The sequence below is a fragment of the Phyllostomus hastatus genome, unplaced genomic scaffold (assembly GCF_019186645.2).
Source record: "Phyllostomus hastatus isolate PE091 unplaced genomic scaffold, TTU_PhHast_1.1 phas_scaffold_216, whole genome shotgun sequence".
Taxonomy (NCBI): domain Eukaryota; kingdom Metazoa; phylum Chordata; class Mammalia; order Chiroptera; family Phyllostomidae; genus Phyllostomus; species Phyllostomus hastatus.
This window is the reverse complement of record NW_025334018.1, coordinates 18276857-18348945: the sequence shown is the minus strand read 5'-3', so window position 1 is coordinate 18348945 and position 72089 is coordinate 18276857.

Sequence of the window (72089 nt, the reverse complement as noted above, 5' to 3'; positions counted from 1 at the left end):
TGGGCAGACGACCTGTAAGACCAGTGTGAGGAGGTTGTTTTCTTCCATATGCAGCCCACGTTGGAAAGGGGAGTGCGAGGAAGGCAAAGGTAGGGTTTGTGTGCTCGTATGAAAAACAGCAGAGTTCACAGCAGAATGGATTCTTCCCATCTCGTGTCTGTTCTCTTCTTGACCCTGATTCACATACAGAAGCCACCGTGGTGTTCCGACAATCACCTCCGCCGATGATTCTCTTCCCCTGTCCTGTTACAGATGTCCCGGTGTTTCCACCCTTCTGTTCAATAGCTGTCGTGCAAATATACCCTAGTTCTGTCTGCTTTTTACCTGACTCCTGGGATGTTACTGAATGACTTCTTTCCAGAGATCTTTAAGGAAAAATAGATTCATCCATTGATTGGTTCCATAACAATAAGCCAAGATGATGCCCAGGACTTGCTTACATAATGACAAAAAGAAGGGCATAGCCTGTAAGAGTTAGCCTACAGTCGAGAGAAGAAGACTGATACAAATCACACAGCTATTCAGGTAAAGGTAACATTGCAAAGGCGCCTAGTGCCGTGCGTGAGAGACACTGGGTAACACTGGAGCATCCTTTAAGGTATTCACGCACAAGAGCGGGGCAAAGGCGTGTTCTCTTTCAAAATGATGATTGGACGTGGGTACAGCTACTAAGATGTTACTTTGCAGGGGCAGGTGAGAATTGCAGATGTCATCCCAAGGACAGAATTTCTGTAGTGAGACCTGAAGTGGAAAGAAAGATGAGGCTTGAGAAATAAATAAAATATAAACTCTTGCAGAGGTTTTGGAGTCGTTTTGAAAGAAAGATTTTGTTTGTCCTGAAATTAAAAATGTCCTAAATGGGAGGTTGGAAGTCTTTTAAGCCAGTTCTTTGCATATACACCCACTCCTTGCCCTCTCTGTTACCCTGGGCTGACAAAACACCTGTCTGGCTAAACCCGAACTTCTGCCTCCTCCACAACTTTTCCAGGACAGTTAACCTAAACGTAGTTGGAGAAAAACATGCAACTGTGATGACTATCCTTTCTTTGTTTATAATCACCAACATCAAATAGATACCATCAATTCCATGATGCTGGTTGGGCCAAAAAGTCCGTGTAGTTTTTTCTGGTAGTGCTTAGCTGTCTTTAACTTCATTTGAAACAATCTTGTTAGATTGTATTGTGACAGCTGTCATATTAGCATGCATTTAAGAAACAATCAAACCTGGTGAGTTTTTGTGAAGCCATTTTAATATTGAAGGTGGAGGAAGACATGCAACATTTTTTGGTGTATCATGCACTATTATTTCAAGGAAGGTAAAAACGCAACTGAAACGCAAAAAATAAAGATTTGTGCAGTGTATGGAAAAAGTGCTGTGATGGATCGAACGTGTCCAAAGTGGTTTGCAAAGTTTCTTGGTACTATTGACATTTTGGCCAAATGCAATTCTCTACTCTGGGGCTCTTATACACTGGAAGGTGTTTAGCAGCACCCTGGCCTCTACCCACTAGGAGCCAATAGCGGGAGATAGCAACATACTCAAAATATCCAGATCAATAAACTTACTGGTGAAAATGAAAAATGTATCTTTTATTTTGCATAAAAAACCTAAATGGATTTTTTAGACAACCAATATTTACCCAATGCATGAACTCTTATGCAAACTTTTCTCTCATTGAACTTTTCGTACCTGCTCCCCTCTCTGCCCCACCAGTGATAAAGGTGCCACCGGTGTTCCGTGAGAAAAGAGCAGGAATCAGAGGAGGCTTCCGGCCCGGTCTCCCACAAACGCAGCGCTGTGTCTGCAGCGTTAGGCGTGCAACCCGATCTTCCTGGTCGTGGACAGGGTGACTCTGTGTCGTCCCACGTTTGCACAAATCTCATCCCCTCTTTTCTTGTCACGGGCATCCCAAAAGCAAGTCCTGCTTCTCCTCCTTTATCCTTAATGTTCATCTTCCTACTGAATTATTGCTACCAGCATAAAGGCCAGATATAATCCCTCCCTTCTTTAGGGAAAGCCTCACTTATCCCCATATCCTTCTGCAGGTAGTGCTGCATTCCGTAAGGTTCTTTGTAGTAAATTTCCCCATCATTATTTTCTAAAGCAATTACAGCCAATTGTACTCTCATTCTCTCTTGACATCAAACAATTTAAGATTTTGTCATCACACTGCCAAACTCTTCTCGTCAAATTCGGCATCATTTGCCACAGCAGCAAATCCACAGGGCAAGGCTGAACGTGTGCTTGCTGATCACCCTTCCCAGACCCGCAGCTGTCCTCACGGAAAATCCGCGTAGGTGTTCCCTGCGCGTCTGCCAGGAGCACCTGCCAGCACTCCAGTCGTCGGCACCTTTAAACAGCTGCCTCGTTCTTCCTGATGTAAACGCACAAACGGAGGCATTGCTCTTTCCTCCACTTTCTTGTATTTTTTAAACGTTAATTTACTTAGGTTTTGCTGTGTGTTTGGTGAGGTAGGCAGGGAGCATGAGGGTCAGAATACGTCTTCATTCCAAGGCTTCCGGTCTACTGTAAACTCCACATATACATGACCAGGCTTTACAGGGGATTGGTCCCCTGGATTAACCATAACTGAACACCCGTTTTTTCTAATTTGAAGCTGATATTTATTCATTTATATATATATATATATATATATCTTCATGTTAAAGTTTTATCTATATATGTCAGAGCATTTAGTATGGGATTTTAAAAATTAATGTTGGTGTGTCATAAACTTATAAAAATTGTACAAATTATAATATGCAGCCAAATACATGACCAAAAGTGAGAATTCCATATACCCATCATCCTGCTACAGAGAAGAAGAGTGCTTGACCCCTGGAAGCTCCCACACGCCCCTCCCAGTGATAGTGACCTCGCTTTGACCTCGCTTTTCCCACCTCTTTTGGGTTCTACCTCTTTACTGTTTTCTTCATTTTCTTTTAAAACCTTATGTAAACACAACCTTGCAGTAAATACTTCAGTCACCATTCTAGCTGCTGGCACAATACTGCAGCATACAAAATTGCCCCAAGCCCATAGCTGCACACCATGATTGCAAAGGTATAGAAAGAGAAAATATGTTCGAAGTGCTTAATAGTTATCTAAGTTGTAACATTGATAGGCACTTGGGTATAATGTCTTGAATTCAGGAGTCAAAAGACATAAATTTGATAGTTGTCAAAGTATGTACTCAGCCCTAAGTTTGCATGATCTCTCAAAGGAGTGAATCTGGACAGAAAAGGCCAAAGTGCAAGACCTGGGTTAGGAGGCACTCCGACACTGGAGATCATTCCAGTTTGGCTTCTACATAAAACAGGAACTCCGATGCACGCGGCTGTTCTGCGTTGTCCGATGCCGTGTTGTCACACTACTGGAGAACACTCACTGTGCGTGTGCTGGCCAGGATTGCCCAGAGGAGTGGAACCGACAGCGTGAGGGTGCGGACCGTACACACAGGCAGTGTCCTTCCGTGAACGGCCAAGTCTCTCAAAGGACTGGCCCGAAAACTGGAGTCAATGTTAAAACAGACCTGTTTAAAGGCATTGGAGAGCTACCCATAAGATGAAGAATTATTAGGCCAAGGCCTGGACATGAGAGAAACATTGTGCACCTGCATTTCAGGGGCCATGTTTACTCTATAGATGTCTGATTTGGACTCCTCGTCCTGGAGAATCCCAGCTACCACCTGATGAACATATGAACCATATGATGAACCCGATATTCCACTGAGATTGGCTTCGGAATCGACTCTCCACTTACCACGACCATAAACCTAGGCATGAAAAAGATGTCAGGAATTCTCTGCACTCTGTTTCCTAATGTCCATGGCCCACCGTGCGCTAGACTCAGAGGATGTAATCAGATAGTATATATGTGTTCCTACATTATCCGAGTATTTTCCTTTTCCTTCCTCCCTCCCCTCCCTGCCTTTTCCTCTCTCCCCTCCCCTCCCCTCCCCTCCAGTGCATAGAGCATTCATTTGAAAAGTATTTAGGTTCATTTGTTCCAGCTGGTTTTATTTAGTTTGAGTTTCTTTTTTTTTTCCTCTTTGCCAATCCTGTTGCTCTAAACTCTTTATAGTAGCAATATTAACATGCTTTGAAAAGTGAATCTAAAGATGTCTAAAATAAATGACAAATTATTGATCAAGATGAGAACTAATACTGGAATTCAGTGTGTTCTGAGGTCACCAGGAAAACATTGCAAAAGACGGGGTAAACTTGAGATAAGTTTTGAAGGAAGAGTGGTATTTAAGTAACTACAGAGGGATGGGTGTGGCGTTTCCATTGAACCAAATGGCAGCGTCATTCCCTTTGGGGAGACCAGAGGAGAAAAGTTTAGGGGGTCTGAGCCACGGATTTTTATCCGTAAATGCCAAGTACAGGCATCTGGGCCCCAATGCAAGCTTTCAAATCTGGTCTTCCAGACACACAGCAGTAATTTCAAATAGTTACTAAGTCCATGTGATTTGCAATCAATTTCATGTCAGTAAGCCAGTTAAGAATCAGTTAAAATGCGCGTGAAATGGGGAACACCCAGATGAGGGTCTGTGTCGAGTTCTTCTTGCAGCTGCAGGCTCAGGCCCCGTCTTTAGCTTTTGCATTTACAGTGAATACACAGTCTTGCAGCGTTTGTGAAAGAGCATTGACCTCCTTTCCCTCCCAGTGCAGTTATTTGTATCAGATGCACACTGAAGCCTTCCTTCTGTTACTTTAAAAGGGTCTTGACCACCAGATAAAACCCATTATGGAAAATTCTAGATACCCCACTGCCTCTTCAAGACAGGTAAAGTGCAATAGATCTAACATTCTCACTACAGTAATTACAACTTCAGAGACATCCTCAGATTGGATGAAGTAGCAGAGTAACTTCTTATCATTTCTAGACTTTGAACAAAGGACAAAAAGTTAATTGACTAAAATGATAGAGTTTATCTTCAGAATGAAAGCACATTAACCTGTAAAGTCAGTCTATCTCATTGAAAATAAATGGCTTTACCTTTATGTATTCAGTGTAAAAATTGCTAGTGGGTAAGACATAGCATTAAACCATAAATTGTGAGGTTTAACAAAATGTATTAATAATGGCTCAATGAATTCACGGCCATGGTTTCCACCCAAAAATGGCAGGCACACAAACATGTTTTATTAGCTTAGAATGGTTGAAACATCATTAGAAGCATGCAGTCATATATTTTTTATGGTCTTCTCTGATCAGGGAGCACAGACACATAAAACAATATATGAGCCCAGGCCAGTGAGGCTTAGTTGGCTGGAGCATCATTTCATAACCGAAGAGTTGCTGGTTCGATTCCCAGTCGGGGCATGTACCTAGGTTGAGCGTTCATTCTCTGGCTGAGCACATACAATCCCTAGTCCGGGGCATATGGGAGGCAACCAATCAATGCTTCTCTCTAGCATTGACGTCTGTCTCTTTCCCTTGCTCTCTCTCTAAAAGCAATGAAAAAAAAGTACTCCAGAGAGGATAAAAAAACCACTGTGCGATAAGCAGTAAGGGAGTATGTTGAGAAACTATGAGTCAATGATGGTTGTACTATATTAAGGACTATGGGAATACCAGGTCTGTCCAGAAGGTATCCAGCCATGAACTATGAAAAACAGACATTTTTCTATAAACAGAGATTATATCAAGAAGATATAAGATACAAGAAACATTGTACATAGGACAATGACACTTCAGTCACCTTCAAAGTAGGCAACTTGGGATATCACACAGTTCTCCCATTCGCCACCAGCTGCCCCGTCATATTTTCCTGAATCTCATCAACAGTCTTAGAAATGTCTTCCCTTTCGAAGGTGATTTTAGTTTTGGGAAAAGCCAGGAGTCACAGGGCGCCAGATCTAGGCTGTAGAGGGGCTGAGTCACCTGGGTGATTTGATGTTTCAGCAAAAGCTCTGCATGAGATGTGACGCGTGAGTGGGTGCGTTGTTGTGATGAAGCTGCCAACCACCAGTTGCCCCATAGCTGCAGCCTTCTGAGTCATCTGAATAGTTTCCATGGAAGAATGTTCAAGCCTAATGAAGAAATTAGATGCAGATTTGTTGCTCTCCAGGCTCAGTCATTTTTGAATGGGACGGCCACACAATATGCACGCTCACTCAATGGTGTCTACCGCCCCCCACTGACTAGTACGGTGAAGTTGTCATTGTTCACGCATGTGCATTCCAGTCCGCTCTCCTTGGCTGCCAGGTTACATTAATGTCGCACAAACCATTCTTGTTCCATTAATGGCTGGACTTTTTCCAAATAGCCCTTGTACACAGAGTATTTCAGACTATGTAATTAAACATATTTTTTATAAAGGATAGTTTTACTTTAAAAGCATATTTCAATCTACTAATGCATGTTGGTGAGTGAACGATCACTCCATTATAATCTCTGTGCCTTTAACTTAAATTTTTAAAAAATTAATGTATAGACCACATTCCAACAAGGCTCTAGTTGATGTAAGGTTTGTTGTAAATATCACATTTAAAGTATCTGAAAGTTGTGGTTGAGTCGAAGTTTATGGTAAAAAAAATAGTTCACAGAACGCGTTGGGTGGTCTCATCGTCTCTGTCACTGCCCAGCCCTTAGCAAGCGTCTTGCATGTCTGAAGTGCCCAAACCGGTGTAAGCTGTTGTTATTATAAGTCTAGCTCCACACAGCTGCAAAGCCAGTTGAATAAATATAAGCAATCGAGTCAATAGAAGGTTTGTGAACTTCCCTGGGTTAAGAGGCAAGCCAAATTTAGGCTTCCTGTAAATGGAGAATATCTACATAATAGCGAAGGAAATGAAGAAATGATTTGTATTGAAAGTGAATCTGGTACTTTGGAGCAGCTGTTAAGTACATGTTGCGTAAATCTTGAATAGGAGAAAAAACTGGAAAAATTAGCAGTCCTACACTGTGACTGTTGTAATGAACAGCTTCCCATCTTCACGGAGCTCAGTCAGATGTGGAAAACCCAGTGGCCGAGTGCTTCGCTCCCTTTATTTTACTGGGGAGGATGGTGACTGAGACCACTAGACAGTGCGGTCACACCTCGGTACGCGTCAGCCTCAGAACTCACCGACCCCTGTGCTCCTTGCACTTGGAGGAGAAAACAGTGTTTCAGCACTCGGCGTTTGCTCGGGACTCATCGCACGTGCTGGAACTTGTAGGAGCCATAGCGCTGCCCCCACAAAAGAAAATGCTTCCTTGTTCGGTACTCCAGGAGTTCCGGAACTCCTGTCCCGACGAGTGCTGGAACTGTATTTCAGCTTCCAGTCTCCTGTGCTGAATGTAAGGAACGGAGACATCACTACTCTGTCCTCACAAGTATGATCTGTAAACAAACTGAAAACTCGACAAGTCTTTTTAGATCCTTGCGAGAAGTGAGCTCATAGGGCAGGCTGCTGGCTCCCAAGTTGGGGGGAATACAGAGACTCCCCATTTCCCAGAAGAGAGACCCAGAAGCCAGACTGCGGTGGGAACCCCCGGGGGGTACCAAGAGCTGGCCTGCAGCTGAACTGAGGGGGCTCGAAGTGAGCAAGACTGAGAGTTAAAATCTCCCGGGAGACTCAGCGGTGGTCCCCCCACGCTTGTGAGCATTTCACCTCTGGGAGGTGGAGCAGGTCCTCACATCAGATCAGATCAGAGAAGACCCCTGTTTGTGAAACATGCCGTAGCCTCCTGTCCTTCCCGAGGGCTGCCCTTGGGAGGAGCTCGAGAACCAGAGCCTGGTCCACAGGGGTTCCTGATCCGAAGAGCTGACTCACCTAGGGAAGGAAACCCCCCAGTGTGGCCCTGCCGCCATCCAAACCCACGTAGTGGGGTGGGGCGGGGGGCATGGAGAAGCGCGCATGAGGGCCACAGTCCAGAGGCCCCAGGGTCTCTAAGGGGCTGTTCACGGGGCCGTGGAACACCGCCCCCTCCCACCTGCTCCCCCATTACTACAGGTGTGTGTGTGTGCAGCGGTGTCTTCCACCGCGTCATCATGTCCGGCTAGAAAGAAAAGGCAGACATCACGGCCAGAAGAGACAGAGCAAGCATGATAGCAGGAACTGGACATAGCAAGGAGGGTGGGATTACCTGACCGGGGAGTTCTGGCTGCTGTGCTGCACACACTCGGGGCTCTCCTGGAGAAAGCAGATGTTGCACCCGAACAGATGCGTGATGCAAGCAGAGAGATGGGAATTCAAAAGAAGAACCAAGAACTGCTACAGGTGAGCTTCAACATCGTCCCAGAACTGAAGAGTGTCTGTCATGGGCTCATTAGGGAGTGGATACCGCCAAGGAAAGAATCTCTGCTCTTGCGACTGTTCCAAAACCTCCAGCCCTGAAAGCCATCCCAAAGGGAGTCTGGAAAAGTGGGGTGCATATCTAAGAGCAGTAGGATGGCAGCCAACGCTGCAAAGAAGCGCAGCGGGAACACCAGAGGGGGCGATGGGGGCTTGGTGGTGGAACCAGGGCTGGAACTCAGGCGCCGTGTGTCTCCCACTGACACCACCCAGCTCCACCTCCAGTTGCCCGCTGGGCTCGCATCCCAGCTGGTCCTGGAGCCTCTGGGACTGTCTCCTTGAAAATGCCTCCAGTTTACTAGCACACACAGGTCTGCAACCAAAAGAACATCACTCGGATACAACTTCAAGGGTACCAAGTAACTCTATTAAAGGTCAGTTAACAGGTTATCAAACAAACGGAAATAGGCCTTGTTTATGTTCTAAAGCATGAAGGTAGAAACCGGTCCTCACGTTCTCTTAGCTGCATACCAAGGGGAGACGATAACATGAACAAAAGGTTTTTCTTAACGTACTGAGGATTTTCTTGCTAACGTTTCACTGGAATTAAAATAGCAGCTCATTTCCTGTTGCTGGAGATTAAAAAATAAAATGTCTGTTACTTATACTCCCTGGAAAGCGGTATTTGCCCTCCTGTGGAGTCATTCAGTCGTTCCCAGGTGCGAATTCTGATTGTGTCAACATTTTAATGGCAGGGAAAATAAAACAAAACTTGCCAAATTTAAGTAATAGAGTAGCTGCCGGTTCCTTATTGTATCCAGAAAGACAGTAAAATATTCATATCCCTTTCGGCTTCCGGGTGGATGAATGAGTCCAGAAACAGTTTACCTGAACTTTAGGAAGCATATGTCAGAGAAACAGATTACGCGGTTAGAGGACAGGATGGTGGTGATTAATGTTTCTTCTTGTTTCCCAAGCATTGCTTATTCTTGTGTTTGGGAAGGGAGTTTTATTTTCCATAAGAGAGCACTGATGTATGAAAAGCAGCGTTTTCTGAAAGAGCCATGAATTTCCCAAGTCAGCAACTAATGCGTGCAGTTCCTTAGCTTATGTTTCTTTTAAGGTCGCACCTGCCTAAATATTTGTAAAAATACCTCTCGCAGTCCTGCCCCCTGAAGTCTCCTCCGAACAGAGCCATCTTAAGAGACAGACAAAATGTTTTCCAACATTTTGTGGAGTGGCCGTCTTTAAGCCGGTGGGGACCCTGACTCCTGTCGTGAGTTTTCTGTCTGGTGCGTGGGCTCCTTCGGGCACTGTGGGCCGGTCTGCTACTGCCCGGCCGGGCAGACGGCAGGGATCCACTCGTAGTGGGGAACTGCGACCTGAAGATTTAAGTGACCCGATTAGTCACAGGACAGGTCTTCAGGGCGGGATCAAGGAAGAGCCCTTCCCCATAGGGTCAGAATCAGCTCCTGAAGGTGTATGAAAGGCTGTGTTATGATTGTTTTCCCCATGAACTTGACCTGTTTTAGGTGAAGCCATTGGAAAGTTTTTCAAAATAATGCATAGGTAAGGAGAAACCTTTAACCCTTCAGTTTAAGTATAATACACACACACACACACACACACACACACACACACTCATTTAGATCTCCCAAGACAAAATCAGAGTCTGAGACAAAAGGGAGACAGACGGATCTTTGGGGGGATAAGTGAATTGAATCCCGACATTTACGGAGCTGGCGGTCCGGGCTGCGCTGCCCTGGTGCCACCCCCAAGTCCCCGGGGAGCTGGGGAGGAGATCAACACACAGGGGGCGCTGTGAGCTAGCCGGTGCCCCTTTACTCTACTGGGAATTCTGAGTATTTTGAGGAGAGATTTAGGGAGGTAAAAATAAAGTGAAAGCCATGCGTCGAGGGAATGAGCTGTGCCCAGAACGTTAACCATCGTGCAATCCGTGGGCTTGGCGCGGAGCCTCGGGGCAAGGAGGCGTGGCTTGCCAGCATCAGGGGAGGGGCGTGGTTTTCCGGCCTCACACGGTCCTGGGACCTAGGCTGATGGGGAACCGTCACCCCGCTCCAAGCAGGACACCGAACACAGCCCGAGGCTGGCCAGTGCCAGGACCCACACCGGGATGGCCGGAGACACGTGCTCGGGGCCCCCAGAAACTTCCATCTGCTACTTTGCTAGTTAGCGCAGAGGCAACAACCTTTGATGCCATCAGCCAAACAAAACGGGGTTATAGCCCTTGACCTTGGGCGACAAAGCCCTGGTCTACTTTGTATGGACAGGGACCTGACAAGGGGACACACGGGATGAAATCCAGGGGGCACTCAAGTCACCAGGAACGGCTCCGAAGCTCAGGGACGTGTCTGCAAGGAGGCGGAGGGGCCCTCTTCTCACTTACCCAGGACCCGTGTGGGCCATCGCTGCCCCGCAGTCCCCTCCACACAGCCTGCGTGTACCTCTCTCGGGGCGCTTTACACAGAGCAGCGCAGCGCCCTGTCAGCTGTGGACACTGTTCCTTGCCAAGTGATGCCGTAAGCACGATGGTTTTTTTGTCCTGTCTCCTACGTCTTAGTGTGTCCCTGACTCATTCTACATACTCCCTCCTTATCTTCGAACTGTTACTGAATGTTTCCTGTCGTCAAGGTCATTTACGCAATTCTCAATATAGAACCTAAAAAAAATATGTGTGCGCTTATGGGCTTTAAGGACTTTTTTTTAATGTTGACCCCAACGAGGTATTTGATGCACTCCGTGAATTAGAGGGATCATATAAAATGTATTTCATTTATTCTAAACCCCAGCACCAGACGAGGTTGTTGATTTCATTATGAATGGCCTTTTGAGATTCTGTAAACACTGCGATGCTGTCGTTGGCTTAGAGAGTAATATCTAGACCCCGTGGGAATGTGATTTAATCACGTCACGTGTTTGGCTGGGAGACCCTGGTCTGGAAAAAGGGACAAGGAGTTTCCTCTGTGCGGGAGATTCTGTGCCCACGTCAAGTCGTTCTGTTTTGCTTCAGACTTACCATCATTCTTTGTAAGGGAAGATATTTCATTTCCAGAAAGAGGTAGCTGGATATCCGGGAACTGAAGTGACTCAGTGGAAGTCACTTATCTTACAGGTGCGGGAGTGAGAAAGGCCCGGTCCCCGGGAGAGGCTAATTGGCTGTGCTGATATTTCACTTTCCCTGACTGTGCTGTCACAATGAGGAAGTGTTTTGTTTACTTGGGAATTTCAGCTAATTGTCTCAATGTTTTTTTTTCTACAGAATGAAAAATGACCACTTCGAGTAATGGTATTTTTCCTCAATTAAGTGATTTTTTTCCCATTTAACTGAAGGTGTTGGCATCATTTTTGCATAGTCCAGAGCCCACTTCTGACTTCCCACTGAAAGCAGGTACATGAAGTAAAATGCTGAGCCATATTCAAACATAGGCCAAGGGCAATTTTCATCCTCTGTCTCCAACATACGTGTATATACTTCCTTTAATGAAAATGGTTACTTTTTCCTAAGTTTGTTCATTCAGAGTATCTCAATTTTCATTGTTTAAATGTGTGGGTTTTTTGCCATTTTATTTACTTTTTTCTAGAGAGAGGGGAAGGGTTGGAGAGAAACATCAATGTGTGGTTGTCTCTCAAGCGCCCCCTACTGGGGACCTGGCCTGCAACCCAGGCGAGTGCCCTGACTGGGAATTGAACTGGTGACCCTTTGGTTCACAGGCCGGCACTCAATCCACTGAGCCACACCAGCCAGGGCCTCAGTTTTCATTGTTTAAAAATGCCTCCCAGCTTCAAACTTTTTTTTTCATTTACTGCTATTTTCTTAGATAAGTTCTTTTTTTAAATTATGATGGGTGATTGAGTCTTAGTAATCTTACATAACATATACACCTCCTCATAAAAATTAAGTTACTATATCATGCCCAGAATACATATGTTAAAAAATCAAAGATACTTAGGCATGCCAGATGACAAAACATAACATTCATTTACATGTACATATTTTATATAGGTTTGTAATATATAAAAAGAAAAATAATAGAGAATTTCGATCTCCAGAAATGTTAATACCAATAAAGTCAAATTTGCAAGCTGCTGTCTTCCAAAAGTGCTTTGTTTAGAGATCATGTTTTGTTTTGTTTCTCAGGAGTCACGGATACTTAAAAGTTGGGCAATTTCTCATAAATACCCAAATTTAAAAGTGCAGTCAGCGTTGGCTCTGTGTGGGTGCAGGACTGTCTGGCTGTCCATTGGAGACGAGGCTGTCCAGGTGGTCGGGGGACCCGTCACCCCTGTACACGTGGGGCTGGCTCCCTTGCCCACTGTCCCGGGGTTAGGATAACGGAAAAGGAAAGGGAATGGACCATTAAAGGCTTCTGAGGAGAGGAGGAGGAGCTGACATAATTTAGGTTGGAGTGGACCAGCCAGAGAAATTCACCCACCAATGAGATTAAAAAACATCAAAGAAATGCAGTAATACAGCCACCACTCGTGATTTCATACTCTGGATGCTATTAAGTGAACAGCATAGATGGAATGTAAAACCTGCCATGAACTTCCTTAGATAACGCCAGGAGTAGCACCAGTCGGAAATCTCAGGAGAAGTCGGTCCGGTGAATAATTTGTCGGCACCTGCTTTATGCCGCGCACCACGTCAGGCCCCAAGGAGGCCCCAGGTGAGAGGAGGAGATGCACATAAGCCGATGCGTAAAGCTAAGTGCAGTGGACGTTCTGCAATAAAAAGATGGCCCAATTAAAAATAGGCAAAGACGTCACCTTGTACCATGTTAAGAAATGAACTCAAACTAGACTGAAAAGCTAAACGTGAACACGCCACCCTTAGAAGAAAAGAGGAGAAAGTGTCCGTGATTTTGAATTCGGGAACGGTTTCTGTGATGTGACACCAGAAGGACAGGCAGCGAAGGGAAAAGGGGGTCAGGCGACTCCGTAACATTAAAAGCTCGTGTGCATCAAAGGACACTATCAGCAAATGTAAAAGGCAGCCCACAAAACGGGAGAACATCCTTGCAAATCATATCTGATAAGGGGTTAATGTCATATATATACACACACATATGTGTAGATAGATAGATAGATATGGCCATATGCATTGTTTCTCTCTCTCTCTCCCCCCCAACTACTGAGAGACAATAGATTTAGGATTGTGTTGACTTGTTCCATTGGAGCTCTCTCATCCACAGCTGAAGAGTGGGCCGTAAGTTCAGCTCCTCTCTCCTGCCTCCCTAAGCCTTTTCATTTTCTTCTCCCCATTGGGCCACAACCGCTCTAGGGATTCAGTCCCGGCGACCACAGCCTGCCTCTGAGTCAACCCGCCAGGCTAGCCGGTGGAGTCACGTCTAGCTGTACACGCGCATGTACTTGCCCCAGAGTCTGGTAGGTCCCCTGACTATGGCAGTAACAAATACAAGAGCATGAATTACCCCTAGAGCCAACAGAGCACCCAAGAAGGAGCACCCACTGCCCAATACACACACAGGGGCCTTAGGTCAAGGTCTTGTCCACAGGGCAAAGCTGTGGCTCACGTGGGCAGAGAAGTCGCTGAGGTAAACTTGCTGGACATCTGCCCTCCAGGGAGCTGGCAAAAGCTACTGGGCACTTTGTTCCAGAATATTCTAAGGGGTGTCAGGAGAAAGCTGCCAGCTGAGGGATGCCGCTGGCCTCCGTGCAGAGCAGGAGCTGGGCTGTGAGGAAGCTGTGGGGGGCACAGGGGGGCCTGGTGCCAGGGCAGCTGCAGCCCAGGCCGGGAGGGTGGCCGGGGCGCACAGCAGTGGCGGCACCGCAGTGCCTGGTGTTCACGGAAAATCGTGTCCCGGTCCGTTTCCACGCCGCAGCCGGGAAGGATGCTCGGAGCTGGGAGATGACCAAGCAGCAACCGCCACGCCGTACTAACAAAATAAAAGGTCTAGGAGCATCTCTCCGTTTCCAGTGTTTTTCACCCAAACCCTCGTGTGCTCATTGAAAAATTTCTAGAGTTATCTATTCCGTATATGTATCGGTTTCTTTGAATGATATTAAAATAAAACATTGCCGTTTATTTTCTTAGCCATGCTATTGAATTCACAGCGTTTACAAATCCATAATGATATTTCTTCCATTTGTTTTGCTACTTCTAACTGTAAGCTGGGTTTTAAATGGGAGAAAAATATGCTGATGTTAGTGTTACGAAATGGCACTTGCGGATCTTACGGCACATTTTCCATAAATAAAAATCAGCATATTTCAGGCAGAATTCCAAAACAGACAGATGATTGAATTTGATCACGGGGGAAATCTCCTTTGGCTGGAAAGGAACTAATCACACATTCAGAGAAAAATTTTACATATTTTACATACTTATTTATAAAAAAGCATGGGGCATCCTAAGATGACACAGAAGACAAGAGTTGTAAAAAAACATATGATTTATACAGTATATACACTGGTGCCCAAAATGTATGTTATTTGAGGCAATCATTTTTTGTTTGGGGAAACATTAATGATGGAACAATGCAAAGATTAATTTTTCCTAGCAATAGAAAACTATTTTCACAATAAATCTAATCAATGTGGTTTGATTACCTTTTATTTAAACACAAAAAAATCTTGCTGGGTTACATATTCATGCCCCAGAGTATCATTTCAATATTATCCTACTATTGTATATATAATTGTTAGATGTGGATAACTAACAAACAGGCTAAAACAAAACATTTTAAGAGGACTGTTTGAGAGAACTTCACGTTTAAACAGATGCTATTTTATTGTACTATTAAAACCAGTGGATCAATAACTTCTTATGTTATTTTATTATTATGATTATGCTATTTTATTATACCATTAGAACCAGTGGATCAATGTTCTTTTTAACCAGTAAACAAAATAGGTGACTCACTAACATTAGTGACTCAAAATTGTAACTTAATAATTGGGGCAAACTAGTTTTGGACAAATGCAATGAGTTTAAATAAGTTAAAAGTCCAAATTCTGGAAAATACTATGCTAGAGAGTAGATTCATATATATATATATATAGTTATGTAGGTTATAAACATAAGACATTATAATTAGCAAGCTTTCTCTTAAATATCTTTCAGATCTGAAAAGAGAAAATGTAAATATATTACTCTGAGAGATACATTATCTGTTTTTTCTCAAGAGAAAATAAAGGAAGTGAGGCAATAAAATGTTCATATGAAAAGTCATTTCTAGCATAGTCACTATGCCTTTCAGCTCTGTAATTTTGTTTGCACATCAGGACAAGAGCATGGAGGAGAACTTTTCTTTCTCCATTTTAATTTAATTAGCTGTTATTATATAATTTTCCCTAAATAAGCCTCTCTGTGAATATGTTGCCTGCCTTTCTATCATTTTCTCTGTGGACAGTATGGAGGCCAGTGGCTTCGTGCTAATAGGAAACCGAGCAAACACTGCGAGTGCTGTTGGAATTCGAGGCGACCAGCACTGCGAGTACAATGGCCTTTGTTTTGCTCTTAGGAAAAGGAATTGTGGGTCAGAGCAGCAGAGAGCCCGCGATGCAATGGAAAAGGTGTGTGAGCTGAAAGCCTCCTCCTCATTCTCTCGTCGAGGCTGAGGTGCTGCCGTCACCCGGGCAGAGACTCAGTTTTACCTGGTGCCTCCTGGTCAATAATCTGGATGGTGGGAACAGGTCGTGGGCCTGGACTGGCACCTCGGAGCTTCCACTAACTTCTTATGTGAATCTGTTCATTTCCGATCGCTGCTTCAAAGGTGAAATGTAACGAAACATTCACATCATCTTTTAAATGGCAGCAGCGTTATTATAATTCCACCGAATTTCTGCACTTGAAAATAAACTTGACCCCATGAGAAAACATGTCATTATCTTCCCTCCTAGTAATTACCTACGAGAGACGTTTGCAACAATGATGAAACCAACGTATGCCTCTGCTAAGATAATATTGATTAAATAGGATTTTCTCTACCCCTCCCCACGTTTCTAAGGGAATACAAGCCCTTTATAGAAGAGTTTCTGAAAGTTTTTATTTCTGATGCAGTTGTGTGATAGAATTTATAGGCAGAATGGAAGTTCACAGTAGTTGGGAGATAAGTATTTAGGAAAGGTCTGGAAGGTTAAGTAAACATATTTGCTTCTTTAAGTAAACTTGTGCATAATTATTGTTGTATGTTGCCCCCTATATCTGTTCTGATTGATCTTCTGCCACACAAGGCAAACAAACCATAAACTCTAGAATGGGAAAGTTAGTGTTAAAGCAAGGTTGTGTCTGCAATAGCCTCACACCACTTTAGGAAGTTATGTGAAATATTTGCCCCCCTCGAAAAAAAGAGCAGACAAAACATAATTCCAAGACCAGTTCTGCCTCCACCTTAGTTCCAATGTTCATTTTAACTACTGAAAAAGCCGAATGCTTCAAAAACTCAACAAAGTTTAAGGTTTCAACTCAAAAATTGGGAAGGGCTATGAGAGGAAGAGTAATTAGAATAAAAATTAAAATATATTTAACAAATTCTTTCCAAAGTTTCAATAATGTAGTCCCTATACACCTTCACTTACATTAATTATTTTCAATTTTCTATAAGAGAAAAATCTGCCTTATATTTATATATTTAATGAAAATAATTTTATAGAACTCTTTTCTAATTTAAATCCTAAAAGTTTGAGAATCACTATTCAGATCAGTTGGCCACATCATGCTATCTCAGTAACTATTCTATCTATCTATGTGTGTATGTGTGTATAACATAGTCCTATATTTATGTATATTACATACAACTATACATGCATGTTATATATAATTATGTATTAATAGCATGGTATACAAGGTCTGTCCAGAAAAAGTTCAGCCACTGTTAACAAAACAGAATGGTTTGCACACCATGGATGTCACCTGGCAGCCAAGGAGAGTGGACTGAAATGCGCATGTGTGAACGATGACAACTTCACTGTACTAGTCAGTGGGGACGGTAGACACCGTTGAGTGAGCATGTGTACTGTGTGGTCATCGCACTCAAAATGTCTGAGCGAGTGGAACAACGAGTCTGCCTCAGATTTTGCGTTAAGCTTGGACATTCCTCCATGGACACTATTCGGGTGATTCAGAAGGCCACAGCTTTGGGCAACTGGTGATGGGCAGATTCATTATGACAATGCACCTGCTCGTGCATCACATCTTGTGTAGAGTTTTTTGGTGAAACATCAAATCTCCCAGGTGACTCAGCCCCCCTACAGCCCAGATTTGGTGCTCTGTGACTGCTGCCTTTTGCAAAACTAAAATCGCCTTTAACAGAAGAGATTTCAGACCATCCATGGAGATTCAGGAAAATATGACTGGGTAACTGATGGTGACTGGGGGAACTGTGTGAGGTCCCAAGGTGCCTACTTTGATGGGGACTGAGGTGTCATTGTCCTGTGCCCAATAGTTCTTGTATCTTGTATCTTCTTCAGTGAACGTCTCTGTTTTTCATGCTACATGCCTCGATGCCTCCTGGACAGACCCCGTATGTACAAGTTGAGGTCAACGTATTGTGAGAGCAAGTGACCGCCTACTTAGTTTTTACGTTAAAAATGTTTTATGTTTATACATCTGTAGAGTTACCTGGCTTCTTAGGAAGGGGCTAAAGTGTGTGTCTAGGGAAATGAAAAGTCAAGGATATTCAACCAGGAACCTCCAAATAAACTTTAAAGGAACTCTTCATCTGTCACAGCCAGGAATGTCCAACTAAATGTGAGAGTGAGGGGCGGCGTTAGATTACCAGTTAAATGCCCCCTTTCACCACCCCCAATCTCCTCTCTGAAATAAGGGCTCGGTGGAGGGGAAGAAATGCAGCTCTGGGGCAGGGGATGAGGACGTGGAGGCCAAGAAGATGCAACACACACGCCCCTGCGCCTCCCTGCCTCTGGGGGCTTCCTCGTTCCAGGGAACCAGCTCCCACAATGCACAAAAGCCTCGCTGTAACTCCATCTGGAGAAATTGCTCTATGGAAAACTGCTAAAGCCTATTTTCCATAGAGTCTGCCATCACTACTTTGACTGCCCTCGTGCCATCAGTGACAGTCCCCCTACCACATAGCCTAGCATGAGGGGCACAGCCTCTGTGTGTGGGGGGGGGTCAGCCTGGGGGCCTCGCAAACTCACTGCAGCAGGAGTCTGAACTGCAGAGTAAAGGGCCCCGTGAGGACAGCAGACCAAGCCACACCGGCCACACGCTCAACTGGCTGCATTTCTTGCCACGGATGTACCTTACCCAGGATTTTGGACGTCATGTTTTGGCTTCAACACCTGGGAGAGAACTAATGCGTCCACTGTGTTAGTAAATTAAGGCCTGGGCTCGCTATGGCCTGCAGTTAATGAGGTAAACATTTGAAACCTTTCCGGCAGACCCTAGAAGAGGGTCCTGAGACTCAGGAAACGGGCCCTGTGACCCTCTGAGGTTGTTCCGTCCCCTCCCAGGTTGTGGGGGACGATTTTCATCACTGGTGTTAGAATGGGGGACCATCAGAGGGGAGACTGCAGAGTCCTGCTGGTGGGAACCACGGGGCGTGTATCACCACCCCCCCACAGGACTTGCCCAGCAAAGCAAAACCGTGGTTTCCCTTTCATTCCAGACGCCTCAACCTTAACGTACAGAAGATACTTGGTTTATGAACTTGAATGTTCTATTTTCCCCTTTGTTCTGAATTACAGTTTAAAACCTGTATCTAAAACTATATCTAAAATAGGGAAGATGATAGTCTCTGCTGCCTGAGGTGCTTACAAGGATTAAAAAGATACAATACCTGCAAAGCACTTAGAACATGACATATATTCAAATCTTAACTCCCCGTAGCACTAATCGGATTACATCTATTACAAAAACAGGGGAGTTTCGGTAAAAATAAAAGGACAACCAAGATGAATCGTTGGAATCTAGTTTCTGAGTCCAGAGGGACCGAGAAACTGGGCTGAGACACTGGGTCCAGTGGGGAAGGGCCAGATTGCGGGCTGCGGGCCTCCGCAGCTGCTGGTGCCAGGGCCGCCGCGGTCAGTCATCTGATGGATTTCCCGACGTGCGGTGAGGCTGCGTCTGATGATGGGGGCGGTGCCCCGGTGAACCTTCCGGGCGTTCCACCCAGCGACGGGCGTAAAGGTTGCCCACACTTGAGCTGCTGTGGTGACTTTATGAAGTTATTTGTCATCAGCTGCAGCCTGCAGGGAGTTTCAGAACAAGGGCGGTCTGAGCTCTCGGACACGCCGTGTCCGGAGAGTGGGGGTAAAACTGGAAAGGTGGGTTACTGACAGAATGCCTCCCAGGTGGGATCCAGACCAGGTCGCAGGTAGGCAGAAAAGTAGAAAGGAACATAGAGGTTGCCTGGAGATGAAAACTACCTCAAAGACAATAAACGAGATTACGATCGGATAATCCACTGGGGTATCCTCTAGTTTCCCTCTGAATCGTAACATCTCTCTCTCTGGCCATTCCCGCCTTTTTACAGATACTTGCTCTTAACAATAATGTGGTCTCACTGGCTCTCGTCTGGCTATTCACATAAGATGGCAAGCGTGTAATGGACCACATAGGCCTTTTAAAGTTTACTTCGCTGGAACTTCTCATACGGAATCTGAGATTAGACTTTTAAGAACCTCTTGAGCCTGCGACACCACCCCAAGAACTCACCCTCGGACTTTTTCTGTATTTCTTACAGATTCAGCTGAATTCCTCTCTTCTCGAGGTCCCCAGGATACCCCAACCTTCCTGGGGCTGCCAGAAATGACCCTCCTTCTTCACCTCCAAAGGTAGGAACCCTGTAAACCAGGTGCCAGCCCAGGTTTGCCCAGAGGGCTTTGTGAGCATTGGATCCATACGGCCTAAGGAACCTTAGTCCTTGCAAGGGGTCTGGTCGTATGGGATCACATGCAGTGGTCTCAAGTATGCGGTTCCAGGTGCATGCAGGTACCATAACCAGTGCTTCCAGTCATGTCCCGTTGCAAGAAGGACAGGGCCTCACTGAACTTTCACAAATTATCTACTTCAGTGAAAATAAGAATGCTCCGTAACAGGTTCTGGATTCTGGGGCGGGGCGGGGGCCAGATGGGAGAAAAGTGGATGTTTCCTCTTTCTTTCTAAAACTGTAATCCACGAAACGGTTACGAGTTATAGACAGCTTAAGCGAAAAGGGGAAAAGGGTTCCTGGTAGACAACGTAGAACCTTCAAGAACAAGCCATGTCAAAAACAAACCCTGTGGCCATCCTTTGTCGGCCCATTTCATCCCCATGTAAGTTTTCCTGGTTCTGCGTTATCAGTCTCGTGAATCCCCCAGCTTCTCTTCAGAGAGTGGGGCGTCCTGAGTCGGGGCGCCGTGAAGGTTATTCACACGCTGCTGTCAGAAGCCTGCAGCCCAGACCACCTGCCGCGACCCTTGTCAGGGCCCCTGAGACGGCCCCCTTGCTGTCCACGCCTGCACGCGCAGTCACGGGAGACACAGAAACGCAGAAACAATCTGTGGGCAGTGAAAGAATGGCAGTGGTCGCGGTGAAAGATCTGGGCGTCCGTCCACGTGTCAAGGCGTTTGTGGGAGCATGGCATGCACTTTGGATGAGGAAAGGTGTTTGCATCAGGGAGATACCGGTTCTTTACTTTCTCCTGGTCATGTAGGCATGCCGACCTTAAAACACTGTGCCAAGTCCACAGGGCCCTGAAGGTGTCGTATGCTCTGAAGTCAGTTCTCCAGACAGTTACCAGGAGTGGGACCTTCCAGCCACGGGCTTCTGGTCTTGAGGTCGCATTTCACTCGTTTGCTCATCATTAGAACCTGAGCACGATTATTATTGCCATCACAGTGACATGTTTTCAAGCACAGAGTGCAGAGGAAAGGCAGTTAGTTTTGTTTTCAGTCATTCAAGTTGCCACATTGTTGCAGCTTAAACATCTAAATGCATAATTTGGCTCCCACTCACTCGCCTTCCTCCTCCGATCGCCCGAGCTCCTCCTGACAGCTGAGTGTTGGCCCCGGGGCTGCCAGATCCCAGATCCCGGGGCGGCCAGTGCGCACCACAGGCGCTCTTACGGGCCAACACAAACTAAGGACAAGGGGCTTCCTTCTCCCCGTTGAAAACAAGGGCAGAGACTTTCCCTTCCTCCACGTCCTTAAAGCTTTTACTTTAGAAAACTTATCCTGTAAGTGCTTTTTCTCTCTCTCTCTCTGAAATGTATGCAAATCCCTCTAAAAGCTAAACAAGCATCTTGACAGCGTGGTGACCCAGCAGTGTCTTTCTCGAGGGCCTGAGACGTGTGTCTTTGAAAGGATGCATGTCTCTGCTTCTGCCAAAGGGTGGCAGACGTAACGTCAGGGCACCTCACTGCAGAGCTGCCTGCTGTCCTAAAGATGCACTTGGAACAGTGGAGAGAGCCCATTGTTACAAGTATTTAATGAAGGGATGCATGGACAACTTCTGTAATAATACCTGGTATATAATGAGATCTACAAAAGCATGTATTAAATACAAATAATGGTTTGATCAGAATCTAAAGGTTCTTGTGACTGTTTCAAAAAGAAAAACAACGCCAAGGTTGCGGGTTCAGTCTCCAGTCAGGGCACATACAAGAATCAACCCACGAATGCATCAGTTCAGTAGAACAAATTGATCTCTCTCTCTCTCTCTCTCTCCCTTTCACTCTCTCTCTCTAAAATCAATTAAAAAAAAAGAAACACAACTACTTCAAAGAGTGCATCAAAAGGATAGGTTATGTCTAGGGTGGGGTGTGATCAGTGCATTTGGTCTGTGATTATCACACTCTTATTCTTCCTTCAGGCCCAGTTCAGTGAGTATCTGTTCTAGAAAAATCTCAAAGCCTGTACCTTGAATGTAACAGTGACTGTACTCAGATTTGCATTAAAATGACTGCGTTTTTGTCGGGGCAGGTGTCCTCTCATTTTCTAAGTCTCCCACGGTGTCTAGTCGGGAGTCTCGTCTGTAGATGACCGTCCCCAATGGGCTGGCGTGAGAGGGAGTGTTGACGCGGAGCAGTATGAATGTTTGAGGACTGCAGGTATTGGGTGAAGACTAGATTTAAAAAATCACGAGAAGTTAGTCATTTATGGAAAAGCAAGGCATTTAGCAATGAGTCTTACGCATACTCTATCTGAAGATACTTAGTTTTACATTGAAATATTAAAGAGTTTTGTAGTCTGGTCCATTTTAAATACTCTTATGAACCAATTAAGCAATTATGTTGATAGACACATAGGAAATGGAGCTATACACATATTCTTGCAAACCTTCTGAAAGCTCTTGAAAATGATCTCTTCACAGAGCTTATAGATGAGTCCCATTAACTCAAACAGAAATTTTGCATCTATTGTACATCAATTGGAAATGAAGTTCAGGTCTATAATTTAGTACCATACACTAATTGTTTTAATGTATGATATGAAGTATGGATTATGCTCAACACGCAAAGCCTAAAAAGATGAAAAGATAATAACTGAAACTTAACACTTACACTCCCTTCAACAAAAGGATACGTGCAACAGAGAGAAAGAAATACATGTGTTGTGCATGTGGTTAAGGAGAACATGCATGTAGTTTGATGTAGCGAAAGAATTAGAACCGTGGTGGATGGGGAGGCCTGGAGCTTTCTTCCAGGGACATTTTCCTTCCAGCCACTTAATACTTACCGAAGGCTTTCTTAGGTTTTTGCTGATCTCCGTATCTATAGCAATGAGAAGGTTTCACTTTATTTTTCCATCCCTCAGCTCTTACAGATGATGGTTTGAGAATCATTGCAACTTACAATTTGTAACCGGTCTCCTTGATTTTGCCCTTGAGTCCCAATTGGCAGCTGCAATGATCCAGACTCCTCAACATGCTCAGATCTCTTCTATCAGATTCAAGGTCAAGGCCAGAGGCCTTACATTGGCCCACAGGGCTCTAATTTATTCCGCTCCTATTTACTGACTGAGCAAAGCCTCTATTTCCCCGTCCCCATCCCACTCTGCTCTCTCAGACCCACTCTGCTCTCTCAGGCACACACCTGCCCGGCCTGCTTTTCCCACAAACTCAGGGTGGCGCATTGATAACTTCCTTCAGGTCTTTAAACAAATGTCACCTCAGGGGAGACTTTCATCTAGCCATTCTATTTAACTACTTAAAACCGCAGCTGCCCATTTTCCACTCTCCTGCCATTCTCCGCTGTCTCCCCTGCTTTATATAATTCTGAAGGCTTCCCGACACCGTTAGATTTCATAGTTTGTTCACTTGTCTGTGAGTGCACCTGCGCACGTGCATGTGTGGTGTGCGTGCCTAATTCTCCAGTTGCAGCTTAGGGGTCACGAAGGCGAGATCTTTGGTTCTATTCCTTCAGTAGTTCCTGGAGTATTTGGGGGGCTCGGAGCATATGTGCTGGATGAATGTCTGATGAACAAACTGGTGATTTCAGAAAGAAACCAATTTGAATCATCCTGTGGTAAAGTTTTAGTCCTTTCAACCAATTTCATCCCTACTTAGATGAAATTTTTAGACTTCATCCTTAGACATATTTTTAGACTTCTGACAAAGTAATTTCTATTTCTGTAATTTTTATTCCCCTTTCTGGTTTTTTTAAAATTATAATAAAATACCTATAATAAAATGAGAAAGAAATCTGAAATGGAATGACCTCACAGGTTTCTAATAGTCATGGTTCTCTTTGTGTCTATGTAAAATATGCCTACGTGAAATGCAAGAATCAGAGAAACTTTTTCTTTTTGTGACCTGGCTTTGTGACTTCTATTTCCTGCAGTTGGTTAAACTGATAAGGCTGATGATGAGTCACACCAACAGCGATTGCATCGTGCGTAAATTCAGTGTGTCCTTAGGAGCCTCCTATATTGCCGTCTTGGTTTAGCTCCTTGCAAGAAATCCTCAAAATCATTTTCTTAATTTTCCTTCTTCAACTGGACTCCCAGGCTCTGAAATCCTATTTTTTCACCCATTTTTACCTTTTCTTCGGTATAGGTTCAGGGGTCATCCATTTCAAAGATGCTTCAACTTATATCCTGAGTCCACCTCTCTCTACCTGTTTCTCAAACACCAGTCAAGAGTAGCTTCTCCTACTTGGTTTTTCTTTCCTGGCCTTCTTTCTAGACAGGAGAAATTGTTGTTGTTGTCATTTTTTCTTAGCTTTTTGCATGCAGCCACGTAGAAGGTCTTGGGGAAAGTCACCTGGCTGTGCTGAGCAAGGGGCTCCGTGGTGAGACTCTTCCTTCAGAGTGGCTGGTCCCCTGTTCTCTGGCCCTTGGTGTGGCGGCGATATTTTCCAATCTGTGGAGAGTGGAGAGGTAACTGGAAGTACATTCTAGAGAATAGAGTGGAAGTACATTCTAGTAGGATTGTGTCAGTGTGTAGACATTGTAACTGAGGCAATGAATCAGAGACGGTAAGCGTTTCAGACTGAAGTCAGGGCATTTGGTGTCCAGTGAACACGTCCGGACTCAGTAAGGAGAGAGGTTGTTCAGCGGCATCACCGCATTGAGGAGGAGGGGGCCGGGGCATCAGACAGGACGCTCCGAACGTGAGCTCTGTGGGTGTCTGAAGGGCGAGGCGAAAGGGCTTCCCTTGGACGGCAGGGACTGAGCAGGCCAGAAGGAACTGAGTGTGGGGAAGTGAGATGCGAGGGTGGGGTGACTGGGTGGTAGCTCGGAGAATGTTCTACCCGGATGCCAGTCTGTTCTTGGAAGGGGCCCCGAGTCGGTTCTGGGCTGTGTGCTGGCTTAGGGTAAGGGGGCCAAATTCCAGGGACCCGGGGGAGGAGAAAATCTTACCAGAGTTGGGTAGTAAGCAGTCTGTTCTGATGGGTCATGGGACCAAACAGTTACACTGGTCACTTATGAGGCAGTGGATGGAGATTTGAAGGGTCCGTGTCTGGCCACGTCGCAGATGAGCGATGGGGAGGGGCACCCACAACCACCTTCTGTCATTTGTGGAAGGTGGTTCCATGCAGGACCCATTTGCTGGAACACAAACTTGGGGAGAATTTCTTACCATTTGCTTTTTGCAGGGAGCGGGGATCACAGGGCTTGAATACATTTCAACATGGCCATTTAAAAACCAGGATAGAGTGTCTAAGTTAGGACAGAGCAATCCAGTTTGGTGCATTATTAGTAAATGACTCTAATGAATATGTCTACAAATGGTTTGTGCAATGAAGCTTAGTCGAGAGGAGAGAGCTAAAAATAATTAAAGCCACTATTCAGGGCCTCAAATAATTTGTACTTTTTTTTTCATGACTGAGTCAATGAATGAATTAATAAAAATGAGTAATATCACCAGCAGTGAGCAAATCAAATATAGTCATGGTCTTATTGACTCCGGTCTAGAAAGAAAACAATTTGTGGTGTTTGTTTTTCTGTCCATTTGACACTTAATATATGAACATCACAAAAGGAATTCTCAATTCCAGTCATTCTCTGCACTGTCTCTCCCCACATAAAAAAAAATAGTGAGCCCTGACTGCTGTGGCTCAGTGGACTGAGCATTGGCCTGTGAACCAACGGGTTGCAGGTTTGATTCCCAGCCAGGACACATGCCTGGGTTGAAGACCAGGTCCCCAGTAGAGGGCGCACAAGAGGCAACCACACATTGATGTTTCTCTCGCATTCTTCTCCCTCCCTTCCACTCTCTCTAAAAATAAAATAAAATAAAAACTTTTTAAAAAATATAAAAAATAGTGTTACTGGTTCTTCCCAGTAAAAGGGGTCACTGCTCCCCACTTTTTCATGCCCACAGCTCAACATCATCCTTGCTTCCTTTCTTTGTGACGCTGTATTCTGTCTGTCAACAAGCACGTTTGAGGCTAGCTTCGAATCTGTCCTGAATCTGATTACTTCCACTCACTTTTCTGTCCCCGCCATCTGTTCGCACCGTCACCTCTCGCCAGCGCTACCTAAAAACTAACTGGTTTTCTTGCTTCCAATTCAGTTTTCTTGGGCTCTGTTTTCCACCCAGCAGCCAGAGCAATCTTTTTAAAAGTTTAATCACATCACCCCCTGTTTTAAACTGATTTATAATTTCCCACTTTTCTCAGAATAAAATTAAAGCTCTTACTTTAGCCTAAGAAGCTTTACAAAAATCTCTCACTATGTAATTGTGAGACCTGTTCTTGTAGATTCTTATTCTTGCTCACTGGGCTTCATCCGGTTTGACCTCAAACTGGTCTTCAGATCCCAAACTAATTGCAAGCGGTTAGCCTTTAGTTTGGCTCTTTTTTCTGTCTAATAAATCATTCTCCAGATTTTCTCTTACCCTTTTGTGAATTGCTCCCTTTGGTACAATTATATATCAATGAGTATTCTGGCATTCACTGAAAGTGCCCCCATTCTTTAATTTGTTTGATAGATTTCATCAGTGCCTCATTTTCTCATCTGTACAATGGAACACAGTGCCCACGTTAAAATGACAACTAAATGCAATAATAACAAAAAGGCGTAAGATCTTTCTGTACACATGATAATATTTATCGTCATTGTCATTGTGGGTATCGCACCTGCAGGACAGTATTTTCCTACTTTATATGTGTCATTTTACATCTATCTCTTAGAGTAGAATGAAGTCCTAGGAGGGCCAAGGCAGCCTTGTTTACCCTTGACCCCAAGAGCCAAGTGTAACATCCAATCAAGTGTGCAGGGAGGAGTCAATGAATATCCATTGAATGGTTCGTTTAAGAACTGCAGTCTAAATAATGTCTCTTCTCCACGATCGTGCCCTCGGTTCTCGGGAGACACAGGCATGTCCTGTCACTCAGACGGTGGTTATTTACACTAAGGGGGCACAGGGAAGTCCAGCAGAGAGAACACCAGCGCTGCATCAAAAGGGCAAGAGATCAAAGAGCTCTGGAGAGTCATTTATCAGCACCACTCAGAGCATGAAAGTACCTCCAGTGACCCATAAGCAACGCTAACGGCCCAGGCCGTAGATACAGGAAGTGGGTCATTTCGTTGTTGCTTTTGAGTCAGACATCTATCGCTTTTTGGTCTAGTAACCTGCCACACTCTTGACTCTGTCTTCCCTTGTCTGCTGCGATTTCTCCTTTCAGTACTTCTTACCTACATTATCCTCCCACTGTATTATCTACTTAGCTTTGACTGCACGCTCTTTCGTGTAGATTTGATGGCATGATGGTCCTCTGTGACGGATGACAGCATCTTTGTCTACCTGATGGCCACTGCTCACATTTCTTGCTAAGACCAGGTCTGTTTTCTTTGGCCAACGGTGGTCAGCTCTCGGGCGACTCCTGATTGCATCGGTTCAGTCCTACAAGGTAGATTGCCAGTGATGTTGACCGTGAGTGAGAAATTAGGGGTAGCCTATTCGAGAGCTTCGGAGAAAGGTCTTGTTTCCTGATAAACAAAGAGTGGGAGCATCACAAGGAGAAAACACTTTCCTCCTGTTCCCTTCCGTCGTCTCCTGGGTACTGTATGGGGAGGCGTGGCACCTCAAGCCGTGACAGCCAGCCCAGAACACGCTGACCCAGGCAGCATGTCCTGGCAAATACAGTTGTGTCCACAGCGTTGTTTTTGAGTAGCCGTGCTAGTCCCGAATCCCCCACAGCCTCACGTCTGATTAGGTGAACAGTGCACTTCCTTGGGCTTCAAGCCACTTAGAGAATTGTTGTTACTTCCAGCAGAACAAATCCTGGTGGGCCACCCAGTGGGTGATAACCCTAAGGGACTCATTTCTCTAGACAGGGCACCAAAGTATCACAGAATGTTCTTTAAGTTCTAGGGGAAATACATGGTCTAGCAAGTTGTGATGATGGTAGCAGCATCACAAGATTCAAAACATGGCCAACGACACGTAAAGGACCGTGTGTAGCCTCGATTCCCAGAAATGGCTGTGGGAAGGACAGGGACTCAGATGCATGTTGGCGGTTCCAAGGCGTTGTGACACGTCATTTTTGTAAAAGTGGAAGAATGAGCCTTTTGTATAACACCCGTAAGTGATTACAAACAGTGTGCAAGTCTAAATGTTTGTCTTGTGTGTCCTTGCCTCACGCTTCCTTACCGAAATTTTACGTAAGCTTCCCACGTGAGAAGACAACCCAGAAACTTTGTTGTATAGGATGCTGAAAAGGCAGGGATTGAGGAGACGCAGGTTATTGGGAGCAAAACAAAGCCGTGTGCTCTCATCTGAAGACAAGAACACACGCATCAGAACGTAGTGCACAGTGATTAATGGACAGTGCTTACATAATTTATAACGTTACATTTTTCAAATCCAAAGCACCAATACATGCTCAGTCATCTACTCTCTGTCCAAATACACAACTCATTTGTGGAAGGGTTTCAGAGTAAGTGACATATAAAAGAAGCCAAAAACTGGCCTGTTCTATGTTTGAATATGTTTAAGTGGGCTTCTGTTTGTTTTCCCCAAGATACTGACAATTCATTAGATGTTACCTCTTTTCTCTGTAAGTAATAACTAAGAAGCCACGTAAAGCACGTCCAATTATTCCACTGGCTAACCTCTTCATAACGTACTTTTGTGTGTGTATCTGAGTCAGGTGTTTGTGGTGCGTCTCGGAAAAGAAGGAAACACCCTCCACGAACTGAGTCATTAGCGTTTCCAACAATTCTGTTTTCAGAGGGTGTCAGAAAGTGACACAGAGGTACTGGTTACAGTCGGTCCTGCACCCATGTGATAAAGTGGCCGATCACACGTCACACCCTTTGTTCTGTCATTCTCAGAAGTCTTCTTCCACCACCAGTGTCGTTTGGGGGAATCCATCCCTGCAACAGCATGGCTGTCACACACTGCTGGCCGACGGCACCTGTCACCACATTCCCTCCAGCACTGCCAGCTGCGGGGGGGTCTGTGCAGAGGCCCACAGTGGCGGCGGACATGGTCACACACCCAGATTTCCCTGTGTGTCTTCAATGAATAACTCGAAGTGCCACGTTACAAGCAACTGTTACTCATCCAGGCCAAAAACTTGCTGCGTAGAAGGTGCGAACGTCTTACGGGTCCCACTCAGTTTTTACATGAGGCCACACCAGTGCAGCAGTGGCCCAGAGGTGGCACCTTGGACACACAGAAGCCCCTCCTGTGAATCCCCTTTGGTGTATCTCCAGAACTAACCGATTACTCTGGCTCCTATAACCATGGATTTTTTTTTTATTTTTTAAAAATTTGTTTCCTCTCAGTGTTTCTCTTTGTTTATTTTTGTGTTGAGTTGCCTTTGCTTACTAATTCTGTATCCTGTTGTGAAACTCATTGAATAAATACACAGTTGTACTTTATAGTTCTAAAATGTCCATTTGGTGATTTTTTAAATCTGTTTCATCTTTCCGTTGAAATTCTCAATTTTCATCAGTTTTTTTTTCCCATCTTTTCTTGTATAGTTTTCAAAGTACTAATCACAGACTATTTTTTTTCTACCCATTAGCTCCAGACTGCATTATCAAAGCAGGTTTCTTTTTTCCTTTTTTTTTCCAATCCCTCCTTTGATGTCTGGCCCCATTGCCTTAGGTTTTCAATGTGTCATGTTTTTTACTAGATGGCGGGATAAAAACCGCAGAAGCTGCTGATGCCATCTTCTCCGGGGACAGTACTCCTTGGAGGCCGGAGGCGTGCCCACTCGGTCCGATCAGAACCGGGTGCTGCTGTGGGGAGACGCACTGTGTCTCCTGCCTGAGGGTCGCACTCCTGGTGTTTCTAGGAACCGGAGTGGGCGTTCTGGTTGCACCCTTGAAAGCGGTATGCTGAGCTTTTTATCCTTCTGTCCCACGTGGCTGCAACGTTTGTAAAGGAAATGTTCATTTTGTTTAATTTTTTTGCGGTAGATCCCTTCCTCCTAGTGGAACTTGGCCCCCTAAGCACTATCGGACCACGGGCGATCCCGTTTCACCTGGCAAGTTCCGCCCTGCAGTCCCACTGGCTGCCCCCGAAGTGACGGTTAGAACTGGCTATGCATTTGGGCTCCGCTTAGATGCAGCCCTACCACGCTGCCCACACCTCCTAGTTTCCTTTGCAGCGATAAACTCTCTCTGTTGAGGCCAAGCTGCACCTCAGTCCGTGCCCGCACATGGCAGACAGCTCCAGGCTTTAATCTCCTTGTGGTCTCCACAGCCCTCCCGAGTTTTTAAAATAAAGTGCTAAAGCTCATTTGTTTGTCCTTCATGGCAGTTGCATGAAGAGTGTGCGCCAGCATGAACTTTGACATTTGTTGCCGTAATAATGATAATTTCAAGAGATGTTCTGTCCTGTCATAGATCCCCTGTCTTCTCCTTTCGAATCCTGCCCCGTAAGCCCTCACCTGCCCGGGGCACTGTTTAAGAAATATGACTTTTAAAAAGATTGTAAAACTAGCAGTGTGTGATGCACGTGTACGTGCATATGGATGACAATCACTGGAGAAGATGAAGGATCCGGCACTGTGCCAACTATGTCATTTGAAGGTGTTCCAGAAGCAGCCCTGCTTACGTGGGTCACAGTTCAAGTCTTCTCCATCCCCTTCACCACACCCCCCGGCCCCCGTACTTTTCTTCCCTTCGTATTCAACGGGGTGCACGGAGGCTACATGAAGCTAGAAGCGTGAGAGAGGGTGCCTTTTACCTTTCCCGTACACTGTGTAACTCAGCCCTGACACTCTCTTTGCTACGATTGTGTCTCCTTTCGTCCATCAGGACCTGGTCCGAGCTCATTCTTCTGTATGTATTACGACAGCACCACCCCACCCCGGCCCCCGTGGGTTTCCCTAGTTCACTTGGATCCCTTTAATCATTTCCCCCAGTATCGACAGTTATATCCGTAAGGGGAAAATTTATGTTTCTTTTTGATCTAAACCTTTCCTTATAAATTTATGTTAGTAAATAGGAATACATTGGCTTAGCACATAATACATTTTCGCATCTGATTCTTGCTCACACTCCGGTCTCCCGGTTGCCTTGCTCGCCCTCCACGCCAGAACCAACCTTCCCCTGCAGCTTCCCACGTATACAACGGCACTGCCGCCTCTGCAGTCCCCTCCGCCTGGAATTCCTGTTTCATCTCCTTATCTGACACCTCCTCCTCCTTGAAGAGCACCCCTGCATGCTTATCTCGATCCCCCCCAGCCCCCTCACCTGCCAGGGACCCACCCCTCGATCCGCAGTTCTAGAGATAGTTTAGTGCGCTGTGTGCTTGTGATGGAATTGGCCTTTTCTCCTTTACCCAAAGATAGGGGGCGGTATGGAATGCGAAGTTTCCACTGGATATTCAGAGTGGTAGCTACTTCCCGTGTGTTTGCAATATAAAGGTGGGGCCGTTATCAGGTTGTATGCAGTCGCCTCCTCTGAAGGTACGTAGTACCCACCCTGCATCCTTCTGTTACGGGGCTTCTCCGGGTCCCTGTGAGCCTGTGCGTCGTGTTTCTCCTCCTAGAATGCAACTAATTGGAGAGCGAGGGCCTTGCTCATTTGACTTGACATTCCCAAATCCTGTCATAGTAGCTGGTACAGAGTAGTTAATCAAACTCCGTTGAGAAGAGCGAGATCACGGTGACGCACAGTCCGCAAACCAGAGTGCTGTGCCTTTACCCTGCAGGAGCATCGGATGTCTGCCGCCCCCTCCCCAGATCAGCGCGGGCTTTCCGAGTGATAAATCTGCGATTAGAACAAACCAGCAGGTTTTGATTCGAGCCATAAAGTTTTATAACAGCCAATGTGAAGTGTTCACAATCTAAAAAATGATCAGGTTTTCTCCTGACCACAATTTGAATCCTTTATGGAAGCTAAAGTGAATTATGCTTAGCCTTTTTTTTTTTTGAGCCTAAGATAAAATTTATCTTATTACATCCTTACAGCCTGACTTTTCACTGAATTAAATATTAAAAGCTGGTGACACTAAACTGATGCCATCTGCTGAGATGCCAGGATTTCAACATTGTGACAACAATGTCATGCTGAATATAAAGACTGATAGATTGCAGGGAAGTGAAGTAGTGTGGAAAGAAATGTTGAGACAATTAGTAAATGTGTTGGCGAACATCTTTTACACCGTGAAAGGTAAATGGATCTGAGCCTTAAGGATGATACACTTTCCATTTCTTAACGTTCTCTTCAATGGAGACAGAATGCATTAACTGTGTTGTAGTATTTTAAGCAAAATAAAATGTTTTTTTAAGGTTTTATTTATTTATTTTTAGAGAGGGAAGGGAGGGAGAAAGAAAGAGAGAGAGAAACATCAATGTGCGGTTACTGGGGGTCATGGCCTGCCACCCAGGCATGTGCCCTGGCTGGGAATCGAACCTGTGACACTTTGGTTCACAGCCCGAGCTCAATCCATAAAACGTTGTTTTGATGGTAGTAGATTTGTTCTCCACACAGAGCCTTCTGCGTGCCAGGCTCCCAGGCCCTCCATCTGGATGGCAATAATCCACCCCGGGGAACAGACCTGGATTATAGGAAAACTCCTCAGCATCAGCTTGGTGGTCCTACAGGAAAATAAGAAGTTATACCAGTTCTATTAGAGATTATCACTGCTAAGTATTATAATGTTGTACAAATAAAGAGCTAGAGCACAGCGCAAGAAACATTCGATGAGTCTGGTCATGCACGGTTCTTTGGGACTTCATTTCAGAGCTACGGTCATAACCAACACTTAACGTGAAGAGGAGACGGAGGGTGTTTCGTGCCAAACACACGAACATCACACGATGAAAGAAACAACAACTCTGAGGTAGACATGGCCCAGTATGTCAACAAACGAAACGCAGGAAGAGGGTTTTTCAGGACCATAACTGCCAAGGGCATCAGCTATCTGCGCAAGATTTGATGAGCCTCCAAAATGAGTATTAATTTTTAACTGTGTGCAGATCACTTTACAAGAAATCATTTTAATGTGCACAGTAAATGCTGAATTTTATGGCACAGATGGGAGTTTGGAGGAGGGAGAGACCAGTGTAGGTCAAATTGTTGGAGATTTTACAAAACAACTCTGTTTTTAGCTCGACCTTCATTAAATAAGGTGTAGTTTTTGTAAGTTTGGTTGATTTGATATGAAAGTGCTATAACGTGAATAAATTTAAAATAATTATTGTACTCAATAAATGCCCACAGTAAGTACAGGAGACGATAAATAGGCAATAGACATTGTATATTTATATTTTATAATAAAATGCACCTAACTGTTCAGATCAATGAGTTTTAGACAATGAGATATGTGCCGATGGAACCAAAAGAGCCAAAACAAGATTTGTAGCACTTCTCTTGTAAGAAAACATTCCCCACTGGCCCCTTTCCTGTCCTGCTTCTCTCTTCCTACTGGACAGCATCCCCCAGCTCCTGGAGACCACCTTCTGTGGCCCAAATCTGTGTCTTTTAAGTCCTCTGCTCTTGCAATTTCCCTTTGTGATGTGACTTAGCTCGTTAAGTGTTGCTGGAAACCTTTCACGGCACTCCGTTTTGAATTCTTTAATTCTTAGGGAATCTTCTGTCCATGGGATACCAGTGAGAGAGATTTTTCTTAGGGCTACAGTGGTAATAAGCAAAGAAATAATACCTTAGGAAGCAGGTAAAACTCAGGCCCAGGCTGCTCTCCTACTCTGTAATGGATTACTTCTTAAAGTTGTCATCAGCTATTCTGTTTACTTGTTAACATTGAAAGATTACTAGCAATATTAAATTAATATGACCACTAGTCCTTACTGTACATAATATCACCCATGTGAATGGGGGAGATGGTGAGCATCTAGTTCAAATGGGGGTTTCTAAGTCCACCACTGGACCCCTCAGACTGTATCCCATTGTTTGGAATGTGCCGTACATATCCTCTGGCTATTTAAAATATCCCTATCTAGGGATAGAAATTTTAAAAGGTAGGTTTTACATACCCTTCATCATTCATCAGAGATATTAGCAAAGGTAATATTTTGAAGATGTCTAACCATTCCGTTTTGTCTTCCAGTTGCATTTGGTGTTAGTCTCAGGTGCACAGCGTAGTGGGCAGACAATCCCATCCTTCACAGTGATCCTCCTCCTCCTCCATGTCCGCGGGCCCAGCTGGCACCGCGCATGGTTATTCAGATATTACTGAGCACGTTCCCCGGGCTTTGCTTCCCCCCCCCGCCCCCGTGACTGCTGTGTATCCACCAGCCTGGCCTTCTCAACCCCTTCACCCTCCTCGCGCAGCCCTCAGACCCCCTCCCCTCTGGCAGCCACCCGCTCACTTTCCGGGTCTCTGGTCATGTTTCAGTTTTCTTTGCTCATTGATTTTGTTCTTTAAATGCCCCACGTAAGTGAAAGCATAGGGCATGCGTCTTTACCGTCAGTCTGCGGGAGCCCCGCTCCCACCTCTGCTGTCCCCTTGCAACGATGACCGAAAGCACAACAGACAGTGACGTGATGGCTCTGAGTCTGGTCGGTCCCTCGCATGGGGCGGCGATCCGGAGGGATCTGTTCCTCTAGTTCCTTGTTTGCCGGAAAACATAAAGGTACAAGATGAAGCTGTGTTCCAATTAAATAGCAGGGAAAATCAAAGTCATTAGATTAGTACAGACCACCCAGGGTTCTTCGGAAGCAACTTTTGAAAGGGTGTCACGACAAATCCCCTAAAATATATTGATTTTGCCAGGCTCAGTCCGCACTGGCAGAGCTGCCGCTCCGCAGCCAGGCCGCTTCGTGTAGAGATTAACCCGGTGATCCCGCCCTTGGAAGAGAATGCCCCGGGACTTCATTTAGACGCGGGCCGCACGGCTCTTTGTGGGGAGGCTGGGTGATCCATACAAATTGCCAAGTGATGAAACTAGGGGCAGAAATGGAAATGACAGAATTGTCACTGGGTTGACCGCTCTTGGAAATAAAACTACACAGATCTTGGTTAAAATAACGATGCGACTGTGAACTCATTAAGAATCAGGACTGCAGAGAATACCGTGTTCTCATCTCAACATGGAAATCTCTGGCTGTTAGATGAATATTTTCTGGTCATAACCACTGACTACAAGGCTACCCAGTATTTAATGTTTGCAATTATGTTTATAAATTTATTTAAAAAACTGCAAAGTCTATTATTTTTCAAACATTGTATGGGGAATAATTTTCCTTAATAAAACAATGAAAAAACAATAACATCATATCAATGTAATGTCAAATATATGACTTTATTAAATGAAACTCTTCTTATAACAGGTCTGTAATATAGTTATGCAGTGTCTAGTTCATGTACATAACACATAGGTACAGGAGAACAATTATCCGATTTTACATAGTTACCTGAAAGCAAATAAAGTTAATATTGTATGCATTATATAAAATGAAAATTAGTTGATAGTGAAAATCTTAGCATATGGATAGGCTGGCATATTTCTAAATGTATATGCAAACAAATGCAGTTTATACTTTTTTTCTGAAGTATCACTTCTATGGGACACACAGTTCCAATGCCAAAATTGTCATCACAATTTTTAGAAACATATTCTGTGACCCATAAACTTTGAGAAAACACGTGCCAGGTATATCTGTTACAAAATGGTAGAGCAATGAACAAGACACTCTATCGGCGATGTAAAGACACAGTGGCGGGAAGAGTCACACCCGAGGGCCACAGTCTAGGGAGCGAGTGTGTAACAGGTGTCAGAAGGATGAAACGGTGTGGCGACCCTTGCGAGGAGCGGAGCTCCAGGCTGGGGAGTGGCGCACAGAGAAAGGAAATCCATGTTCTAGGGTCAAGGGTGGCTGGAGACTAGAGTGTGACTTTGCATGTGCATCCGTATAGGCATAAGTAAGCTTATCCATGTTTATGGACGCAGATTTGTAATGTACTAAGAAGTTAAAGCGTTCCGTGGGAGTTTTGGCACTTCCTGGAAACCAGTTCCTGCAAGCAGCTTGCACAGTCGCCATCCTCATCACTGCTGTGTGTTTGCAGCTACCCCACATCGAACAAGAGCTCCATGCGCGAACCCGCTGAACAAGGCGGGCGCCGCTCTGCTGTTAGCCGTGCCTCCGTGTTCTCAGAAGCTGTACCTGAGCAGTGCATCTGGAGATGGCGTAACTAATTTGCGTGCAGATAGTGAAGGAACAGAGTAGACCAGTAGGTCACTGTTTCTTGTTCTCTGACTCTGTGTCTCTGTCGTATGTATTCAGGCAAGCCCTGAGCTTCCCGTGTTCACCAACTGGTGGACATCCGGACAGCTGTTTAGAGGAAATGGATGGACATAAGGCTGGGTTGTATTTGAAATGGAAAACTACGTAATGTTCTCCATATCTCTGCTGTGATATAAAATCCTCAAAAAATCACTTTCTTAAATATTGACCATTTACCTCGTTCCTGATAGAATGAGTTTAGAGTACTACAATTCATGGGATTTAGGTTTGTTTGTTTTCATTTAGGAAGTATAGATTAAGAACTTTCAAGTTCATAGGAGATTAGTACACTAGAACTCTCCAAGGCATCACCCCTTTCCTTACCATTGAAGAAACTCTAATAAAAGTGTAAGTTTGATCGCTTTTCTGATCTTACCCTTTCTTCCATTCTGTCTTAATGCATTTTTTCACAAACTTTATCTATATGTTACATTTTATAATCTACTATATAGTGTGTATATGAAAAAAAAAATCTTGGTGCTACTAAAGTTACTCACGTGTTAAAGAGTCTGGCAGCAGATCAGCGCTGGCACTTTCCTGATCCTGAGGCTCGGTCCTGGTACCTTACAGCCCAAATGGCAGAGACGCCCATCAGGGCTGCCGGCCCTCTGAAACAAGAGGGCTTCCAGAATTCATTAAACCTAGTTTAGCAGCTCGTTGTGAGCCAGCAGTGTGGAGGCTAATTGGGAGCTGAAGAAAAGTGGGGTGCACAGTAGCCCCGCCCTCATGGAACTTACATTGCGTTAGCGGAAAGAAATCGTTTGCCTTATGTTCTCTGTACACCAGTTTGGTGTGCATGGGAGGGTGTGTTTCTATGTGCAGATGCTGACGACAGGCAGACAGATGAAACCAATGTCCAGTTTCTGGGGCTCGTTTCCTCCCGTGCTACCTCCACGGCAGGTTTTGGTCCGTGTAACAGAAATGGTGGAGCTGCAGTCAAACTCCTGTGCGCTCGCGTGGTTGGTAGCATGTGCCTCTCTGGATGCGTGCAGGTGTTTTTTTGCGACACGGTTCAGCGGCTCCGCTCTTCGGCTCTGAATGGTGACACATGTTTTTGTCCGTGGGTCCCTACGTTTCTCTCACAGTGACATCAGTTCAGTTGTCCTTGAAAAGCCACAGCTTTCCTGTCACCCTCAACATTATTCTCAGTCATTTGCCTTTTGAAAAGGTCTTTTCCAATTGGCCTTTCTGTTGTCACCCCTCTAAGTCTGGTGCTTCGGCTCTGTTGAAATTCTCGGTCTTTTTAGCTGTCAGTAGTGTGGAACTAAGACTTATTGAGCCTCTGATTGGAATCTTGTCCAATATAATTTGTGTTTATTCACTGAAAAGTGAAATTAAAATCAATCACTTAAAAAGTTAATATCAGAGTCCTTCAACATACAATTATAGAAATGTTGGAAGCATGTAAATGTCTGAAATCGTGTCAGTTAAAACTTGAAAATAATGTGCAGCCCTACTATGCTCAATAGAAAAAAATGTATATCTAAAATCTTTAAATCCCTAAAATGAATATTCAATATTTTAAGCAGAACCATCTAAAGTATTTCAGCGAAATTTGTAATTTCTTATGAATTTAAAAGCAGACAGAAGTTCAGATAGTTTTTTTTAGTTTATGCAGTATTGCATATGCATTATATTAATTAAAACAAAATTACTCATATAATGTGTAATACAGTGATAAATATTGACTTATAAGGAACCTAACTGTTAAGGATGAGATCTATTTTTTATTTAAAAAAAATCAAGCAACGAATGTCCCTATGACTCCCTGAATATTCTCTCCAAATGCCACGGAAGGTCAGATGGAAATGCAGACTAATCCATTTACGCGTTTTCTTACGTATTTCTCCCCTCTCCTTCACACTGAAGAGTTTGCCAGGGCAGAAACCTTGACGGGTTTAGTCACGATTCTGAACACCGCACTTACTGCAGTGCCAGGATCCATGAAAGGAGCTCAGTAGACATTTAGTGAATGAGTAATAAAATGAGTAAATTTGGTTATATTTGTAAAATAAAATATGGTCATTATAAATTCTGAACTCTTCTATAAAATATGAAAAGAAAAGATGCATACATGCATGGTATTATGGTAATAGTTTGACTGAAAATTCGCTGTGTAAAATGGCTTTGGAGAGGAGCACAGGATACAGGATGTTTGAGAGCAGAATGGGATTAGAAGCAGAAACTCATCCCAGAGTCTCAGAGAAGTTTCTTTTCTAAGGTCCTGACAAATAAGCAAATGGCAAATGAGCCCCCAGTGCTGTGTGTGCAGAGCGTGAAGCGCCAGCCCGAGACCCAAACAGTGTGGGGCCCGGGCAGGAGATGGGGTGCGTGCGTGTGTGTCTGTCCATCTGTGGGGGGCGCTAGGGAGTCAGGGAGGAGAACAAAACCAGAACGTTTGTTTTCTTCATCCTTGATGGCATCATAGTTAAACAAGTTCAATTTTTGTTACTTCACCTCAGGACTTCATATTTGGCAAAAAAATAATAATAATACACACATTTAAAACTCTAAATCCTAGAATTTTCTTTATGTATTCTTAATCACTGAGGAAAATTATGTAAGGACAGGGATTTTCGCTAATTTTTCACCTGAAAAAACAAATAGTTAGGATATTGCCCTGTCAGTTATCAGTAAAGTAACAATGACCAAAGGCTCATTGCCTATTTCACTAGCTTCGGGTTCAGCTTGCAGACTGCAGCAGAGGCAGAAAATATAATCAATGAAATTACTAAATGAATGCATCTTTTGGTAAGCTGGGTACAGTTTAATACCGAACAGGGACTGAAGAAGACTGTCCTTGTTTTCAGGTGATGATTCTCCCCTCATCGTTAATCCTTGCTTGACATCAAGTCATTGACTATCAGTGAGTTAGTCACTTGTGCATGAAGATGCTACTGTCACAAGAAGGGCCTTGAAAAGGCAAGTCTTCAGTAAGACTTTAGCCCGGTCCTGGAATTGCTGGGCAAAGCAGTGAGAGCGAGCAGGTCCTTAGTGCGTTCAGTGCACAGTAGTGCGGCCTTTGACATTCAGGAATTCAGGGGACTCACAAAGCGAGAAGCCATTTCCATGTGTAGCTGAATAATTTTCTTCGAACCACATGACTATATTTTAAGTGATTACAAAATCCACCAAACAGAATAAGGGGAAATTATCAAAAAATTAGAAAAGACCTTCTTGTAGCAGGTTGTATAATCTAAATACCACATTTTCAGGCTATAAGATGCACCCTTTCCCCCAAATTTGGGAGGAATAATGGTTGGTAATGCTGCTGTTGAGTTCTGTTTATATTTACATTGCTGAAATATTATGTTATTTATGTTATTAAATATTTTACCACATTTTTTGCTTCAAAAATTTTTTCCCTATTTTCTTCCTCTAAAACCTAGGTGCGTCTTATGGTCTGAAAAATATGGTAATACCATTTAAAAAAAAAAACCTAGTCCTTCAAAGAAAGAGTTCTACGATTCATGGCAGGTGCCTAAAATTCAATTAGGTTGGAACTATCTTTTCAATTCAAAGTGTTAGCCCGACATCAGGAGATAAAAGCTTGCTATCTGATGCCTGTGTTTGAAGGATGGAAGGAAGACCTGGTGGGAAACAGTGAACTGGGCGCTGTCACTGGGAGTGGGGGCGTTGTCCCAGACAGCACGTGAGGAGCGAGACGAGGGCGCCTGGAGCTGAGGATCTCAACACAGCCCGGCCTGGATGGACTGATCGTTCTCATTAAATTACTGAAAAATTCCATGCATACACTCAATCACATTACAATTCCACCCTTAAAAAGATTAATAGTTATTTTATTTAAAATGAATGCTATTTTTTAAAATTATATTTTATTGATCGTGCTATTACAGTTCCAATTTTTCCTCCTTTACCCCCCTCCACCCAGTACCCCGAACTCTCTCAGGAAGTCCCCCCAACATTATTGGTATCCATGGGTCAAGCATAGATTTTTTGGCTGCTCCATCTCCTATACTGTCTTTTACATCCCCAGGGCTATTCTGTAGCTATCAATTTGTACTCCTTAATCCCCTCACCCCTTCACCCATCCCCCACACTCCCCTTCCATTCCATCTGACAGCCATCAGCACTCTCTCTGTGTCCTTAATTCTGTCTCTGTTCTTGTTTGCTTAGTTTGTTTCTTAGATTTAATTGTTGATAGATATGTATCTGTTCCCATTTTCTTGTTATTGAGCAAGTTCATTTAACACTTCATATAATAACGGTTTGGTGATGATGAACTCCTTTAATTTTTTCTTGTCTGGGAAGCTCTTTATCTGCCCTTCAATTCTAAATGATAGCTTTGCTGGATAGAGCAATCTTGGCTGTAGGTCCCTGCTTTTCATGACTTTGAATATTTCTCAGTAATCCCTTCTTCTAGCCTGCAAAGTTTCTTTTGAGAAATCAGCTGACAGTCTTACGGGAATTCTCCTGTAGGTAACTAACTGCTTTTCTCTTTGTGCTTTTAAGACTCTCTCTTTATCTTTAACCCTTAGCATTTTTATTTTCTCCTCATTTAGGCGGCCTCCCTGTGTTTGTTTCTATGTATTAGGTAGAGCTGCTTTGACTCTGTGTCTTGGTAGAGTGGCCTATGTATTAGGTACTCTGTAGGGTCCAGTGGCATAGCCTCCCCTATCGCCCCGTGCAGGGGCAGAGTGGTGGTAGTGCTCTTACATGGTCTGTAGCTGCCCACTGGGTTTACAGGCTCTCAGGTTTCCTGGGTGTTGCTGGCCAAGGTTACCCACCACCTGTGTTTTGCCTGTGGTACCCTGCATATCTATAAAGCAATCTGAGATGGCTTCTGTGCATGCTGGGCTTGCAGATTCCCAGGCAAAGCCACGCTGTGAATCTAGGCTGGCTGCTGCTAGCGCCGAGACTAGGGACCCTTAGCAAGAGGTATGGGGGCCGGGGCTCACTGGGGCTGGCTGTGGCTTGTTTGAGAGGATTTAGGAAGTCGTGACGCTTGAGCCAAGACCAGCCATTCACATGGAAAAGGAGCTTGGGCGGGAATGCCATTTTTAAGTGCACACTGTGATGTATAATTATTATGAATATTAGTGGACATTTACAGAAACGGCATCAAAGTCTCTTCATTATTAAAGTTCATAAAGACAGTAATGTGATTTATGCTTTGCATGAGAACTAACATACTTGTTTTGATATATTTAAAATGTCACCTTTTTATTAACATTTGTTAAGCTAATCATCCATGTGAATTTTGTTTAAAATAACTTTTATAAGAAATAATAAAATGATAAGAAATATAACTCAGGGCAGTATTTAATACTTTCTACAATTTGTGTAAAGAATTATATATTTAAAGTCGTGAATAAAAACATATTAGTGATATGCATGCAATGCCTACTTACTTTTTTCTAAATATAAAAATTGACTTACTGCTACATAATCATTGCTTTCTAGAAGACAGGTTTTTACAATTCAGTAAAATTTTATTAAATGAAGGAAGTGTGCAGTTTTTCATTATTCAATTGAGAAATTCCAATTAAAGCCTACACTCGGTATTTTAGAATGTATTTCCGTTTCAGTAAGAGTTAATAGCTTAACGTTGCTGATTCACTATGTGTTTGGCTTTAGCTTAAACGTACGCCCTTTAATGATGTGATTTCATGAGCATCCCGCAGCTTCTCCAGGCCCAGGCCAGGTCCGCGTGACGGGGACTCGCCGCTGGCCCTTGTGGTTGCTGGCCAAATGTTTCCAATTCTTCGCCCTTCTCATAACACCTTAGACTTGCATTTCCTGACTTACTTATAGATTACGATAGCTGTGATTGATTATTACTAACTCGCATGTGGCTTCCAGACTTCACAATTATTTTGTTGAGCCTTTCCAAAAATTTTTTTTTAATTCCATGGCAACTAGCAGTGTTAAGACTGTGCCTACTCTATCATCCTGAGAGAGTTCTCTCTCTCTCTTCTGTGGGCACATTGTGACCAAGGAATAAATTTTAATTACTGCAAGCCATTAAGATTTTGAAATTTTTAGTGACTATACAGCATAACTCAGCCGATTCTTAGTGATATAGAAATTGGTACCTCGATAGGGGATGCTGCTATAACAAAATTAATCACAGACCACGTAGCAAGCAAAGCAAAAGCTATAATTAAAGGATTGGAGAATGGAATTCATAATGCAGCAGCAAAACATCGGTAAACTCGTTGCCCGCCATGTCGTTAAAGACAAATAATGTGGCTAAGGAGTCCTAGTCCGAAAGAAGAGGTTGGAAAATAGAGTGTTCGCAGCCTTTGCTTATTACTTTTGGCTACGTCTACAGTGCGCTCCAGGGGAGAGCTGAGCACATGAAATAATTGGCTGCTGTTACAGAGAAAAGGGAGGGAAGCAGGGGATCCGGGGACTGGGCGGCCAGGCCAGTTGGAAGAGGCAACTCCTCACCGCCAGCGTGTGTCATATAAACCGATAACGTTTTGAGCAGTGCAGTCTGCTTAGAACCGGCCCTTTTTCGTGGTTGAAATCAAAGTCACGGCAGTCACATGCGCACTCCTGTCCTCATGGCCAACCCCTCCCGTTTGAGGTGAGGCCCAGGAAATGTTCTCAGGGGAGGGACTTGTTTTCACAAGCTACAGAGAAGCACGTCTCCAGACAAATAAGCCAACAAAGCTGCTCTGCGGAATTATTATCCCATCGGACCTGGCTCAAAGCGAGACGTAGGAAACTGAGTTTGTGGAAACCGCCCCCCAAGCCAGAGGTGTGGATGAAGGCAGTTTGCGACTTCAGGTTGAAACAGCCCCTGGCTCAGCACTGGGCCCTGGAGGCCGTACCGGGGGTTCGTGGAGAGGCTGGCGTCTGTCCTCCGGAATCCCTGGACTCTGAGTGGGCGTAGGAATTGGACGGGCTTTTGGTCGTTTCTCTGGAAAGGGTGGGGTGGGTAATGCAGTTTGAGCGTAGGAAGGAGGGTGAGTGGAGTTTGAGGCAGCTAGAAAGGAGGACTCTAGGAGTCGTCGGTGCTGTTCACCAAACGTTTCCATTCGCCTCCTCTTTGGGGGGACGCGGTGGGATTTTACATCTGGTTCTGCTGTGGTTGGGCAGAATGTTGGAGTCGTTCGGGCCTATAAACTGTACGTGAGCACGAGTGAGGGGTAACAAGTCTCCGCCAGGCCGCCCCTTGACCGTGCACGACCTCGGAGACACACTTCCCCTGGACAGGAGGCTTTCCTACCCACCCCGGGGTGGCTGCTAACGAGACTCCCCGTCCACCCATTACCGACTTCCAGTGGCCTTGTGGCATAAGGAACAAATACACTGTTGTTACTGTATGCCATTGAGATTTGGGATATTTGTGACGGGTACATGGTCAAGCCTTTGGTGACGGGCCCAGGCAAGTATGTCAGTTTGGTGAACCGTCCATTCTCGTTGGCTCAGCCATTCCAAGGCCCATGCAGACCTGGAGCGTGAAGGACTTAGGTAGTAAGACATCATCGCCGTGCATCCCGGTGGTGGGGGAGGGGATGGGTCCAGGGACCAGGTTTCCTGCATCCCGTTCCCAGATGCGGTCTTGGGGCCGAGAGGTGGAACGTTTCTCCAGGTGTTGCTGTGGAGGAAAGCTTTGGTAAACTCCGGGATTAATGGGCAGGGGAACCAGGATGCTGACGTCATTTGTGTTGGGACCTGTTTGGTTCTGAGCAGAGATGTCCTGGGACAGTCATGGTGGCATCTGCAGACTGAGGCTTCCCGTGTCATGATCGGAGAGGCTGAGTTATGTCCCCTACTTATTTAGTAAATGATACAATATGATCTTAGAAGCATCACATAACAAGGATAAGATTAACCATAGATCTGTAAGTACACTGACCAGATAAATAATCTTTAAGAAAAATATTGACGTCAGAAAATGCATTTCAGTGGCAAGAAAAATGTCCCAAAGCCACAGGCATGTGTGCGAGAAATATTTCCTACTTCTCAGTTAGGATTCTGGAGTTCTAGTAGATTAAAAAAAAATCTTCGCAGGCCCTGGCTGGTATAGCTCAGTGGATTGAGCACAGGCTGCGAACCAGGCATTGCAGGTTCGATTCCCAGTCAGGGCACATGCCTAGGTTGCAGGCCATGGCCTCCAGCAACTGCACGTTGATGTTTCTCTCTCTCTCTTTCTCCCTCCCTTCCCTCTCTAAAAATAAATAAATAAAATCTTTTTTTTTTTTTAAGATTTTATTCATCCATTTTTAGGGAGGGAAGGGATGGGGGAGAGGGAGAGGGAGAGAGAGAGAGAGAGAGAGAGAGAGAGAGAGAACATCCATGTGCGGTTGCTGGGGGTTATGGCCTGCAACCCAGGAATGTACCCTGGCTGGGAAATAGAACCTGGGACACTTTAGTTCCCAGCCCGTGCTCAATCCACTGAGCTACGCCAGCCAGGGCTTAAATAAAATCTTTAAAAAAAAATCTTCATATACATAGACTAACAGGAAACTACTGGAGTTTGACCAGATTAGAAGAGTGTTCTTACTCTTGGCAGTATGGCCGTTGTCACGCATTTAAAAGTAAAATCAGATAAAAATCAGCAAGCAAGGCTCAGTCTGATTAGGAAGGCAGTCTATATCGGTTTCACCCTTTGCTCTGCTTAAGGACTCAAATGGCCAGGAAATTGCCATTGGAAAGTGACAGGAAGGATAGGATGCTGGGTGATTTGGGAACATTCTGGAAGAGCAAAAAGTCAACAGATTGCCTTTTGTGCCATTTTTGCTCGAAGAAACCTCGTTTGTCGTTAGGCCACCGTGCACAGCTGCGGACCGGCTGAGGCCGGCGGCGCCCCCCACACCTGGGCCGTCAGCTCACCTGCCGACGGAGGACGTGGGCGGAGCAGTTCCTTCAGCCCAGCTGCCTGGACCTCCGTTCACTAACAGCTTGTACACATGCCTGCATCTTTTAAATGGCATCAGCAGTACAATTCACAAATACATTTGACGCAAATTCAAGAAATTCCGCCCCCCTAAACCCACTCATTTAAGACCAGCTATAGGTCTTTAGTCAGTAGAATAAAACTCCCAGCTCACCTGTGCCAGCCCACCTGTACATGAACAGAGCACACCGCGCCGAAGGCAGGAAGCGGGGTGTCGCATGTCGGGGGAGCTGCCGGCAGGTACAGACAGGAGGTCTCCTGCGAGGAAGGAGAGGACTGGTGTCCGGAACCAAGACTCCTGTTTGTTGGGTTTGCCAAACACACACCGACCACCCTCCCAGCCCGGGAAAGGACAAAACCCGAAGCAGAAACGCCGATGGCTGTGAGGCATCGGAGAAAAATAACAATGAAGGATTCAGCACCTGAGTGTAATTGAAAACTCTGAAGACCAAATAATGCACACGTGAAACTTAGTTGCACTTCAACAACAACAAAAACAAAGTGGAAACAAAGGCTGGGAAACGACAGGGCTCTTCAGAGTCAAGGTTACTATCTGGGGGAATGCAAGAGCTCCGGCTCTGCGTCGGTGCGGCCTTGGAAAGACTTGGCTTTTCCCACAAAGATAAAACACAACCTTTGATTTCCCGGTCTCCTAGCTACCTGGCAGGAAAATGAATACATTGCACCATTCAAGCGCATCTTCCTAAAATGTATTCTCCTGAAAGTTAGGGCCTGTTTTGATTCTTTGATTAAATAAGCTTGTATAGTCTTTATGGATTTTATATTTATTTATTTATTTATTCAGCAGCAGACTGCATCAGGAATCCTGATAAAATACTAATTGATAATTATCTGGAATACCATCTATTTCCTGTTTAATAATTCTTCACAAACATGTGAAGAACTAAATTTACAGAACACAAATATTCCTGTGTCTTGCTAGGTAAAGATTGCATTTCCCTCCATTTTTTTTGTTTTGTATTTTTTGTTTGCTTGTTTGTTTTAGCTTGATCAAGGTCACAGGCGTTCAGGACAGCGGCTGCCAAGTACGGCCGTGAGGCTCTCTGTTGGAGGCTGGACTTGTTAGAATGTTCACCCGATCATGCAGTGCTACTTGTAGCTGCCTAAAATAATTCTTTTAAAATTGTGTTTGGAGGCCCTCTCCTCACTGGTGAACTTAAATGCCCCATTATATTTGGGGGCATTTAGAAACAGAACTGAAATATACTAATTAATTCATCCATTCAAAAATTGCTTATTGAGAATTAGACACTGTGCTCGATTCCAGGAAAATCATTCTCAATAAGCAAGACGTAGAACTTACAGTCTAGCTGAGAGAATAGGCCCTGATAATAATAATAATAATAATTACACAAATATGTGTTTACTTCTGACAAGATGCTGAGAGATGCATTACAGGACACTTTTCTGTTGAGTGTTCATCGGGGAAATTATGTGTATGCTCTGACCTCTGAGTGGACGAGACGTGAGAAGTGCCGGGAAGAGAGACCAGACGCATCGTGTGTTCACGGTGGAAGGGACACGGGGCGGGGGACGTGCAGCTGAGGCCGAGGGGGGAGGAGCCCAGGGAAGCGGCCCGAGGATGTGCAGTGAGGCAGCTGCGGGGTCACAGAGACCCTCGACCGAAAACACAGCCGAGACAGAGACAAACACACCGTGCGTCACAATCACACACAGCTGAAGACGTGTCTCTGTGTGTGTGTGTGTCTTTGTTTAAATCATAGACAAAACCTAGACTCGCTCGTGTTGACATCAGTAGTGAGGAAAAGGCCGTGTTTTTGGAAAGGAAATAAATCATGACAGTGTTATTCTAGAAAAGTCTGTCTGCCTTGTTAGCGAAAGGAGGGAGCAGCGGACTCTGCAGGCAGCTGCTTCAGAGAAGTTCGGGGTGCGTTCCGTCCCTTTCCCGCAGGGAAGGGGAGAGAAGCTGCGTGAGAAGATGTTTCCTGACCGAGGGGCGAGCTCCTCTCCGCGCTGACCCTGCCCGTGGCATCGCGAGGGCTGGGGGCACCTTTGTCTCCAGAGCGGGCTGCCCGTGGCCGGAGGGTGTGCCCAGCTGTGTGGTGGGAGCCAGACGAAGGTGTCCCGGGGTTCTGCTCAAACATGTCTACTTCTCTAGCTTAAGTAGAACTGTGTGTGTGTGTGTGTGTGTGTGTGTGTGTTTGCACGTGTGCACATGCCGGTCCCTCCCCTTCTAGCCCGACACAGAAGCACAGGCGGAAGAAGGCTGAAGGTGAGGAGGTTTCCTCTCTGTCAGAGTTCAAGGCCTCATCTCGACCTTCAGAAACAGAAATGCCCAACAAATAGAAATTCAAAGGACCTTACACTATAATAAGCCTGCATTTTTTCTTTCTTTTACTATGACATGGAACAATTGCCTATGCTAGGGTGGAATGCAATAGCTTCCGGTCAGGTTTTCTTGTTCACAGTTGGCTTACGTAGGACTTCAACACCAGTGTGATACGAGGCTTCAAAGAAGTGCCCTCATGAGACTTTTCCCAGGCACTTAGACCCGGGGAGACACCTCACCTCGTTTGGGAAAGGGGACTTCAAACATGTGTTCTTAGTTAAGTCTCTATTCACTGGAAATCACCATGTCCCCACTCAACTTATGTGGCTTATCTTCTCTGTAGTGTTTGAATCCCCACACTATATTATAAGCTGATTTGTATCTATTTGCCTTGCTTTTGCACATACAAGATGTTCAGTGAATATTCTAAATCTTTCCAAATGTAACTGAATCGTACAATTTTTTTCCATGTAAGACCATTCATACTGCAAGTTAGGTTTCATTTTGGGGTGGTCTTCTTATGTGTTTGGGGGACTACAGCTGTTACGTACACTCCCCAGCATTATATTAGATCTACACAAATAACACATCAATGTAAATAATTCATTGGGTTGTATAGCGATTCTCTTCTCTCTTTAGTAAATAATTGCTCTGATTTAGAAGAAAAAAAGTCTGACAAAGTGAAGAAGCAGTGAAATCACTGAATGTTACATGTATGAAAAGGACACAGAATTATGTATTTATTTTTATTTAAAGATTTTGTTTATTTTTAGGCAGGGGAAGAGAGGGATAGAGAGAGGAAGAGACACGTCAATGTGCGGTTGCCTCTCATGCGCCCCCTACTGGGGACCTGGCCTGCAACCCAGGCATGTGCCCTGAATGGGAATCGAATTAGCGACCTTTTGGTTTGCAGGCTGGTACTCAATGCACTGACCCACACCAGCCAGGGCAACACAGACAGTTCTACAAGGCATGCTTCATCAAGTTCCTTACGTGCTATGATAGCTACATTTCTGTGACCAAAATGTCCCGAGCAAACACCTAATACTAGAGGAAAAGTCAATGGACACTTTGTCAGGTCAACTGATCAATCCAGTTGCTTCTGTAAGTGAATTATGCGACTTCCAGACTTGAACAAAAAGTCATCTTTCCTGTTAACTCTCAAAGAGCTTTTCAAACTATCCAGTATTTGAGCTGAGAGTAAAAAAATAAAATAGCATTTATGAAGACACTAGTAAAAGTATCAGCATCTCTAGAATATAATAGCCAGTTTTTTTAATTTTTTAAGATTTTATTTATTTATTTTTAGAGAGGGAAGGAAAGGAGATAGAGAGAGAGAAACATCAATGTGAGGTTGCTGGGGGTTATGGCCTGCAACCCAGGCATGTACCCTGGCTGGGAATCGAACCTGGGACACTTTGGTTCCCAGCCCGCGCTCAATCCACCGAGCTACACCAGCCAGGGCATAATAGCCAGTTTTATTGAGCACCTTCTATGTGCTACACTATCCTAAGAGCGATTACACAAAACCATGCATGTGTGTGCACGCATACACGAGGGCCCATCCCTGTACACTGAATGTAGCAGATGCCTAACTCATGTCAATTAAACTAAATTGAATCGTTTCATTAGCTCATTTGTTAAGATTTATATTTTATTCATAATTTTAGAACCAAAGTGCTAACAGAAAATTATTTTGAATGCAGCTGGATGCAGTGCAAACACATTCTCAAGACAGGAGCATGGCTCAGAAGAACGTCAAAATGGGAGCTCAGTGGTCCGCTGGGATGTCGTGATGTGTTTAACCCCGACCCCATGACCTACTGCATCCTGGCTTTGAGAAGTTCTTTTGTTCGCACTGTGCTGCGGCACCCCGCTCTCTGAACCAGGTAGGACGTTCACACTTCACCTGCAGAGGTGTGGTAGGATTCGTGGGTTAATCTGTGACGGGTCCTTGGACCGGGGCCTGGGACACCCTGTGGGCTCAGTACATGTTAATCATGAAGAGGGTGATGGTCGTGGTGATGAAGGCCCTATATAGAGAAACATTAAGGCACAACGCAGATTTGAGCCTCCAAACCCTTTCACGAGACACCCCCTGTGACAGAGGTCGCCCCGCAACCAGAGCTTCCAGTCGCGCACTGGCCTTCTCCTGCTGCCCACCAGCGCTCATCCCACCCACTCCTAGTATCTCTCTGGGCCTGCCCCTGTTCTGGTAACAATCAAACCCTCTGTCTTGTCTCCACTTAAAACTGGAGCACACTGCAGCTTCATCGTATAATCCCCGTGTAAGCATGAGTCATGTCGCATGCTCAGTGGGTGTTCACCAGCTAATGAGCAAGAAACAGGGACTAACCCTGATCTTTGGGACTGCTCAGTCATCTGAGGTCCTCTCAGGCGACCAAAGATACAAGCAAGTGAGTTTCATGTATTTTAAATGCCGTGGCTTTATGCAACCTCACAGAACGTAACCTGTCCGCGTTTCATGTATCTTGAAAAATTAGGTTAGCTGGTACTTACTTTAAATACCGAAAAGTATAAACCCTGCAACAGAATTTCAGAAATGCTCATTTTGATCGGGTGCAGGAGAGAAAGGGTATAACTTAGAAGCAAAATCTGCAGCTGAGGTTAATCGTGACTTGTGAAGGGCTGTGCTATAAGTAAGTGCCTATTTCATGCTATTTTATTTTATCTATTCTGGATTTGGAAGCTGTGAGTTTCAAGTCAGGTCAAAAAAAAAAACAAAAGGAAAAGAAAGATATTTCTTAAAAGAACAAAATCTAGGCTGCATTTGATTTCAAAAGCTTCTTTTCTCATTTGACTGTTGGCCTAAATTTAAAAAGTTAAATTTCAAATAAAAGAGTGCTTTTTATGGTATTGGTTTTGAGGTACAAATGAGGACACAAAATAATAAATGTTTTAGGGTCAATGCCTGCAAATTTCTATCATATCTCTAGTGTTCATCACATGTAACCAAAATTTAAAACCATGTGCCCAACTATAGTTCAGCATTTTTGGTGTAGAAACACTGAATTTGTAATTATCTTGTTCATTTAACAACCATTTATTGATTGTGTATTAAAGCTTTACACTACCTGAGTCAGAGAGTAGGACTAAAATCTGTTTCATCTTAATTAAATCGTCAGTGCCTTAGCTTCCTAGAAGGGGATCCAGAACACAGATACGCTAAATACAACGATGATTTACCCCTGGCTGGTGCGGCTCAGTTGGTTGGGCGTCTGTCCCCAAGTGGAAGGTTGCCAGTTGGATGCCCATCAGTGCACATGCCTGGGTGGGCTCAGGGGCCCTTGCGAGAGGCAACTGACCGCTCTTTCTCTCTCGCATGGACGTTTCTCTCCCTCTCCTTCTCCCTCCTGCTCCCTTTCTCTACAAGCAAGTAGATAGAAGTCTTTCAAAAAAAGATGCTGTGTAGTATCTTCCTGGCCATTAGGACAGAACGGAAGACCTCATACATCAGGTACCTTGCCAAAGGTAACTTAAATGAAGTGAAGTGATCAATGTTATTGGAAAGAAAAGAGATCCGGAGGATTTAGGCACAGATGAATCTAAAGGTTCAAATTGGGTTCCTAGATCGATTGGCGACAAGATGACTGGCACATGGACACACCTCCACAGATACACCTTTCTTTCCAACCGTGTGTCATCAGAACACCCATGCCTAATTTACATATTGCATGGTACCTAAGACTTGAAGCACTTGGCTTCCTATCCAGGCGCGCCATTTTCCTACCTGTAGGATCCTCGGCTAGTTTTGTTTCGGTGGATCTGAGGCTTTGCTTAGGCATCCGTAAAAAACGAGTCATAGTGATATCTACCTGGTGGAATTCTTCAAAGGATTAAATGAAATGACCCAACTGAAAAGGCCGGCGTCATGCCTGCCTAATAGGAATTCAGTAAATGATCATTGCTACAGATACAGTCATTACTATGATGCTTATTCCACATGCAGGAAACAAACAAAGAAAATATCCTCAGCAATGCCCGAAGGTAGATAACCCTAAATCTAAATCCCCAAATCCGTGTCCTGGGGCAGGTGTTCTTTGAACCTAGGATGCTCAGCATGCTTTCTCTGAATCAGGTATGGATGTAGTTTATCGTGGCCCAGAAACCGTTGTATAAATAATAAACTTACCACTCATAATACCTTTAATAAAAGATCCCGGAGAATTTCAACAAAAACAACTAAACAGACAGGCAGGGGAATGACAGCACCAAAGACCATCGGAAGGTGAATGAAAGACACAGCTTGCAAAACTCAGGTTTCTACAGAATAGCACCTGTTTACCTAGAGGGGCGTCCCAGCTGCGCCCTCTCCTGGCCAAGTACCATCCCACTTTCTGTCTTGACGAATCTCCCTCCTCTGGGGTCCTCATCCAAGTGGAGCCATGTAGTATCCATCTTTTTTGTGCCTGGCCTGTTCGCCTTGCTATATTGTGTTCACGGCTCATCAGTGTTACGTAATGTTGTATAATTTCCTTTCTCTTTAAGGGTGAATAACATTTCATTGCATATGTAAACCACATTTTATTTCTCCATTCACCTGTGATGGACGCTTGGGTTGCTTCCAACTTTTGACTATTGTGAATGGTCTCTGTTTTGAATGTGGGTGTAAAAATATCTCTCTAAACACTTATCTTGGATTTTTGGGTTATATGTACCCAGAAGTGGGATGGCTGGACCCACGGTAATTCTGTAATATTTGAGGAACTGCCACACTCTCTTCCATAGCGGCTGTACCACTTTCCGTTCACACCAACAGTGCAAGGGTTCTAATTTCTGCACATCCTCGCCTACATTTATTATTTTCTGTTTTTATAGCAGTCTCCCTAATGCGTATGATATGATCTCATTATTTTGATTTGCATTTCCTAACAATTAGTAATTCTTTATATATTCTGCATATTAATCCCTTATCAGATGCCTCAGCTGCAAATTTCGTAGGTGCCTGATTCACTGTTGTGTTCTTTGATGCACAGATGTTGTCAGTTTTCTCACAGTCCAGCGTAACGATTTTCACTTCTGTTGCCTGTGCTTCGGTGTCACATTCACAGAAATCCAACATCATGAAACATTTTCCCTTTTATTCTAAGTTTATAAATGTAGCTCTTACATTTAGGTATTTAATCAATTTGGAATTAACCTTTTTTATGGCGTAAGAAGGGTCCAACTTGATTCTATTGCATGTCGATATCCAGGGCTTTCAACACCGTTGGAGCCTTTCCTCTCTCAGCTGAATGTCCTCAGCACCTTTGAGGAAAAACATTTGACCGTATAAGCAGGAATTTCTTTCTGGGCTTCTGTTCCGTTCCGCTGGTTTCCATGTCTGCCTTTATTTCAGAACCACATACCTTGGTTACTGTAGCTTGGTAGTTAGTCCTGGGTCAGGAAATACGGGTCCTCCAGCTGTAGCATTCTCTGCCAAGATTGTTTGGCTATCAGGGTTCCTTGAGACTCCCTGTGAATTTTAGGTGGATTTTTTCTCTGTTTCTTCAAAAACACCTTTGGAATTTTGACAGAGACTGTATTAAATCTGCAGAGCATTTTGTGTGATATTTACAGCTAACAATAGTTAGTCTTGCAATCCATGGACATGAGATGTCTTTCAATGTATTCGTGTCTTTTTTAATTCTTTCATCATTTTTTAAAAGTTTTTATCTGTATAAGTGGCTTCCCTCCTTGATTACCTTTAATCATATGTATTTTATTCTTCGTGATGCTGAAGTTTTTTGTAAATTTCCATTTTAGATTGTTCACTTGAGATTTTTCTCATAACTAAAAAAATAGAATCTTTCTTTTAAAAATGTTCCATGCACACCTAAAAAGAAGGTGGAAATTTCTGTGTTCTGTAAAAGTTATTTGGGCCATATTGGTTAATATTATTTTGTCTTTTATACCTGCTGATTTTCTTGCTTTGTAGCCTATGAATTATTGGGAGAGAAACATCAAGATCTCCAACTCTGTTTGATGACTGAAGTCCCATTAGTTTTTGTTTTGTGTGTTTTGAAGTCCCGTTCTTATGCACACAGCCATTTACCCTTATTATGTCTTCCGAATGAAATGATGCTGTTTATCATCATGAAATGACACCCTCAACATAGTGCTATAATTTAAAATGACAGTTGAATGTCAGAGCTGATAACATTTCTGAGGATGGAAATTGGAGTGGGAAGGTAAACTTAAGAGACATTCACCTCTAAATAAATACAATGCCAAGCCCATAGAGCAGAATAAGTGTCACACCATGACTATGTTAGTGACGTAAGAACTCTGGCTCCCAATAAATCTAATGTGTTTTTCTTTTGAACTCTGAAGGAATAAAAACCAGAATCAGCCGTGTGATTGACAGAATGCACCAAAACTCATTTTCCACTAAAGGTGCCTGTCCTGCCAAAGACCAATTTGAGATAAAAGTGAAAGCTTTATCATTGAAGTTTACAAGTTTAATTAACAATCTGGACTAGACATCATTAACTACTGATCTGATACTACTTTATGACTGGTAGTGATTGTGGGAATTTATGTCCTCTCAAAATATACATAGAAGCCACAGAATGTTCTCTGGTTTGCCTAAATAATCAGAAATGAGTTTGAGCACACTGTGAAAGAAAAAAAATAAAATATTTTATGACTTTCACAATCTTGCTTGTTAATCTAACATTTACTTGATTATACTATCATTCCCACTTTGTCGCTGGCTTTTTGCGAGACTGCGTGAGTCTGACCTATCTCTTATTGAATGCCAGTTTGTTTAAAGTCTGCCAAACTTCTTCTTTCTCATCTCTGAAGTACCTTTCATTGTCCATGAGATGACAGATTTCAAATCAAGACAGGAAATGAAACCTGGAGCCCAATATTTACTGGCTTTTCTTGTAAGGCAATTAGCAAGGACTTTGATTGAAGAGCTTCTTTGCAAAGGAGAACATGACCAAGTTACTTAACAAAGTGCTTTTGAAGCGGCCTCGAGGAGACTCCCCTTCTTTGCGCATTGTTTGTCTCCCGATTCTTCATTCGATTTTAGCTCCATAAGCATCAGGCTAATTAATTCATTTATGCAAGCAGCTCGACATTTTGCCTAATGACTATGAAGCATAATGGGGATTAGTCGTATTATTAAATATGCTAAATAATTTTGCCATAAATGGTTTTTGATTAAAAACTTAATTCCTGTTCTTATGTGTTCGGGCATTGTGTTATGTTGCTCAGGAAACACAGCTACTCACCACTTAGAAAAGAAAGTTCAGACTCTCGTTTTTTTTGCCCTTCTCTGTTATCCTGCCGCTCCGCAGCTCTCTGCACGGCTCACGGCGCCTTTCCCTCCCAGGGGGATGGCCTCGCTCATCAAGGGAATGTGCAAGGAACGTAGCTCCTCGATAACGGTCCTCTCCGGGCTTTTCCTGTCCAGCTCCTCCCAAGCTGCGGAGTCTCTCTAGCCATGACCCGGCCCTTCTTCCCTTCATTCAAGGAGTGTGTAGTGGGCTCCCATTCTTCCCCAAGTCTTCGTGTCCCCTCTACATGCAAAGGATTCCAAGTATTTTTCTTCTGCTTAGAATGTGTTCCTACCCTCCTGTTTCTCAACTCTGGTTAATCCACGTGTCTATTTTGAAGAGTCAAAAGCCTTTCCAAATTAATGTGTCCAAATCTCAGCTTGTAATGTTCCACAGGAATTCCCCAACCCCTAGCTGTCATTATCGCGGTAAATGGTACCACTTATTCCACTCATTAGGCAGGTATTAATGTAGTGCCTGTTATGTGAAAGTCGTTGATTTGGGTGCTAGGTAATAGCTTTGAGCAAAACAAAGGCCTTGAATTTACAATGCTTACACCCCAATGTACCCAGTTACTCAAGTTATACAATTAGGAGTCTCTTGAGAGTTCTCTTTCTCTTAAACCTTATAGATTTAACCTCTGACATAATGTCAAATTAGTCTACTTCTCTAGTCTTTCACTACCACCACAGTTGTTTAAGAACTCATTACAAACTTTTCAATGGTTCCTCATTTCATTTACATTAAATTTCTACCAGCCTTTGTGGCCTTACACAATGTAACCCTTACTCAAAGGAGAAGTGGGGAAGGAAGAAAGGAGAAAAGTGATGGGAGGTCTTTTTTCTTTTCCTGTCTATGGAAACCTAGGTAATTTTATAATTGTATTTTTTCTGATTCTTTTCTTGCTATCATGATATATTCCTTTGTGAAGTTTCTTTTTTATTGGATAATTGTTAACATGCATTGTGTTCTGGTCAAGGCATAGGCTAAACTTCTCTAACAAGAACACTCATGGAAGAGACCAGAGATGACCCTTCACTGGCTATTGGGGTAGCTCTGTCCTCACTGACAAGAGGTTCATGTTCAGGTTCATGGTGGCTCTTCCATTGTTGCCTTTCCACTGGAAAGGGTGAAATAGAAAATGGAGAGAAAGAAACTTTAATTTTTAAATAACACCATGTGTAAGTTGCATGGGCATCCCATTGGCCTGAACTTAGTCACAAAGCTATATCTAGCTACAGTAAGACATTGGAAAATGTAGCTTTAGTTGGGCAACTATCTCACAGCTAAACATGTTGGAGGAGTGGGTTGATTGATGTTCCATCATGAAAAGAACTAAGAGACAAGGAATCTATCTTTACCCCAATTAAACTTTTATAAAAATTTTGTTTGTAGACCTTGTGCATTATCTCTGTCTCTTCTTCCTACTTTTCCTTTTATGTTTTGAGTATGAAGCAGGGCATGTTCAAGAATCTTGACTAAATGAATATTTCAAGAAAGACCTCCTTGAGCTGCTTTTTTAACCTAGAGAATCATAGTTTCAAAAGTAAGTAAGGCACACATAAATCCTAAAAAGAGTAGTTTATTGTGGGTTGGCCAAAAGCTTTTTTGATTTTTATCTATAAGATGGCTCTAGTAGCACTTAGTTGTCTTTAACTTCATTCAAAACAATTTTGTTAGACTGTATTGTGACAGCTGTCATACTAGCATGCATTTAAAAACTTACAAAAATTATTGAATTTTTGTATATCCATTTTAATATTGAAGATGGAACAATATGCAACGTTCTTGGCATAGTATGCTATTTTATTTCAAGAAAGATAAAAATGCACATGAAATGCAAAAATAAAAAGCATTTGTGCAGTGAACGGAGAAGGTGCTGTTACTGTTCAAACATGTCGAAGGTGGTTTGTGACGTTTCATGCTGGAGATTCCTTGCTGGACGATGCTCCACGGTTGGGTAGACCAGTTGAAGTTGATAGCGATCAAAATGAGACATTAATTGAGAACAATCAATGCCATACCATGCAGGAGATAGCCGACATACTCAAGATATCTAAATCAATAAAGTATTAGAGGAAATGAAAAATGTGTCTTTTATTTTATGAAGAAAACTAAATGGACTTTTTGGCCAACCCAATAGAACACAAGAGCTGTGAAAAATGTTGTTATAAAATGGGAATAAATTGTGTTTTTCAATAAGAAAATGATGACCAAACTTCATATGCAAATTCAATCTCATTTACCCTTATGTTCATTACAAATCAGCTACACTAATCTGTAACTAAGCATGACAGTGGGGAACCACATTCTAGATTCTTAATGCATTATGTATACTTAAATAATTAACATATCAAAAATAAAAGGAAAAGGTCTCTAGTGAGTATTAAACAACAAAAAGACCTCAACTAAATGCCATGAACTTTATGAAGCTAAAATTCAAGGAAAAGAGAAGAAAGAGTGTAAAAGAAAGAGTAATGACATTTCAATCCAGCTCCTATTGACCAAAATTGGGACTGGGATGTCAAAAGATCCTCCAAGATGTCACTACATTTCCCAAAATTCTAACAGCACTTGATTGGTTGATAAAGTTGGGGGTAGCGTTAATACTCTGCCACCATTGTGCAAGTAAAATGGTGAAGGACGATAACTAGAAATGGCTTCATCCTGAGTCTAAGGAGTAATCCCAGTCCTGAGAGTGCTCCTCTATGGGAATGAAACCGTCTAGGTAGAATAGGCCCAGGAAAGAGTGTTTAACAGAATCACAGAAGAGAAGACACGGCTCACCTTGTCCACAGGTAGCTGTAGTTGAGTTCTTCCCCTCCCCACCGATAGCTCTGGTTTAGAGGACAGTGCTGATTCTCAAGCTGTGGGCAACAAGTGAAGACACACAGATCTGAAATGATGTGGAAGGGCACAGAGGAAGAGCCATCCACACGTCAAAGCCAACAGGTCATCGGAGGAGAACTCTCAGTGAGCACACAGAACCACGTGTCAAAGGAGAGGCAAAGCCGTAAGACAACAGCAAGTATTTTAAAGAAAAGGAAAAGGGCATCTAGAAGTGACCTGGAAATAGAGGGTGGGGCAACAGGAGTCTGCAGCTGTTCGTATGGGAAATAATACAATAACTAATAATAACATAAGAATAAACTGTGTTTCTCGCACTCACAACCATAAACCTCCTTTTGAATAATGAATGCATAATTCAGGAAATCCGTACAAATTCCCTGGCACTAACTTCATAGTGTAGGCTAACTTAAGGAGATAGTGAATTTTAGGAGAAGAGATAGCTGAACCATCATACATTCAAACAGCAGAATGAGATTAAAACAAAAGCAAAATTCAGGAAACAAGATGAAGACAAAAGTTAAATTCAGTAAAGGATTAAAAAATGAAGAAGGGACTGAAAGGAAAGCAATAGACACCACTGACCTCTGGCTTACTGATAAAGAAAAACATCTTGAGTTAATGACTGGAAATCAGAAGAAAAAAGTCAAAGAGGTCACATCAGTTCACGAAAAGTTAACCAATGTTGAAGACTGGCAAAACCATCCAAGGAAAGGGTAACTGAAATCCCCGATGAACAAAAAATGACTTCAAGCATAGAATTGGGGAAGTTATACTGAAGAGAACTTATACCTGGAAATTAAAGGACATAGAAAATTCCAGGAAAATTTGGTATAGCATGATTGACATCAATGCCTCCTATGTCAGTTACCAACTTTAAAAAAATGAACATATACTGAAGTGTCCAGATAAGAGGAGACAGAGCTGAAAATCAGCCTGCTTTTTGAATTTTCTACATAATATTAAAGCCTAAAAGGTTTAACTACAAAGAAAATATGTGATATCATTAAGTATATCAGTTCTAATAAAAGAAACAGAAATTTTTATATCCACCATTTTTTGCAAAGCATATTTAATCCAATAGTAGAAAAGACCAAAGAAACAAACCAATAAACAAAAACCCACAAAAGATGTTGTTCAGGATCATGGAACCATTTTATTATATTTCACTTCATAAAGATTTTAGCGTTGGCTAAAATCTTTACAACATTCAATTTTATTGCCCAGGATACCTTGCTTGGGTGTTGCCTGTGTGACTGACATTAATACAACATGCGCATTCTTTTAAACGTAAGGAACCCAGCAAACAGAACGTAGAGCGCTTGGAGAGCAGCCCGAGAATCCCTGTGATCGCGCTTCCTTGTCTCCCCTGGATTTGGCGTGAGGGCTTGGACTTGACAGCCTGACGTCGGTGCAGCGTCATCCCTCGCGTGAGACGTCATCAGTGCGGCGATGCTGCAACACACCCTCCCTCATGGACCTCCACAATGTTTCCATGTTTATTGTTGCACTTTAATTTTAAAGTCCTTTTCTTTAGGAGCTAATTTACTGCATATTAATTTAATGAGTATTTCCGCCCCCCCTCCCCATTGAATTGCAAACAGCGTGGTGATGGGGCCGTGCCTTACGTCACAGAGCTGGCCCCGCACCTGCGCGGAACCGGCTGTCTGCTCTTGGCCTGGTCCCTTCCCAGGTGTGCACCCTCTGACTCCGAGCGGCCGTGTGAAAGAGGGCCACCGAGCTTTCGCTCAGAAGCTTTTCCAGGCTCCGTTTCTTCTGCCACATTTGTCCCTGGCCTGTTCACTCTCCCTACTTTTGATTTTGTATAGATTTGGCAGAACAGCCGGGTCCATAACCTTTCAAGCCTATGCTGAGGATGTGGCTCCTTTAATTCGCTAGCTGCCCCCCTCACAAACAGGAGATAGGAGAGGCCTTTATCCCGAGCCAGGACAGGCAGAAGGTGCTTACATGTCCGCCTGTCGGCGTGGAACCGGCCCCAGAAGAGCTGAGTGTGACCCCGGAGAAGAAGCTCAGCAACGTCCGTCAGCCCGGCGGGACGGAGGGCCCGCAGTGCCTGCCGTGGGCCCACAGAAGACGTAACACCCAACGTCTGGCCGCAGGACTGATTGCACAGCACACTGGCCTTTGAGTTGAATCTACTAATCCATGCCCTGCCTGGTGAGGACTTCCGTGGAGACTGTATGGAGCTGAGGCTTCAGGTGAATGCCAGCTCCTGCGTTTTACAGCAGCCCAAGGAGGGAGCAGTGGGCACACGTGCTTGCCAGCGATGCTGAGCTGAAAACACAGACAGTGCCACGGGGCACCACCCAGTCAAGAAGGGCTTCGATGGCAGGGAGCCCGTGGGCGTGCCCCATTTCTGTTTCGCAGTTGGGGGCCACCCTCGCCAGCGGGAATGAGATTCCCTTCCAATTAAACACTGGACGGAGCCTCATTCTCACCACGTCTTTGCCGGGAAAGCACATACTTTTTTTCTGAGCTCTGTGTTTAGGCTGTTGGGATGACACCAAATAAACATTAGGAAGTTGTGTGTTGTTTGAAGGATATGCTTTGGTGGAAATGCCATTCATACTCACTTTTCATGTGTTTCTTGCTTGTTTTATGGAAACCATCACTGACACTGTGATCAAAGGGCATTTCCTAAACATATCTGGATTTGAGTACTGGATACACCCCACATGATACGTAATGTTAGACAGCTAACTGAATCAGCAGTTTTCTCTTCTACATAAGAAGTACCTTGAACAACTCGTCTAATCGTGTGCCGATAAAAAGTGGTTGTACATAACAGCTCCTTATACACTATGATACTTTGTACAACACTAATAGTGTAATTATTTTTTGAGCAGCTTCTACTCAAGGCATTTAATTCACTTAATATAATAATTATTGCTAAAAGATTACCAACGAAAACTTCAAAGTTAAACTACTGTAAACTCTGGGCTGTGGGTGATAATGATGTCTCACAGCTGAAGTTCATCAGCGGTAATGAATGTATTCTCTGGTGGGGCACCTGATAATGGGGCAAGCTTTGCACGCTTAGCAACAGAGGACATATTGGGAATGTGTACCTCTCTCTCAATTTCACTGTGAACCTAAAACTGTTCGAAAATTAGAGTCTATGTTTGGAAATTGACAAATGAATTCTAAGATACATATGGGAATGCTAAGAACCTGGAATAGCCAAAAACTGCTTTTTTTTGTTCTTTCCAGAATTTTTTTTTCTTCTTTATTGTCATTTAAGTACAGGTGTCTTCATTCTCCCACCACCACTTTCCCCACCCCACCCACTCCCACCTCCCACCCTCCATCCTTCCCCTTTTGGCTTTGTCCGGGGCTTCTAAATGCATGTTCTCTGATGACCCTTCCCTTAACACTGCCTACTTTCAAGATTTATTTTAAACTACCTTAACCAAGACAGTGTTATTGGCATAAAATAGATAAGTTGAATATGGAACAGAACAGAGAGTACCTAAATAGCCCTAATCACATATGGATGACTCATTTCCAACCAAGGCGCAAAGGCACCCCAGTGAGAAAAGTCTTTTCAACATGAGAGTCAGATAATTGGATACTCGCGTTAAAAAGGAACTTCAGGACACACCTTGTACCATGTACAATAACTCACTGAGAAGGGATCATAGGTCCAAATTTAATACCTACAATTTCACAAACTGTAGAAGAACATTGGAAAGATATTTGTGACTTGGCCATAGGCAAAGCATAGTTTAAATATACCATCAAAAGCCTGACTCATAAAATAGCAAACTGACAAATCAGATTTCATCAAAATTTTAAACTTCCAATTTTCAATAGACACTGTTATAAGAATGACAGAACAAATTACAGGCTACAAGAAAGTTAAATAATTTTATATATTTTTTCAAAATGTATTTGTCCAAGGAAAACACCAATTTAATACATTAAAGTTCAAAATAATTAAGTTATCACTTTTCTGTTATTCTTTCCCATGACAGCCGAGACCAGAAAGTATCTTTAATGCCATAAGTGTGAGCCCTATCCGTAAAAGAGAACCCCATTGTCCCCAATAGATCTGAGTGCCCGCTGTGCAGTGTGGGTGGCTGTTTCTGGCAGAAGAGGCTCATGACGAAAACCCTGAGCTGCTGGTCAGATTGCCTCGGTTTGATTCCTAAACACCACCGGTTACGATGTGACCTGGGGCATGGTATTGTCTCTCTTGGGACTCAGTTTCCTCTTTTGCAAAATGTTAATAATAATAGTGCTGAGGTCACAATTGCCTTTGAAGATGAAAAGATAAAATAAATAGAAAGTGCTTTGCATAACGCCTGACATATGCGATGCACTGAATGGATGGCATTCAAATCCAACTGTCACTCTCACTGAGGCTGGCTGTCACTCATTCACTGAGTAGCTTTGATGAAGTCACTTCACCTCTCTAGTACTCAACTTCCAAGCATTATAGTATCACCTTCTTCATTATCATTCATCATCATCATCACCCTCATCGAAAATCTATCCTTGATTTGTTGGTTACCGTATTCCTAGTACTGTGCTGAATGCTTCACATGAATTATTTCATACAATTCCCTGAGCAATCCTATAGGAAAGATACAATTTTCTTCATTTTGCACATGAGTAAAGAGAAAAATTTGAATGATTAGGTAAAGCATTTTGGGTCAAAAAGCTAAAGCATCTGAATGTGAGTGTGTCTCTTGTTTTTTATTCCCCAACCACCTGAGCAAACTCCCCCCCGCCACACACACACACACAATTATTAGATTATGTGAGAATGCCTGCATCAGTGACTGGAACACAAAACGGAATAAGGATGGGTCTCGGCCACTCAAACACGGAGCCCACTGGTCGCGGGAACCGCGGCTCACCGAGCAGCCCGGAGCGGGTGGCTTTATGAGCGCGTCCGTCTGGAATACCCAGCTTCTTTCTCCTTTGCCCCTTCCTCTCGCTCCTAGCAAGACTGTCCCTGCCATCTCTTCCTTCCTCTCCCTGCTCTTCCTTCTAGAAACTGGTGGGTTGCCTTTTAGAGAGAATTTTAAGACCCCCAAACTCCCTTACTTATTTAGTACATCAATACACCACAGTAGTTAAGAGGTTCTCGCTAGATTTTTAATGTGCGTATGCTCATATACTGAAAAACGGAAGTTGCTAACTTCTGTGGTTTTTGTTTTCTCTGCCTTATTTGGAAATAAATGTTCATTGATATGTATGCTCTTTTCCAACAAAAATTAGAATAGTTCATAACATTGCATCCATGTAGATTAACCTCCTCCAAGAGAGCATTTGAAGCTATAATGAAGATAAATACAATGACGTCGTCTTAGTGTCTACTGTTGTGAATGAAATTATTTATAAAATATGACTATGCTGAGATGGTTTGTACATACTTCTCACTCTCCTCGGTGGTTTCTGCCTTTTTAATGTGTTAACACAATGTGAATTTCACTTTACTAATGGAACCCAATCTGAAGAAATAAGAAATAATGGCTTCTAATTGTGCCAGAAGACTTTCCCGAATTAGCCCGTCTTCCAAATAACATCTACTTTGGTTTCATCTTTAGACTCTCCGCAGTTTTAAATTATATCTATGGCAGTGTGAATTGCATTCCTTTTCTATATTCTGTAAAATATTGGCTGCCTTCCCCATGTGAAATTTCTCTTTCTCTCTCTGTGTAGCAGACTCCAAGTAATTAAAATGCATTTCCCCCTCACTTTCATTTAATCTTTCCAAAGGTGTTTTTATATGACTGAAAAATAATGCTTTCAATTTTCTCAAAGATTAAAATATCCTAGTGGAAAATTTCACCTTTGCTGGATATGTTTTACTTTGCCAAATTTTTATTCATTTTATTGAACCTTCGTCTAATTTTTAAATTAATGAACAGATTCATTGTCCTCCTTTGGAAATGTGTGGGAGAAAGTGGCTTCAACATCCACCAGGTCTTCGGGTCCTTCCTCTTCTTCCACACGGCCACCTTGGACACGCACAATGTTACCAGAGGTAATCCGAATCCCTGCAAATTCCCTGACATGTGATGTCCGTCATCCTAACAGATGCTTTCATCCTCTAAAATCAACACAAAGTACCCTGCAAGCTTCTTAAAATACACACTGTAGAAATAATTATCGTGGCATGAACATGCTGAATATTTTAATCTTATATGCCTAGGTAATTAAAAAAGAACCAAAAAGAAAATCGTTAGTATTATTCTTTAGAACACTAATTCATTGATTTGACCAGGTAAATGCAGCTATTATGAATGGAAAAAAAATTGCTCTTGCTTACCTCTCAGTCTGTTCCGGCAGGTCGGGGAGCGTGCAGACTCCCCATCCACGTTCCCTAGACTTAACCTCCTCTTTGCCCCTTATCCTGTCTAAATGCGGAATGCACGGCAGAGAGAAGAATTTTCACACTCCCTGTATTCTCATTGAAGGCATAGTCAGGACACTTAAATTGCATAATCTATATTTTGGAGTGAGAGTCAAAGTATTGATTGTTTTAAAATTTGGTGATTCTGGTTACCAAAATATATATTTATCTCCCTACTCTATGTTCTTCTCTGTATCAGGTAACGGAAATGGCTTTCTATAAGTGTTCACAGACTTAGTATTCATTACTTAATAAGGCTTCTGGAAACACAGATTTTTGTGTCCCTCCCATGGTGTCTATGATAAAGCCTTTTGGGGTTGGAATAGGTTAATTTGCATTTTTAGTAAGTCCCCAGATAATGCTGAGAGCAGGCATTCTGCACCATGATTTGGCAATCAATGGAATAAGTAAAAGAGAAGAAATAATTTCATACTTCGTGGAATTGAAAATCCAGTTAGGCTTGTATTTGTTTCCTATGGTTTCTAACAAATTACTGCAAAATATTACCGGCTTAAAGCAGCACACATTTATTACGCTACAGTTCTTGAGATCAGACGTCTAAAATGGGTCGGCAGGGACTGTGTTCCCTGTGGAGCGCACAGGGGATTGTTGCTTCCTCCTTTTTCCCAGCTCAGAGAGTCTGTCCGTGTCCGCATTCCCTGGCTCGCGGCCCCACATTCCAGGTCAGTGTCTTCAAATCTCTGTTCCCTGCTATGTGGTCGCATCTCCTTCCCTGACCCTGACCCTGACCCTCCTGCCTTCCTCTCAGGAGGAACCCTGGATGGATGTAGGCCTACCCAGGTAACCCGGGGGGCTCTTCCCATCTCAGAGTCCTTAGATTTGGGGAGCTCTGTAAAGGGGCCTATTCAGAGAGTCTCGGGATTAGGATATGGACACGACACAGCTCCGAATCATAGAAAACCATACTTGTAGGTGGTAAACTGGAAGTCACGTTGAACAAAAGGCAAAAATAGTTTGCCATCTAGTTCTAGCTTTCAATGAGCCAACCAACCAACCAACCAACCAACCTACTGTGCACATATCACATTGAAATGAAGTGATTGATGTAGTTTTTTTCTAAAATACTTAATAGATCTTAATGTTGTGATTCTATAACTAGAGGCTAGCTCTGACTTTTTTTTTTATGATGGTCATAGGTAAAAATAGGTCCTGATCTGAAAAAAATGCCTGGTCTCATTTTAGGATTTATGTCTTTGTATTCTAGTACACATGTATCTTTTCTTTATGAAATTCCAATGGGAAGAGGATTCCATCAAAGAATCTAATTCTCCTGGCTGGCGTAGCTCAGTGGATTGAGCGCGGGCTGGGAACCAAAGTGTCCCAGGTTCGATTCCCAGCCAGGGTACATTCCTGGGTTGCAGGCCAGAACCCCCAGCAACCACACATTGATGTTTCTCTCTCTCTCTCTATCTATCTCCCTCCCTTCCCTCTCTAAAAATAAATAAATAAAATATTAAAAAAAAAGAATCTAATTCAATATTGATAATGCATATTGGTAATGCATTCATAAGCAAAGACACATTAACACTTCTCATGTAGTGACATTTGTTTTACTAAATACCTAATGGAATGAAATGCCCCAAACAATATAAAAAACAACTTAACATGATAATTTGTTAATGCAAAATATAAGGTTTTAGTGTTTCTACTCAAATATGTGTGTGAGACTTGCTATAGCAAGAAAGTGGTGTTTTCAGTATACTTTAACATTTATTAAGCACCACTAGAGGGCAGAATTAATTCTCAATTTCACTTAAATTGATTCCCTTAATTATGAGATTAACAAGGGTGGCATCATACTTACATTGTGTCTTTTATTGGAAGGCAATTTCCATATGATGGCATTTTCAGACTAATTCCATTCTGATAATTTCTTTTTATGTTATTTTCCCTTTTTTATTTCTTACTGTCCTTTTAAAACACCTCAAATTTCATCCTACTTTACAAATTATCTTAAACATTTAAATGAAGATATTCATAGTTTAAGGACAGATGCTATTTTAAGTTTCAGTAACTTCTGGATTATTTAACATAGGAGAAGAGTGTTTTTTTTTAATTGCCAAGAAGAACATCAAGGAAAATAATAGTGGAATTATAATATATTTTATTGTCAAAATATTATCTTAGGTTCAACAAGTCATTAAACATTGTTTTAAATTACTGGCCATTTTGTAAGAACCTGAGGGTGGACTTAGTGAGACATGGTTTTTAGGTGTTATTTCCCTTGGAAACCGATCTTTATTTCCCACTCTAGAAATGAATCAGGGTGCCTTCAATGTGCTTGTGTACTGTCTCCATCTCGGAATGTAAGGCATTAGGCTAGGATTGCCTTCCTACTCTGTCCTCACACAAGACTTAGGGGCTCCCTGGACACAGACCTGAGATTTCCATCCACATGGCATCCCAGCCTGCAGATGAGAACTGGCCAGTGATGGAGAGATGCGCCATAGAAATTTGTGGCTGGCTATATTATAGTCATGGTAGGAAAAAATCAATGAAAAATTAATTATTTACTCTGGTAATATCTGCACTGTGTATTATTTTATTTTATTCAGTTTCACATCAATATAGTATTGATTTTTAAATTACATATAGAGAAAAGTGAACCAACAACAACTTGGTTCTCAGTTCAGCTCAATCCAGCAAGCATTTCTTGGGGACCTAATATATGCCTGTATGATGCCCAGTGCTGGGTATGAAACGATGACAAAAATAGCCTAGGCCCTTAAAGGACCAGTGCAAATAAAAGCACCTAAGGCAGACAACTTTAATCTTTGTAGTCGAGATGAAACATGCTGGCCCACTTATAACTTGTCCTCCAGCCAGCTAAGGAAAAACTCCCATGTTCAACTTTTTGATTATGCAACTAACTGGCCAAGAAATTGGAACAAATGTTCTGCCACGTGACTCTGTAACACAGGAAGCTCAAGCTATTTTATAAAACATAATATAGCGCATGTAATAATAACAATAAGCGTGATATCAAAACAATGAGTTGACCACTCCAACGGAAGGGCTCGTTGGCAAGCGACGGTCTGTAAAACCTGCGTCTCCCTGTAGGAGATTATGTGATCGAAAAACCAGGTCCTTCTTCACAAAGAAGTGACGAAAACTTAAGCCAGATGTTGCTAAGATGCATATTTTTATCGTGGCCTAATTCAAGTTTCCTCTTTTCTCTTGTTTTCTGTCATTTGCTGGGAGTCCCATGTCTGGGAAGTCCCTTTACACCCACCACCTTCCCCAGTTTTGGGATCTGTTCTCGTCTCAGAGCCCTGTCTACTTTTAATCGCTGTCAGTCTGTATTTTCAGATATGGGATCTTCAGACACACTGATTTTTTTTTCTTCCTGTTATTTCTGTTTATATTTGCTCTTATCCTGATTTCTTACAATTCTGGAAAATTAACATGGATCCACATTTGAAGTGGCGATCCATAAAGATGCCTTTAAACAGGGAAGGGAGTGGGAATTAATCAGACTAAACTGGTGGGAGAGGGACTGAACCAGCAGCTGAAGAACGGAAAACCGTCTTCTTTAAGGGGCGGGCAAACAGACTGGAACGACGACAGGAAGAGCCGTCATGGTAAAATATAAGCAGAGAGAGCCTGGGCTTTCAGCGTGAATCAGCTGTCTGACTAAAAGAAGAAGGAGAAACCCTGTCTACTGCCAGGGCCCTTCGTGGAAGGAGAGAGCCCTTCTGAGGGTGGCTGAAGTGTCCCTCCTCTCAACGTCAAGGACCATACTTCGTCCTGGGTTCCCACCGCACGGTGTGCTGGACAAGTAGGAGGAGTTCAAACTGCCCCCTCACGTCCTTGAGCACTTTGATTTTAAAGTATAGACTATATGTAATAGTGTATGGAATTAACTACATTATTAACACCATTACGTACATGATTAGTTACATATGTATGAATATTTTTAAAGAGCTTTGCATCACTTTTTTAAAAGAATTTATATATTTATTTTTTAGAGAGGGGAGGGAGGGAGAAAGAGAGAGAGAGAGAAACATGAATGTGCGGCTGCTGGGGGCCGTGGCCTGTAACCCAGGCATGTGCCCTGACTGGGAATCGAACCTGTAATTTTTTGGTTTGCAGCCCGAGCTCAATCCACTGAGCTATGCCAGCCAGGGCTGTATGAGTATTTTAAGGGAAGAAACTGGTTGGAAGTTTCGCCCTCTGCATTTTCCCAGTGTATGTAGGAAAAGCCTGCTTTTCTAGTTGAGCAGATCTGACTGTTTGTGAACACTTGCAATGCTCGTTCTCGTCCTTGAGTGCATTTACTGACATCAAGGGTAAATATTTAGAGCGATACTTAGGGATTTAGCCTTGAGGTCCCCATTACTGTGAAGAAATATAAATATTGACAGTATATTTATCCCATGATGTTTGTCCTGAGTTTCAGTATAATGAAACAAAACAACTATTAAAAAAGTTAGCTGCTGTCTTGAATAAATTTGCAACTTTACACAATGTGGAAGATATTATGTCTTCCTGCTTTCATAGAACACACTGAAACATAGTCCATAAATAGCCAACACTCCTGACAGACAGACAATATTAAGGCTATAAGGAATCTATAAGAAGCTTAAAGAAATATGGCTATTAAAAAAAACAAAGTGGAAAAACAGAGAATTAGTTCATTGTAATCCCACTTTATTCCATGAACATAGGCGGCCAGTATGATACATTTAACTAACTTTTCAAGCACAGTATGTTATCCACTCTGCCCATGTAGAAATACACGTAAATTAACTTTCAAAGGCTCGTTGTAAAGATGTATCATCTTAGCCGTAGATAAAAATGAGTCATCATAACATAGTCTCTGTTTTCAGGATAAGAAAATCACGCAGTCTTTGCTTTCTTTGATTTCTTTTTTAAGTCACAGACCTAATTGGAAGGGATTAAAAGGGAAAAGTTCTACTTTTAAATACAGGAAAACAGCAGCTCTTTGGAGATCAGCGCAGACATTGACATGACTCATTTCGCTGTGACCTTGGCTGCCCTTGAAAATATTTCTGCTTCACCACCTCACCTGTGTTTCCATCAGTGTCCTCAGGCAAAAAGCACTCCCACAGTAGGAAAGTGGCTCGCAAGAGTATGTTCCGTAGGTGGTTCACCTGCCTCGCTTTGTCTGGTTCAGGGGGCAAGCTTGGGGTCCTCCCCCCACCAGATGTCTCCCCTGCGGTCAGGAAGCCTCTTCATTGCATCCCCCCACCATGTGCTCGTCACTGCTCTTGCCCTTACCGCCCTGAGCTGGAGTTACTGCTGTGGCCACCTGGTCCACTGGACGGTAACCTCCGTGATGTAAGAGTGTGCCTTAAATCTGTGTGGCCCCAATACCCAGCACTGGTTTTGACACCAAATTCTACTCAATACATCTTTTCCTATTTATCTAACTATTACCAACATTTACCTGTTTTCATAACATGATCCTGAGTTGTGTTTAAAAAACGTGGCCTAGTTGTGAGCCTGCGCTTTTATGAAAATTCACATTCACGCCACCTTGGACAATCCTAACTCCCTCTTGCTTGACATAGGGTTGCTGTCCAAATCATTCTATACTGTTGTAATTCAGGTTTTATGTAATCTGGGAGGGAGGGAGGGAAGGAAGGAAGGAAGGAAGGAAAGGGAGAGAGAAAAAGAAAATCCCACAGATTTCCCCAATTGCCTCATGGGATTTCAAGTATCGAAATGGGTTTAAGCAAACACTGTTCTTTCATTTACCAGGGAAGTGATCTGTGGCATATTGGGTGTGTGTGTATAAACGTGTGTGTGTGTTTTTCCTGGACAGACTTATAGTGTCTGTAAATCAATGAACAAACAGTATTATTTCTTTCAAATGACAGAGGACGTGTTGGAAATGTTCACTCACTAGAAGGCTGTTCACAAGCAGAGACAAAGCACGGACACCACACACATGTGCACACACACCTGGTGTTGGAGCCGTGTGTTGGGGCCAGCAGTGGGCACGGAGGCTGCCCGAGCCCGAGTCTGCGCATGCGGGCTAGTGGAACCCACAAGCACGCCTGGTGCGCAGGCCCTGGCTTATCCGCACTGGTCTCCTCTGCGAGTGGCTGCATGGATTCCACAGTCAGGGCAGGGAAGCACAGGATGTGTGTGGGCCTCTTCCTGTGTCAGAAAGTAGAAAATATCTTTATTTTTTCAGAAATAAAGAATACTCTATTAAAGAATGATAGAAAGATATCAAAAGGGCATGGAGCCCAGTTTAAAGGGGATCACACTGACCAAATTTGGGACAATTTGGACATCGAAATCAGTAAAATAATAATGGCCTATCCCATATCATAAAATAAAAATCCAGGAGTCTCCACTTAGGTAGAAAGTTAATGGACAAATAAGGGTTTGCTGAGAAGCAGGACATTGAGATAATCTCAAAGTCTCTCCCAACAAAACACTGATCACCAAGACAAACCCGAGTGTTACAGGGGCCCCAGGCAGAGAGACCTCCTTCACTGAGTAGCGACGTGAATATCACCGCTATTGGGGCAAGTTGGGTTTGTCTGCTAGCTGATAGGAATGAATTGCAAAAGCATAACCTGAATGTCATCTATTGGAAATCTCAGTGAAACCTAAATCTAAGGGCTTTCTATAACATAACAGACCTGTGATCGCCAAAAGTATTCAAATCATGGAAGGAAAGGCTGAGAAATTGTTCCCAGTTGAAGGAGGTTAATAAATGAATATTTTTTTCTAAACTGACGTCTTTATTAGAAGGATAGCTGGCACAGCATGAATGGGGGTGGGGACTAGATGATGGGAATGTATTATTCTCATTCTCCATCACTCATAACATTCTTCTAACTTAGCAGCACGAAACAGTAATGGCTTCACTGGATGCTGTGGGCTTGGCACTGGGAAAAGACACGTGGGGATGATTTCTTCTTGCTCCACATCATTCAGGGTTTCAGGTAAAAAGACTGGGTGTCTGTGAGTGGGAATCCCCCAGACACGTCTGTGCTTGAAGTTGGCACAGGACCCGACCCCGCTGTGGCTCTCCTTGGTGAGGTCTGAGCTTCCTCGCAGCGTGAGGAAAGGGTCCCCATAGTGAGGGTTCCAGAAGAGTCCAGCATCATCAGTTAGGACTCAGCCTCAGGAGCCACGGAGCCTCTCAGATTCAAGGACTCGGAATAAGAATTTCCCACTTCCTCCTCCCCTGGACCAAAACCACATATCTGATGGGAGGAACGTGAAACTCAGTTTATAAGATGAGCCTGTCAGATGGAAGAGATACTGGGTTTCAGTCCTCTCTAGAAAATGAAATCTGTCTCATGTGGAATGGTAATGAATTGACTTTGATGGCTCCACTGTGGTTGTATAAGGCAGTCACATTAGAGATAAAAAATCATAGTAAACATTCAGGAGCCATGAGGCGTGCCATTGACAATGAACCCACAAATGGTTCAAGACAAATATTTCATGGAAATGTTCTGTGTGGACGCAGTTCCTGTAACTCTTTAACTGTTTCAATACAAAATAAAGCAAACAAACATCTAAAAATATAAATGGAGATGTCCAGGAGAGTTCCAGATATTTTTCCTTTCTTCAGATGCATGCTTTCACTGAAGTCAAGAAAACTTTGTGACCAGGCAGAAACAACGTTTTTTTAAAGATTTTACTTATTTATTTTTAGAGAGGGAAGGGAGGGAGATAGAGAGAGAGAGAAACATCAATGTGTGGTTGCTGGGGGTCATGGCCTGCAACCCAGGCATGTGCCCTGACTGGGAATCGAACCTGCGATGCCTGGTTCACAGCCCACACCCAATCCACTGAGCCACACCAGCCAGTGCTAGAAACAACTTTAAGAGAGACTACTTTGTAAAACTGAAATGGGGAAAGTCCGCTGACATATCCCTGCGTATGAGTGGCGGGTGGGAGCGGATGGCTCTTCATAGAGAACTGCGGAATGTAAGGGTGCACATCTGAATCAGATGATCAATGGCGATCAACCGCAGACAAGCCATGCCCCGTGCCTCACCCTCGCCAGGACACGTGGAAATGCCCGGGAGTGTCTCTGGTTGTCACGATGAATGGGGAAGAACG